General features: G+C 47.7%; 4 protein-coding genes and 1 non-coding gene across 13 annotated transcripts; all 5 read left to right on the top strand.

Annotated features, from left to right (window-relative positions):
* The first annotated feature begins 214 nt into the window (after positions 1-214).
* Nectin4 (nectin cell adhesion molecule 4) lies at positions 215-16,084 on the top strand. 2 transcript variants are annotated; one of them, XM_038349913.1, is made up of 9 exons: positions 215-290; positions 9,429-9,788; positions 11,579-11,869; positions 12,738-12,858; positions 13,796-13,944; positions 14,186-14,339; positions 14,946-15,021; positions 15,450-15,524; positions 15,860-16,084. In XM_038349913.1, exons 1-9 carry the CDS (start codon positions 215-217, stop codon positions 16,082-16,084), a joined length of 1,527 nt encoding a protein of 508 aa, XP_038205841.1. The 2 variants fall into 2 exon arrangements, with proteins under 2 accessions (XP_038205841.1, XP_038205842.1); XM_038349914.1 differs by lacking the exon at positions 15,450-15,524.
* LOC119799647 lies at positions 11,267-11,372 on the top strand. The gene has a single exon (XR_005282923.1). It is a non-coding gene; the product is annotated as a U6 spliceosomal RNA (small nuclear RNA).
* Positions 16,085-18,175: 2,091 nt separating the features above from the next.
* On the top strand, positions 18,176-40,118 carry Arhgap30 (Rho GTPase activating protein 30). The gene is made up of 12 exons (XM_038349082.1): positions 18,176-18,545; positions 27,964-28,066; positions 30,767-30,911; positions 32,342-32,424; positions 32,550-32,657; positions 33,442-33,569; positions 34,047-34,221; positions 34,303-34,406; positions 34,486-34,563; positions 35,082-35,477; positions 37,458-37,744; positions 37,837-40,118. The coding sequence occupies exons 1-12, from the start codon at positions 18,449-18,451 to the stop codon at positions 39,445-39,447; spliced, it is 3,315 nt and encodes a 1,104-aa protein (XP_038205010.1). The 5' UTR covers positions 18,176-18,448; the 3' UTR covers positions 39,448-40,118.
* A 1,108-nt stretch (positions 40,119-41,226) lies between these two features.
* On the top strand, positions 41,227-50,317 carry Usf1 (upstream transcription factor 1). Of its 6 annotated transcripts, none has more exons than XM_038349518.1 (12): positions 41,227-41,381; positions 44,749-44,888; positions 45,366-45,458; positions 46,159-46,208; positions 46,491-46,606; positions 47,119-47,220; positions 48,103-48,298; positions 48,667-48,754; positions 48,892-48,950; positions 49,076-49,170; positions 49,400-49,528; positions 49,690-50,317. In XM_038349518.1, the coding sequence occupies exons 3-12, from the start codon at positions 45,451-45,453 to the stop codon at positions 49,777-49,779; spliced, it is 933 nt and encodes a 310-aa protein (XP_038205446.1). In that variant the 5' UTR covers positions 41,227-41,381; positions 44,749-44,888; positions 45,366-45,450; the 3' UTR covers positions 49,780-50,317. The 6 variants fall into 6 exon arrangements, with proteins under 6 accessions (XP_038205446.1, XP_038205447.1, XP_038205450.1 ...); XM_038349519.1 differs by having other exon boundaries at positions 44,749-44,944; XM_038349520.1 differs by lacking the exon at positions 41,227-41,381 and adding an exon at positions 41,404-42,010.
* A 139-nt stretch (positions 50,318-50,456) lies between these two features.
* Tstd1 (thiosulfate sulfurtransferase like domain containing 1) lies at positions 50,457-51,972 on the top strand. Of its 3 annotated transcripts, none has more exons than XM_038349526.1 (4): positions 50,457-50,770; positions 50,954-51,046; positions 51,557-51,719; positions 51,810-51,972. In XM_038349526.1, exons 1-4 carry the CDS (start codon positions 50,710-50,712, stop codon positions 51,859-51,861), a joined length of 369 nt encoding a protein of 122 aa, XP_038205454.1. In that variant the 5' UTR covers positions 50,457-50,709; the 3' UTR covers positions 51,862-51,972. The 3 variants fall into 3 exon arrangements, with proteins under 3 accessions (XP_038205454.1, XP_038205453.1, XP_038205455.1); XM_038349525.1 differs by having other exon boundaries at positions 50,954-51,076; XM_038349527.1 differs by lacking the exon at positions 50,954-51,046.
* Positions 51,973-60,948: the final 8,976 nt, after the last annotated feature.

The raw sequence follows: 60,948 nt of genomic DNA, 5'->3' as shown, positions 1-60,948 counted from the left end.
GATCACGGCTTCTTGGGGGTAGCCACGGCTGGGTGGGTAGAACTGGGGCCTGGGTCCCCTAGTGGAGACCCAAGTGGGATAGGCAGGTACGTCAGTGCCTGGGGACTCCGTGACTTCCTGCCTTCTGGGTCAGAGCTTTACACAGCTCCAGAACCGGCTCCCAGGGAGAACTCCGTGGAACTCAGAATCACTGGCCAGGTCTGCCTTTCAGCCAATGCCCCTGTCCCTGGGAGCCGAGATGTGGGGCCCTGAAGCCTGGCTGCTGCTGTTGTTCCTGGCATCGTTTACAGGTAGGACTTGCCTGAACCATCAGGACTTTTGCTTCTGAGCCCTACCTGGCAGAGACAGGCACACACACACACACACACACACACACACACACACACACACACACACACAAACATTCCCTTTCCTTGGACTTCGGATGGAGAAGACAATCTCTTTCTCCTGTTCATTCCACTTGCCATCAGTGCCCTCAAAAGAACCAATGTAGCTCTTTCTTCTCAAGTCTCCTCTCTGTCCCAAGACTAAGCCACTTAATGTCTGCAGTCCCTAACCACCTCTGCTAAAACCTTGCTTGCCAAGGCCTCTGTGGACACGCGCGTGCACACACACACACACACAGACACACACACACATACACACGGCAGGGGTAGGTGGGCTGAAAGGTGGACTCCGAGGACCCTGCTCACCCCAGGGCTTCCTGAAGGCTTTGTGGCCTACCCACTGGGCTTCAGACCTGCCTCAGCATTCACCAGGAGCAGGAAGCCTGGTGTCTGGAGAGTGGAGGGGCATTTCTGTCTCCTTCTCCTCTCATAGTAATATTCTGAGCAGCAGGATTGGGGTGTTCATTGTGGGATTACAGGAAAAGCCATGAAACTCCTCTCACCCTAGTGCCTCTCCTAGGTGGTGGAGAATAATGGTATGTGTTTCTTACACAGTTGGGGGGGGGTTAAAAGGTAAAGGGTCTTCTGGATGAGATGTGGTCCACTTTTATTCATTTATTATCTTTCCATTTCCTCTGGTGAATGCCAATATAATACTTAGACTTTCTGCTTGCCTAATATAGGCATAACATACATAACTCATCAGAATGTATCATTGTCAGAGCGAGAGGGAGAGAATATGTGTGCAAGGAGACCAAAGTAGGATGCCATTGGCTGTTGCTGGGGAAGGAGTAGCTAAGAACTCTTTTTCCTTAGAAAGACAGGACTTTGTCTGCAGAGGACAGTAGGGTCCTCAGCTCAAGAAAGAGAAGCAAGGGACTGTTAGTTGTCCAGCAGCAGCTGGTGACTCTCTCCCCAACCCCATTCTCAGTTGAAGCACGAGAGAAGAACAAGGCATAAATGCCTGGATTGGCAGGCTTTGAGGTTGCCCTCACTCTGGTCTTATAACAGAAGGGTCAGTGGGTCACTCTCCAGTATCAGGACACTAAGCTCCAATCTGCCACCTGCCCTTCCCCTTAGCCCCTGCCCTTAATTCCCATTTTCCAGATAGCCCTTTACCCTGGGTTCAGTCAAGAGGGTGGGGCCTCCTGCTGGGCCAGGGAACCCAACTGACACTTTCCTGGGGAATCTACCTACCCCTGAGGAATGGAGTCTTGCTGTCTCAGGACTTGGGTAGGATCAAAGAGACCACTACTCCAACTCTTTCATTTTAAAGATGGGAAAACCAAGAGAAACAGATGGGCAGGTGAGATCTGCAAGATTACTCAGTGTAAGAAGCAGAACCATGGTTAGGGCCTTGGTCACCCGACTCCTTGTTAAAAAAGAAACCAGGATAGCTGAGTGCATGTGGTGCTAGGTGCTGGAGATACAATGGTAAGGTACTGTCCCCGCCTTCCTTCTCCATGATGCAAAGCTGGTCTTTCTAGTAGAAGCCCAGAGAAGAGGGAAAGAACTCCTGGCTAGAAAATTGCCCCAGACTTTACCCAGGTCTGGGAGAAGCTAAGCTGAGAAGAAAGGCTGGCTCCAGGATTGCCCAGGAGGCTAGTAGCTAATCGGATGTCACTGAACTTCTGCTGCCATGACCTGCACTGAGATGAAGGCTATTCCCAGGAATCCCTGGAAACTTGCACTATGGGGCCACAGCCCAAGGACTAGAGAGTCCCGTCCCCTCCATTTTGGCTCCCCTGTGTGTATGTGTAGGCATCTTGTTAATGGCCCTAGGAACCTAGACTCAGTTTATATCTCTGAACACCCCTCAGATTTGGAAATCAAGAGCCTTGAGTTCTGATCCCATTTCTTCCATTAATTTGTTAGGTATTTTTGAACAGCTGAGAGACTGCATCAGGAGACCGAGAAGGACTGGAAGGTCTCTGCAGACCTTTTGACTCTGAAATACTAGGCTTCTGTGATTGATTGTCCAGCTCCTGGCTTGAAGTGTTGTGGTGGTTGAAGAATTGATCAGTCTCCCTGTGGCTGAGAGGACCCTTCCCAAGGACACAGCCTTCCTGGCCCAATTGCAAAGTGACACCTGCCCCCAACTCCAGGACCATTAGAGCACTGAGCCCTAGGGCCCTGCCCCACCCCTGACAGGGAGAGGAGCCCAGGCTTGGGAGGCGCCTCCAACACCACAGCTCTTTGTTTCTCCTTAATGGGATGAGTTTCCGGGTGAGGTCCCATCCCTCCTCCCTCCCCCATCTCTTGCCCTGGGGCTGAGGGGCCTGAATCTGCAAACTGTTTTCCAATAGGTTCCCAGTTTCTAACTCTTTGGGTCCTGCGGGCCCTGGGAGGAAGCTGGTCCATGAATTCTAAATTCTGTCTTCTGACGGTTAGGATCAACTTTCTGTTGAGATTAATTTCCTAGAAAGGGAGGGGCCCCATCCCTGCTTTTCTGCTCCCGATGACAGAGGTGGGCAGGCCCTTTCCTGTAGGGCCTACCCAAACCCAGAGAAGCCAGAAAGGGAGGTTTGCTTCCCCGCCCAAGTGTGGAGAACCAGGAGAATCCCAGGGAAGTCCTTGGCCCCAGTGACCCTGACCCTGGTTCCATCCTAGCATTTTGTATTGATGCAGCAGGGGTGGAGAGACCCCCCAGCTACAAAGATAGCAGTGAGGAGGTTAGTGTGCACAGTCCCATATTCTAGAATATAGCCTCAGAATCCAGGGGTCCTGGGGCAAAGTGAACAGGGGATAGGGCTACTAGCCACTGAGGGGAGCAAGTCCTGTAGGGAGAGAATGCCTGTAGAATCTGGACTCCAAATCTTGGAAAGACTCGACAAAGAAGGGATGGAAATGAAAAGTGGCAAACTGAGTCAGGAGCACAGAGAGCAGAGGAACTTTGGGGTCCAGATCTGGAAACAGAACCCCGTTTTCTGGACACCGTTTTCTGGAGGAGAATGGGGGTACCATACCCTACCCTTTCACTGGAACAGGAGCCAACAGGGTGCCAGTGGCCTGAGGAGCTGTTCCCATGGCTTTCTGTGCCACCCCCAACACTCTCTCTAAAACCGTTCAGAGGGCTAAGGTTGGGGCTGTGATGTGGAATGAAGTTGGCGAGACACAATGGGAGAAGGGATGGGCAGAATTTGCGTGGTGGTGGGGGAGACTAGATCTCAGGGGTTTGAGAGAAGTTGAATTCTAGGTCTCCCACCCACCCACAGCGGTGACTCAGCAGGGCTCAGACTCTGGCTCCTGGGGGGTTTAGGGGACTTATCTGTGCTGAGAGCTGTGTCTAAGGCAGAGACGCCTGCTTCATGAACTGTCCGTCCTCCCCATTGTTCCTCTTTCCCTCTGTTACTTATGTGGCCCCCCTCCCTAGACACTAATCTGTGGGTGGGCGCTTTGCCCAGCTTGGGAAGCTCTCGTTAAGCTAGGGGGCTTAGGAAAAATGAGGGGTATGTAAGGGAGGTGGGTGAAGGCGGAGGGAAAGTTTTTGGTTTTCAAAGTTACTCAATTCCAAGGCCAAGGTTACGGGCAGAGGAACGTCCAAAATAACCATTTGCTTTGTCTGTGTCACCTGTCCTGGGTGGACCGGGACTAAATGCTTCCCTCTCGTGTCTTTTCTTACCCCAAACTAACACACCTACGCCAGCCTTCTCTGGTGAGGCTAGAGAAGGGAGGGAGGCAGGAGTTAACAAAAAATATGAGACCCTAGACAGCCTGGACCCCTCCCCCTAGCCCCAGGCATATCCCCCCCCCCCCAACTGCTTCCCACCAAACCTGCACCCGACAGCTCTTACCCCAGGCCTAGAGACAGAGCTGGTTTTTCTGGTGGTAGCAAGTAGCAAAGCCCTGACAGAGATTCCCAGGGAAGAATCTCTGCTTGGGGGGTCAGAGTCCTGAGGGGGCCCAGGGGTGTGGCCATAGGGGATAAAAAGGGTGGGAGTCCCTTTGTAGGAACCCGAAGAGCAAGAGAGAGGGAGCCTTTGTTTTGTTTGTCAGGGAGGCTCGGTGGCAATTTCCCATCACCTGGAGGGACAGTGACCTCATCTCTGGTTACCTCCACCTTTAGCCTGAGATGAATCTGCCCTGAAGTCTTGGGGTGAGATGGAGAGGGAAGCCAGGAGCAACATTAGAATGGGCAGAAGCCCAGAGCCACACACTGACCAAATGTAGCTGAGCCAGATATGCGGAAGCCAAGATAAATGACATCAAAATATTTACTATGTGTGCGGAGTTCTGCAGTAGGGTGATGTGGACTGTGTGTTCAGAGGGTGAGAGGTATATGTAATGGCATATATAATGCGTGCATATATGTTCATATGCTAACACATAGCTCTTCCCTCTGGGAACAGAAAAGTTAGGATGTATATTTCCCCGGAGAGAGCTGTGAATACATATGTGTATGAAACACCCCCAGGTTCTTGCAAAGAAATAGTTTCACATTCACATGAACTAGAAAAACTGGCCTAGCCCTCATCAAAGATTCAGACACAAAAGACTTGACAGTTATTCCCTTTGTCACAGACACACCTCCAGGACCCCAGTGTGTGTACATCCTCGTATGCACCAATAGAAGACACCGGTGGATAAAAGTCCCTCAAAAAAAAAAAAAAATCTCATTCTCAAACACGTTGCTAAGGTTGGGTATCTGCAAGAGCCAGCCTCAATTTCCCCTTTTGAGCTTAAAGGCCAAGACTTACACAGAAAGGAAAGTAGGAGCCAAGGAACAGAATAGGGTGTAGCCAGCTAGCCCAAGCCAGGAATGGAGGACCTGTCTGGGAGCGGGCGGGGTACACAAAAGGCAGGGCCCCAAAGAGGCCTGAGGGGGCCTGGACAGGGGTGGGGGAGGCTGAGGGCAGGGATCCCGTCTGGCCAGTTGGGCCTGTTCTCTCCCTTGCGCAAGGTGATGGTGGCTGTGGCTAGGCCTACTGCTCTGTGGCAGCTTCTGAGTCACTAAGGCTCCTGACCAGCGTCCTGGTGCTCCTTGAGAGGAGGGGTGGGGAGAGTCAGGAGGAGGAGGAGGAGTGCCCGGGAAGCTAGAGGCCACCAGCCTCAGCAAACTACACACGCAGCAGTAGAAGGGTCTGTGGGCTTGGCCTGGCCTGGCTACTGCATGCCCATAAGGTGACCTCACCAGGCAGGCGGTGTGTCTCCTTCAGCCTGGTGACATCATCATGCTGACGCCAGGCAGGCACTGGGTGGGGGAGAGGAGGAGACAATCCTGGCTTGCCCTGGCTTGGAAGCCTGGGTTCCTGGGTCCATTTAGCTCGGGACAAGGATGCTTGGGCCCAACTTCTCTTAACTCATCTCTTTTGATTTAGAAGATGAACTGAAGGCCATTGGAAGTGGGGATGCCTCAGCCTAAGATACTGCCACTAAATAGTGGCTTTAGAACAGTGTGGGTTTTGTAGGAGCAATTCCAAAGGAACTTTCCTGTTCGATTAGGTGCCTCAGTCTGCAAAACTGGGGCTTGTACCTTCAGGATGAGGATTTCAGACTCACAGGATAGGGACATTATGTATGGAGACGCAGGCATGTGATGGGTACCCAATTCTTACTGTGCCCTAAGAAGATATTTTGGGGGACAGAATATGGATGACTTGTAGAGGGGGCAGGGGCCAGTGTAAGGGCTTGAGAGATGATGGTTAAGAGCACTTGTTCTTGCAGAGAACCTAGGTTTAATTCCCAGCACCCACATGGCAGTGACCAGCCACCTGTAATTCCAATCCCAAGACATCGGATGCTCTCTGCTAACCTACACAGCCACCAGGCACATAGTATACATATATGCAAGCAAAACATTCACGCTCATAGAAAAATAAATAAGTAAGTAAAAATTTAACGATGGAAATAAGGGATCTGCCAGTGTCACAGAAATAGTCTTTGGAAGGATTTATATCTCCTGATGGGCAGCACTTGGGGGTCCCTGTGACCTGCATCCACATTATTGTGACTTAAATCTACATCAGTGTTTTGCAGCAGAGTGAGCTGAGAGCTCATATCGTACCCCACTGCCAGGCTTTTTTGACAACCTTACTCCCTTTAGTGCTAGGAGGAGGTACCTGGGAGGGGTGCAAGCTGGACTCCCAGGCTGGGCTGGGTGGGACCCATGTCAGCTTAGGCAGGTCAGGGCCCTGGTATCTGGCCCTGCAGGTCTGTCCCGTCCAGTCTGGGGCCCTCCCAACTCCCAGCAGCAGCATCCTTCCCTCCACCCCTCCTATCAGGGCTGCAAGACCATCTGTCTCCCTGGAACTCTCTGCCCTACTCCATGCTCCGTTTCCTTACTACATGCCTGCCTGTCTCCATCGCCTTCTTCCTTTGTCTGGTCCAGAGTTACCGCTCTGGCAGTGAACCCAGACAGCCAGTTTATCTTACCCCCACCCCAAGGTTACCATGCCAACACTTTCCCTGCCTCATCCAAATAAGGGACTGTGCCTTCCTCTTGGTTCTACTTTCTTTCTGCTGCCTCTTTCAGGCATCTGCTCACTCATTTGTATATTCTTTTTGTTTTTGATTTTTGTGGGGATTGAGACATTGTTTCCCTTTTGCTAGGGATGGCCTTGAACCCAAAATCTTCTTGCCTGAGCTTCCCCAAGTGTTGGGATAAGAGGTATGGGCTACCAAGCCTGGCTTTGTTCATTCATTCATTGATTCACTCAGTCAATAAACTTTCATCAGTGTCCAATTATGCGACAGGAAGGAGACCACATACCACTGACTGAACATGAAATCAGAAACCATGTTTTTAATATGTGATATATGACCCTGTTTTGACTCTTCTGAAGCTCAATGCCTTGGGGAAGGAGAACACGAAAGTAGAAAGTCTGATCTATAGGTTCAAGCACTATGATTGAGGCTAAAGCAGAGTGCTGGCGGAGGACAGGGGCAGGGCACCCGAAGCGGCTTGAAGTGGGGGAAGGGAGGGAGGACTCAGGAGGAAATGATGTCTAAGCAGAGTCTTAAGGCGTGAGTAGGAGTTCTCCAGACAGTGATGAGTAGGAGCAACCAGACACAGGGAGGAGAACATTCCAGGCAGGGGTACAGTGTGAGCAAAGGTGATAGATAGCAGGGTGTGTGGGGTACTGTTAGAGGCAGGGATTATAAACAGTTGGATGCTCTAAGTTGGAACCCTGGCTATCCCAGAGCACTCTTTTGCCCTGGCCCAGCTCCTGACCTTGGGTTTTGTTTATTTATTATTTTTTAATAACCATAGGCATTCCCAGGCCCATCCTTCCTTATAAGCTACTCATTCTAGATATCCAGTTATTTTGAGTCTTTCCTGTTCCCCACCTCTCTCTAGTCAGTGACCAAATTCCCACCAAACACTCCCTTTTATCTGCCCAGTACCACCTTGCCAGGCTACAGCCTCATGGTATCTGCCTCAGTCTCTTTCCATGACCTGTTTTCTGGTCAGACTACATGTTGTCACCTGCTTCATGCCACTTGCTAGGTAGGGAAGCTTTGGTGACTCTCCACTTCCTACTGACCAAATTTGAATTCCTTTTCCTGGCATGGGTAGTCCTGGGCTATTCGGACCCACCCCACCCCAGCTATGGTTTCCCTGCTGCTCAACACACACACCCTACCTTAGGTTGGGTCCTCTTCTCTTTGCTTCCTGAACCAGCAGCCAGCCTATCTACTGCCTTAGATGTTTGCTTACTTGATCCTCTATTATCAATGCCTTTCTAGGTCTTCCGGGCCTCCTGATCCCACCCAACTCATTCATGAAGCCTTCCCCAGGACTCCCACATGCCTCAAACAACCTACGGCCCAGCCACCAAACACTAAACCAGAAACCACCATTGCAAGTCAGGTGGGGTGGGGGTGCATCCAGTAATCTAAGCACTCCAGAGGCTGGGGTGTGCGAACAGTGAGTTTGAAGCCAGCCCGACAGGCTACATAGTTAGACGGTCTTAAAAAGAAAAAGGAAGAGGAGGAGGGTGGAAAGAAAGGAGAAAGGAGAAAGGAAAAAAAAAAGAAATTATCATTGCACGATTCCATACCTGTCTGTTAGTAGCTAGATGATAGATAGATAGATAGATAGATAGATAGATGATAGATGGATTGATAGATAGATAGATAGATAGATAGATAGATGATAGATGGATGGGTGGATGGATGTCTATCATTTGTATTTCTTCCTCCTAAACAGACGTCGAGTTCCATGAGGGCAGGAAATGGATCTTAATTTGCCAGTAAGGTTATGTGATGGACGTATCTAAATTCAAATTTTCCAAATACTTTCTAATTATTGATTATTGATTTGATTACCAAAAACACTAGTCCTTCATCCCTGGTCCTCTGATTCTGGCTCAATATTCTAACAATTGCTGTGTACCTGCCCTGACCTCATCTCTCCAGGCCCCTGACCTAGGGCCCTTTTTGTCTTCAGAGACTTGCTGATTCTGCCCCTAAACCTGTTCATGCCACTCCTCCCACATGGAAGATCTCCTTCTCTCTGGGAATCCAGGTCTCTCATCTTCAAGCCATGGGAGAAAAAACCTTCCCAAGGGCCTTATCCTTCCAAAATGGCCCATCCCAGGCCCCAAAAGGTCTGAACATTTTCAGTCGCTCTTCACCATTCCTTCCAAAAGCACTGGCTTTTACTTTTACCCCACTTCGTAGACTGTGCCTCCTGTGAAATTTGTCCTTGGTTTCCTGGTTCTATGGGCAGAGATTTCATTTCCTGGGAGGCTGTGAGCTCTGTGAGGGGCAGAAGCTAGGTCTCTGGTTCTGTTATAGTTTCTTTGCTCAAATAGAATTCTAGACTGCGACAGGGTGAGTCTTCCATAAATCATCTGTGTGGCCTTAGGGAAGCCACTTCCCTCTGGGTCTCAGTTTCCTCCTCTGTTAAATGGCGGTAATAACGCCTACCCTCTTGGGAATGTTGTGTGGATCTAATGAGGTAATGGCTAGAATGCGCTTTGCAAGCACAAATTGCTCTTGGAGTTCCGGCTGCCTTTGCTGTCATTATCATTTTGATTGCTTTCCTTTGGTTCTGGCAGCCCCCCCACCTCATTCTGACTTTCTGTCTGCCCCCTGCAGGCCGATGCCCGGCGGGTGAGCTAGAGACCTCGGACGTAGTGACGGTGGTGCTGGGCCAGGACGCAAAATTGCCCTGCTTCTACCGAGGGGATCCGGAAGAGCAGGTGGGGCAAGTGGCATGGGCTCGGGTGGACCCAAACGAGGGCACTCGGGAGCTGGCCCTACTGCACTCCAAATATGGGCTTCATGTGAGCCCCGCCTATGAGGACCGCGTGGAACAACCACCGCCCCCACGAGACCCTCTGGACGGCTCCGTGCTCCTGCGCAACGCTGTGCAAGCAGATGAGGGCGAGTACGAGTGCAGAGTCAGCACTTTCCCCGCGGGCAGCTTCCAGGCACGGATGCGGCTCCGTGTTCTGGGTTAGTAGAGCCAGCTGTGCACAATCAGAATTCGTGGGTGTGTGGAGGGGAGCGGAGACAGGACAGACTGCAGAGATGGATGGGGCAGAGACAGAACAGGCAGACATAAAAGATAAGGCCATATAGGGGTGAGGGAGGATTACCCAGTCCCTCCCACCCAATCCGTAAATTCTCCCCAAAAGCCGCCAAAGCTGGGGAATAATACATATTTTAGGAAGCTTGTCCTTCCCATGGTCCGAATTTCACTTTGCGCACCTTTGTTCTTCTGGAGCATGAGGTTATTCTTTCGAATAGCTTTTCAGAGAGCTGAGAACTTCTGCCAGACTCCACTTAAATGCCCTCGTTTCCAAGTTGCACTTATTGATTCTACGAAAGACACCAATGCACCAATGCAAAGCTTTCTTCACCATCCTAGGCGCTATGGCTTTACAATGTGAGAGTCACAGATGTGAAGATGAGGCCCAGCTGTGATGTGGCTATATGTGAGCAGGGGAGCAGTTAATAGGTTAATATGCTCCTTGATTGGGACATCAGTGGACGTGATCTAAGACCACGATCACGTCTATCTATCTATCTATCTATCTATCTATCTATCTATCTATCTATCTATCTATCTATCTATCTATCCATCCGTTTTTCAAGGCAGGATTTCCTCTGTGCAGCTTTGGAGCCTGTCCTGGAACTCGCTTTGTAGACCAGGCTGGCCTTGAACGCACAGAGATCCACCTGTCTCTGCTTCCCGGGTGCTGGGATTAAAGGCGTGCGCCACCCCCATTTGACTCACAATTGCATTCTAAACCACTACTTTGCATTACGGACAGTGGTGCTGGTCAACCTGGACCTATGGTCAAGGTGTCTTTTCCATTTTGTGGTTGGGCTATTTTGAAGCTAGAATTTTTTTTTTAAAAAAATCAAAAAATTGTGCGTTGGGTTATTTTGGGGTTAGAAATAAAAAGCCTTCATGTTTTTGCTTTGGGTGGAAGTTAGTAGCATAAGTCTTGGAGGAAAAAAAGCTGGGCATCGTGATAAATATCTCTACTTATACTGCTTCAGAAGCTGAGTCAGGGGATTGGAGAATTTGAGGCCAACACACACCCCAAAACAAAATCTGTGACTCTAGGCTTTGTCACTTAAGAGCTGACGACCTGGAGCAAATCTCTGACCCTCCCTGAGCTTTGGTTTCCTCATCTGAAGAGCAAAACATAATAATAATACCCACCTCACTAGTGTGTTAGCAGAATTAAATGAGATAATGCATGAAAGCATTTAGCATAATAGTTGACACATGGTAAGCAGTGGTTATTATTGTTGTTATTACATAGATAGTATCTAATTAGTTCTAAAATTATTTTATTTTTTTTAAAAAAAATAACCTATGCACATTGTAAAAAATTCTAATAGTGAAGAAAGATGTAAAGACACTTGAAATTACACCACTGATCTGGCATTTTTCTTAGTAAGAAAAGAAAGGGGCACTGGAGCTCGCTTTGCAGCACATATACTAAACTTGGAACGATACAGCGAAGATTAGCATGGCCACTGCACAAAGATGACAAGCAAATTCGTGAAGCGTTCCATATTTTTAAGACAAGATCTCCTGAGTAAACTGGGAGCATGGGACCATGGGAGAGGGCTGAAGGGGAGGGGAGAGGAAGGGAGGGGAACAGAGAAAAATGTAGAGCTCAATAAAATCAATAATTAAAAAAGGGGGGCTGAAGATTGCAGCTAGGTGGGACTTAGAGAGGCCTCCTGACAGCGGATCTTTTATACACTCCTCCCCTCATTCACAGTGCCTCCCCTGCCTTCACTGAATCCTGGTCCACCACTAGAAGAGGGCCAGGGCCTGACATTGGCAGCCTCTTGCACTGCAGAGGGCAGCCCAGCTCCCACTGTGACCTGGGACACGGAAGTCAAAGGTACTCAGGCCAGCCGCTCCTTCAAGCACTCCCGCTCAGCTGCTGTCACTTCAGAGTTCCACCTGGTTCCTAGCCGAAGCATGAATGGGCAGCCACTTACCTGTGTGGTGTCTCACCCTGGCCTGCTCCAGGACCAGAGAATCACCCACACCCTCCAAGTGGCCTGTGAGTATCGGGATATATGGGTAAGATACCGTATGTTCTGAAAATAGTGCTAAGACATTGTGACCCTGAACCACCCCAGGAGGGTCAGCCCGAGAACAGAAGACTTGGGGACCAACCTAGATGCCCTGGGAAAATCATTGTGGTCTCTGTGAACTATATTCCAAGTGCTGGGATTAAAAGCAAGCCCCACTGCTGCCTGGTATCTCTGTGAACTTTGTAGAAAAGACTGCCTTAGTTTTACAGTGTTGATGGGAGAATAAAATATAAATATGATATCGAAGGTGTTTGCAAAAATATACAGTTTACAGTTTGGAGACAGACTTGGGACAAGCCGCCGTTCTGCTATTTACCAATAGTTATTTAATCTTGTTAGATCTCATTTTATTCACCAGAAAATGAGTGTAATTATACCAACTCTACAGGATTTTGATGAGAATTAGCGTCCTTGAATGCAAAACATCTCACAGACTTGAAATCCTGTAAGGGTTCAGTAAATGATAGTGTGCTCCCAGCGTTAGACTGCAAGCCCAGATTACACCGTCATTTGGCACGAAGTAGGAAATCAACACACGTCTATTAGGAAAATGAACAAACTGGCGGGTTTTTAGGCCCTTAGCGAGCACCTGCTCGGTGGGTAGCAGTGTGCTAGGTGTCACCGGAGAGTCAGAAAGACTGTGGAACTCCCTTACTCCAAGGGGCGTGCGGCTTTGCAGCACAGGTCAAGCAAAATAAACTCTGAGCTTGGGGTGGGGGTGGGGGGGCACGTGACAATGTGGTCAGGAGCTGTGGGTGAGGGGAGAGGGAGGACAAGGGGGATTCACGGATTAAGGCGTCCTCCCATTCTTCCTCCTCTCTCCTCCCACTCCAGTCCTTGCAGAGGCCTCTGTGAGGGGCCTTGAGGACCAAAACTTGTGGCATGTTGGCCGAGAAGGAGCTACACTCAAATGCCTGAGTGAAGGACAGCCCCCTCCCTCGTTCAACTGGACGCGGTAAGGACCTATGCCTGCAGAAAGGCCTAGCATGGGACGAGCATCCTTTTCTTTTCAGGGCCAGGGTGAACTCATTATTAGCTAGGACCACATATTCCGAACCCTATATTAGTTAGGACATATGTTCAGACTAATATAAAAATATGCATAGTCAGCAAATATTACTGGCGCTATCCAGGGAATGTGTGATTACCCATAGGGAATATGTAGATATCTTCTTGGCTTTTCCCCCTAGCTTTAAACTATGAACTAAAACTATAGTAGATATGAATCTTTTAGCTATTTCTGAGTGCTAAAAGTGCATGAGACAAAAAGACAGCTGGCTATAACTGCTGTTATACCAATGCTCCTTATAACCATCATGTTGCTAGCACCTCAGAAACACCCACCCCCTTCCACCAGCTCCTTCAAGAGCCCTTGTCTTTTCTTCCAGAGAATTACAAAAGGGTAGGATACCCATGTATGTGAGCCTATGATAGACATGTTCTTACATATGGACATACAAATGATACATGTGGCCTTGTGCCTAGGGCTAGGTTTGTTTACTCCGCCATGTAATATCATAGGTGTTGGAGCATGCAATCACAGTTTCCAGGTACCTCTGAGGCCAGCTAGGAGTGGAGTGTCCTGTTGTGTGGACTTTATAGCATGTATACCTGTTACCTGGTGCTAGATGACGTGATGCCTGTGGGAGCATGTGGGATGGCACGCGTGTGGATATTCCCCAAGTGTGTGTGGGGGTGCCCGGGTCAGGCTGGGCGGCAGGGAGAAAGGGCCTGTGCCTAGACCTGCCTAGGGTAGGGAGGGGCACCGTGGGAACAGCCTGAGGCACTGGATGACGTCATGGGGGAGGGGGATGAATAGCTGCCTGGGCACGTTGGGTGGTGGCAGCCTTAGCCTGCCCCAGCCAGCACCCTTCAGCTTCCCTGTCCTTCAGGCTGGATGGACCTCTGCCTAGTGGGGTACGAGTGAAGGGGGACACTCTGGGCTTTCCCCCACTGACCACTGAGCACAGTGGCATCTACGTCTGCCACGTCAGCAATGAACTTTCTTCGAGGGACTCTCAGGTCACCGTGGAGGTTCTTGGTAAGCACAGTGGTTGGGGAACAAAGATGGGGAGGCTGAATCTGGAGCTGGGGGGAGGGCAACAGGAAGCAAGACAGAGAAAGAAATGGGAAAGAGTGTCTTTTCGGATGGTGGATGGGGTTACACTGAGTGGGTAGCTGAGGATGTCTTCTGTGAGGATAATATTTGGGTAGCAATGGGATCTGGGGTAGATCCAGAAAGGATCTGGGCATGCGCCTCAGACACAGCCTGTCTCCAGCAGACCCTCAAGATTCAGGAAAGCAAGTGGACCTAGTGTCGGCCTCAGTGGTGGTAGTGGGCGTGATTGCTGCACTCTTGTTCTGCCTCCTGGTGGTGGTGGTGGTACTCATGTCCCGGTATCACCGACGGAAAGCACAGCAGATGACCCAGAAATAGTGAGTACTGGCTACACCGAGTGGGTGGAGCCGAGCTGAGAACAAAGACAATGAAGCAGGAGGTAAACCAGAACAGAGGAGAGAGGACACTGGGTAGCCAATGACTGAACAGCTCGTCCACCAGAGATGGGCAAAACCCTTGGGGAGCCGGGCGGTGGTGGCGCACGCCTTTAATCCCAGCACTCGGGAGGCAGAGGCAGGCGGATCTCTGTGAGTTCGAGACCAGCCTGGTCTACAAGAGCTAGTTCCAGGACAGGCTCCAAAGCTACAGAGAAACCCTGTCTCGAAAAACCAAAAAAAAAAAAAAAAAAAAAAAACCCTTGAGGAAGTGAGGAAAGCCTGGGGCCTGGACCACAGCTGGATGAGGAGGCAGAAGCCTGAGAGAAGCACAGATCCATATTCTCCAGGTGTCATAGTAGCATACTTTGGCACTCTGTGGCACACATATGTTTTGCAGCCACATTGTCATCTATAGCCACAGACTCTGGTGCAGGCATAGTTTGGCAAGAGTACCCTCCAGCCATTGTACCCAGGCTCAGCCAGGCTAGACTCGCCGTAGGAGGCTGTCACTGCTCTCAGGTCCTGACAAGGGTGTGTCTTTCCCAGCGAGGAGGAGCTGACTCTGACCAGGGAGAACTCCATCCGAAGGCTGCATTCTCACCATACAGACCCTAGGAGCCAGGTATGTGCTAAGGATGGGTGCATGTGCGGGGCGTGGGCACACGGGTTTGCTTGGGTCTGGGCTCCTCTATAGATAGGAACATAGCCCTATACCAGGTCTGGCTGCTTACTCATAGCTGGAGCTGAGCCGAGGCTGGGGTATTAGCCTGGGATAGATGCTTTGGGGCTGCTGGGACTCCTCCTTGCAAGGCCCTTTCAGCACTGGGTTGGGGGCTGCTCTAGGAATCCACCACCAGTGCTGGTTCTAGGGTGGGTTTTGGGGAGTGAGTGTGGGAAGGGGGATGTTTGTGTCAGAGAGACAGGGAACTATGGGTTGGGGAAAAGGTGATCAGGGAGGAGGCTGGCAGAGGATGAGAGAGGTGAAGAGGCTGAGGGGAGGAGGCTGGACTCTCTTCTGACTCCTCCTCCCCTATGTCTGGGCTCCTGCAGCCGGAGGAGAGTGTAGGGCTGAGAGCGGAGGGCCACCCTGATAGTCTCAAGGACAACAGTAGCTGCTCTGTGATGGTGAGGCCCCCCGGCCCCACCGGTGTCCCCAACACTCTCCTGGCCCCAGATGTGGTGTGACAGCAGCCCCCTCTACCAGTCCCTGCCTCTCATCCCTGGCTCCCATGTGAGCCCCGCCCCACGTTTCTGCTGTGCCTTCGTTCTCTGTCTCCCCATCCCTATATATAACACCTGCTCTTGCCCTCCCCACCCCCAAATTTCCAAGCCCCATGCCTCTGGGACAGTCATTACCCATGCTTTACCTGACCTCTGACCCCATCCCACCCCATCCCTACCCTACTGTGTCTGCCTGTTTGATCTCGACTGCCGACTTATCCTCCGTCCTTGGTCTCCAGAGTGAAGAGCCAGAGGGCCGTAGCTACTCCACGTTGACCACAGTGAGAGAGATTGAAACACAGACTGAACTACTGTCTCCGGGCTCGGGGCGGACAGAAGAGGAGGATGATCAGGATGAAGGCATCAAACAGGCCATGAACCATTTTGTCCAGGAGAATGGGACCCTGAGGGCCAAACCTACAGGCAATGGCATCTACATCAACGGGCGAGGGCACCTGGTCTGACCCAGGCCGGCCTCCCTCCCTAGGCCTGGTTTCTTCTGCTTCCATGGGGGATTTCAACTCTTCTTAGGGGAACCCTCCTTAAAAGCCTGCATTTCTTTAGGAAGATCCTTCCCACCCCACTGACTGCTCCACTTTTACCTCCAATCCCGTTCATCAGGAGGGCTCCACTGGTTGAGTGTCTCCTATGTGTGTGTGTGTGTGTGTGTGTGTGTGTGTGTGTGTGTGTGTGTGGCATGCATTGTGCTGTCATGTTAAGAGTCCCGGCGAATGGTATGTGTGCCACAGGATTTGTGGCTGTGTGCAGAACATTGCTAGGGTGTGGCTTGTGCCTAGCGTGCCTCATGTGTGACCTCTGCCTGCAGACGCAGGTATTATCCTCAGACCCCAGAGCAGTATTAGTGATGCAGAGGTTGGAAGGGAGATGTGGAGACTGTGGGCCAGATCCAGGTGTGCGGGCATAGCTGGAGCTAGAATCTGACCTCCAAAGTCGGGGAACTGTGTTCCCACCCTTGGGGGGCAAGTGTGAAGCAGACGTCCAGGGGTCTGCCAGAGGCTTGAACTGTTACAGAAGCCCTCTGCCCTCTGGTGGCCTGTGGGCCTGCTGCATGTACACACCACACTGTCTGTAAATTAATCTCCAAGGGAGCCTCCTGAGGTTCCCTCAGGCTCCCTTAATAAGAGAAAAAGAAACGTAAAAAACAAACAAAACCCTTTTTGTTACTGTGCATGCTTTTTGCTGGGCTTGTTTAAGCAAGGCCAGCCCACATAGGCATTGGACAAGACTGTTTAGCAGACCCCACAGCAGGAGCTAATTCCTATGGTTCTGGAAAGTTCTCCTCTTAGGCATCTTCACCCAAAGAGGCTCTGGGGAGAAAACTGACAGCTGGCGGAGTCTGGAACTAGTGGTGTGAGGTATAAACATGGGGAGAAGAGGGTAGAGATGGGGTGCTTGGCTCCCATGGCCCTTCAAACCTTCCCCTAGTTGTGTCTACAGTTGTCCCTGCCTTCACAGAGTTGGGACCTGGTGTCAAGGGCCCCTGGTTCAGTTGTGTAGAGGGCAGAGGGTAGCAAGGGAAGGTAGTTCAGGTGAGGTTTGAGCTGCTGTGGGCGAGGGTGACAATAGCTCCTTCCCCAGGGTTTCTGAGTCATTAATTTGGGGCTCTTCTGGCATTTTCTATGTGTGGGACCTGGGATTAGATGTTTTTCTTTAGGCTGCCCAAACCTACTCAGCCAGAATACTGAGATTTACTACTCCAGCCTTGTTTGACCTGCAATCTGGTCTAACGGAGAGGCTTTCATCCCATTCCCACGGACTTGTGGGCCCTGAGGACCTGGGGTCCTAGTGTGTATATTTTATGTAAATATATGTATATTTGTACATAAAATGATATTCTGTTTTTAAATAAACAGATAAAATCTTTTCTGTCTGATTCCTGTCTTGCCCCTTGCCCTGGGTAAGTCACAAGTGCCACCTCAATGTCTTCCCTTGCTCCTGGGCAGGGTGAGGACCCAGAGACTTGCAGCTAAGAAGGAACAAATGGCTTTCAAAACCCTTTTAGCCATTTCCGAGTGCCCTCAGGTAGGAGAGTGTGGACGTGACCTCCGTTAGGGGAAGCCAGTGCCTTAGTGTGCAAAGTGTTTCGAATTTGACTGTGCTGGAAACTTCCAACAGCTGTATGGGGTGGACAGCCATGTACTCTTCTACAAAGAAACTGAAACTCGAAAGGCAGCTGGTCTGCGTCCTCATCTTCAAAGGTATGGCAACCGAGGCTCAGTGAAGAAACGTGGCTTGACCACGATGACAAAGCCAGCAGAGGCATCCCCCATCCTGAGTACATTCTGCCTGGTCCTTTCTGAATTTGGGTCTCTGGAAATGCCAACCACCTGCTCACACCCCAGGCACCATTACTCCACCCAAGCGTTCTGACATCACCTCCCTTTGTGACCAATAGACGAAGTCCCAGCAATGATGAGGATGTGAATGTCAGCTACCTCCCCCACCGCAGGCCCTGTGGTTGCAAAGATGCTCTAACAGGAAGCGGGTTTGAGGAGCTGCACAGCTTCCTGCCCCCCTAGAGCTTCACAGTGCGAGAAGGGCCAGGGCTCAGCTTGGCCACGAGATACAGCTTCATGCCAGGGTTCTGGTAGCTTCCTCTTCCATATCCACTTCCGTGTGGCCCCGAGTGGGCCCCCTAGGCAAGTGCTGCTGTCCGTTGCCCAAGCCACCCTCCACCTCCAGTTTGGAGCCCTGCCCCTCTAGGGCTGGGCCAAACCCAACTACTGACTGGGATTCCATGGGGGACTGGTAGGTCAAAGGTCTTGGGGAACAGAAGTGGTGGGGCCGCGATCCTGGGTGCACTGGCCATGAAGTCTCGGCAGAAAGTAAAGAAGAAGGGCTACTCCAAGGAACGAGTGTTTGGGTGCGACTTACAGGAGCACCTACAGCACTCAGGACAAGACGGTAAGGAGGCCAACAGGAGCAAGGGGCAGCTAAATGGGTGGGTGGACTGGCACACAGGCACTGAGCTTGTCTTCTCTGGCTTGATTTGATCTGTTGGGAAGAATCAACTCCTAGGGCCCTGTGGCCCAGGATCACCATCCATGAGACCTGTGCCCAGGAAAGACAGGAAATCTGGCTCAGAGGAGGCAGAGAGGTTTGCTTCTGTAATAGTTGTGGGGCAGGTCTCTGAGAGCGTGAGGATAAGAACTCTAAGGGGACATGAAGTGGGGGATGGTGATATTTATGAAGTCTAGAGATGCCGACGAATCCGGTGAGGAGACGAGATGGGGACAGAGGCTAGGAACAGAGGTCCTATGTCAGGAGAGTGGCTAAAGGGATCCATTTATTTAGAAAAATAAATGGAGGTGGGAATGGGCCCAGTGGGTCTGAGGACATATCTTGCGGAGAGTGGAGGGAGGCATCCTAGCTGGAGAACAGGACCAAGGGACAAGGACCTGGCCCTTCTGCACCTTTGCTGGGCCGCGGGAGGGTGTGGGGGAAGGAGAGACCGTCTTCTTTAGACTGCTTGCAAAAAAGAAACAGCTTTGCAGTAGAAGGCAAGGGGAGAAGCTGCTGATGTAGGCATCACAGAAAAGTGAAGGAGATGGCTCAAGCCCTGGTTTGAAGCTGGGGGTAGAAGCTGCAATAAAAATAGGTGTGGGCACTGTCTGGAGCTGCCTCGGTTCCTTGCCTGGCTTACCATGCAGTGGCCTTGGAAAGCCAGCCTACCCAGGGACAAGCCCTGGCTCAGTGCTCTGCCTAGCATGCGCTCAGAACCATGTCTTATTTGATTTGAAATTGAGCTATCTTGACTATACTGGCCAGCTTGTTTTCAGCACACTGAGCGACTTACAAAAAAGGGCATGATTCTGCCCCCCCTTCCACCCCACCCCAATCTGTCATTTCCTCTTTGTCCCCTTCTCTGGTTGTGGTGCCTGCAGAGAAGGGAGGGCGATGGTGGTTCCCAGCTCATTTCCTGCTCTTAGCCCCGCCCTTGTGTCCCCAGACACCTCCTTCCCCTTTTCTCCTCCATCAGAGGGCCCCATCCCTACCAGCCTCCATTAAGGGAAAGTCCAGGCCCCAAGAAAGAGTGTTTACAGCCGAGGTGGACTTTTCTGTGCCTTTCCTATTCTCTCTGAGCACACCTGGCTCCTTTATTATCATTCCACTGGCCATAATGATTCTTTTACAAAAAGTATCACACCGTTTACTTATATATTTCGTATGCATGTTGGAAAGGTGCAAATTGCAGGTATGGAGGTCAGAGGACAACCTGAGTGAATCAGTTTTCTCCTTTCATCTTGTGGATCCCAGACATCAAACACAAGTCACCAGGTTTGGTGGCAAGTACCTTCATCCACTGTACCACCTCACAGGCTGTCTGTTGTTGTTGTTGTTGTTTTTCGAGACAGGGTTTCTCTGTGTAGCCCTGGCTGTCCAGAAACTGGCTCTATAAACCAGGCTGGCCTCAAACTCAGAGATATCCGACTGCCTCTGCCTTTCGAGTTCTGGGATTAAAGGTGTGCGCCACCACCGCCTGACAGGCTATATTTATTAGTAGTATTAATATCAGTGCGTGTATGTGTGTTTGTGTCCACATCTACCACGGTGCATATGTGGAAGTCAGACAGCAACTTTTGGAAGCAGGTCCCAGGGATGAACTGAGGTTGAACTGAGGTTTTCAGGCTTGGTGGCAGCAGGTTTTCAGGCTTGGTGGCAGCATCTTTTACCTCCTGAGCCATCTTACCAGCACTAAAGGATTTCCTTTTTAAGTTTTGAGATATTTTTTAATTTTATAGGCATGAGTTTGTCTGTGGGTATGTGTGTGTATTACATGTGTGCAGTGCCTATGGAGGCCAGAAGAGGGCATCAGATTCTCATTGGAACTGGAGTTCCGTTCGGTAGCTGCCACAGATGCTCTGGAAGAACAGTCAATTCTCTTAGCTGAGGAGCCACCTAGCCAGCACTAGATAATGATTCCCAACAGAGAGCCATACATCTTCATTGGACTTCATTGGGGATGATGTTCTTGTAGTTCCTGGTAAACCCTCAGTTCAGCCTCCTTATCCTGGTTCAGCCCTTCCCTGTGATTCCCACCCCCCACAGACAGCCCAGACTCCCCTTCTGTGATTCTCAGGGCCACCATTCCCAGCTGGTGAAAGGTTTCTTTCTAGAGATCCAGGGATAATGAAAGGCCAGTGGCTCCTGGTTGCAGGTAAATCCAGAGCAGGTGAGAATTAACTTCTCACCTTACCAAAACTTCACCTGCGCTCCAGACTTGAGAGATGACACTTGGGTATCTCAGGTATCAGTGAGAGCCCCTCCCCTGATCCAAAACATCCTGGTACAGAAAGGTGGAAGGTGTTAGGGATGAGTGAGGCTGGTTGATTGCAGCTTCTCTCTTTAGCTCAAGATCCAGCAAGAAATTGAAGGTCTATGTAGATGAGATCCATCTGCTTCTGGTGTATGATTCTCCTCGGTCATCTTAGTTTTCTCTACCCCCACACCCTTGCTTGACTTTAGACCTCTTCCCTAACTCTTCTCCCCTAAATGGATCTTTCCCTATCCCCGAGCCCTACATACACTTTGACAACTTGCTTCGGTTTCTGATTCATTGTTGGTCCTTCTTTGACTCCACCCATATCCTCTGCACCGTGTTGACTCCATCACCCCAATCTTGTCTCTAGATTCCATCGTCTTGTCTCTGACTTCATTTCTCTGATGTATATCTGCAGCTCCACCAACTCTCTGACCCTGTTATCTTTAGACCCATTTCCTTTATGACTCAGGCTCCTTCAGCCCTTCCATCTCTGTAAAGTCCTACTCCAGAGGTTCAAAATCAACTGAGAAAAATAGGGCAGGAAAACCTGGTTTAGATGAAACCTAGGAATTTAGAGGAGAGAGGGAGATTGATGTTTGAGGTGCAGTCTCGCTATGTAGCTGGGATTACAAGTGTGCACTAACCGGACCCAGTTGGCAGCCTATTTGTGAATCAGTAGAGCTATAGCATGGCCAAAAGAATGGACGCAGCATTTGGCACCCAACGGCAGAGCAGCAGCTTCACCAAGCAGGGCAGCCTCACCTCTTCTTTTAGTGCTGAGAACTAAGGACGGTGGACCACGGAAAAGCGAGAGCAGGACCTGAAGGCATGAACAGTAATCCACAAGGCTAGACTGGAGTGAGGTGAGGAAGGTGACAAGAGCCCAAATTTTAGGAACCACTCACTCCAGGGACATTGTGCAAATGTCCTGGGTCCCTCGTTCTAAGGATTAACTCATGCACAACCCTGAAAGCAAAGACTTCCTTAAATTTTTTTTTAACCCTCCATGCTTTTCTTGTTTTACCCAAGTTCCGGTTATGAGCAAAAAGTCAAAGGATCTGAAAACCAGGTCACAGGAAGAAAGATGAAAACCAGTGATTGGTGGGATTATTATCTATACCCTTCGTCCTGCTTTTCTGTCGTATTTGCTCCACAAAAAGCTTGGGAAGGCAGCTGGCTCTCTGTGTTCCAGGATGGTCAGGACTGTTAAACAAAGAAACGCCCATCTCAAAAAATGAAACCAACAAACCTCAAACAAAAAGCTTGGGTTGACTTCTGAGAGGCAACACAACGAACAAATAAATGACTGAGGAACTGAACTGAATAGAAATTAAGAAGAGTAGGACCCAGAAATGCATGTCAGATAGTTCTATGTGGCTGCTAGGGGTGGGCCTTAAACTGCATAGTAGTTAAAGTCATATGAAACTCACAAGCCTTTTAGGGAACAAAATTTAGGTAGCTGAGAAGAAACACAACTTTCCCTGACACCAATAAATGCAAGGAACTTCTCTGGTGACTTCCAGTCAACAGGACTCAGCGCTCTGTCAAAGGCAATGTTCTTTATCAAATCTCTAAGGGACTTTAGTGATTCAGACGTAATTCTGAATTAATTCATTGTGTAATCTAACAAACATTTGAATACCTCGTGTTTCACCACAGTGAGAGATACGATTCTCTGACGAGAGAGTACCATTTGTCAGGAGGTATAGATACAACCACTTACAATAAAGTGTAGTAAGTACTGTAAGATTGGGGGCTGGAGAGATGGCTCAGTAGTTAAGAGCATTTGCTGCTCTTGCAGAGGACCTGGGATTAGTTCTCAGCACCCACATAGTGTAGCTCACAACTGCCTGTAACTCCAGTTCCACCTTAATCTGACGCCCTCTTCTGGAATCCTCAGGTACCTGCATACATAAGGTGCATGTACAAGATGCTCACATATATATATATATATATATATATATATATATATATATATATATATATATAAAATAGTGAGATGAGCAAAGGAATGTAATATATATATACACACACATATGTATATATACACACACACATATACATACAAAGGGTTCAGAATCTTGAACCCTTTTTATATTATTCTTGTGTGTGTGGATACATGTGTGTGGCTATTTGAGGTTAATATTTGGGCTCATTCTCCATCACTCCCCAGCAGATTATTTTTGTCAGGGTCTCTCAGTCAAGCCCACAGTTTGCTGATATGGCCGTACCACCACCCTTATTGCTCTGGGGCATCTCCTATCTCCACTTTGTGAGGACAGAATTGCAACCCATTTACATGAATTCACATGGATTCTGGGGACCTGAATTCCAGAACTCTTGCTTTCCAGAAAACACTCTTAATCGCTGAACCACCTCTCCAGCCCTGGTTTAGTTCGTTTAGTTTAGTTAAGGTTTTTTTTTTTTTGTTTTGATTTGTTTTTTTAAGATGATATCATTATGTTGTACATTAGCTCTGAATTCCTGTGCTACAGTGATTCTCCTGTCTTCCCAAGGAGCTAGGACTATAAGCATGTGCTACTCTGCCCAGCTAGGAGGCTATGCTTGAGATGTTTTGAGTAACAGTTTACCAGGCAATTGGAGGGGAAGGTATATTCCCAGACAGGAGAATAAAACAAGTGCCTTCGTCAGTTCTGGGTTGCTCCAGCAAAACAGCTCAAATGGAGAAATTATGGAGAAGTTGATTTTGCTCATGACTACAGTGGCTGAGGTTTTCAGAGAGCTTATGCCAGCATACTGGCAAGGGACGCCTGGATATGTCACAATATGGTGAGGTGGAAAGAAAACTATCTGCATACGGAAGGGACCAGGAGCATGGAGTGGCATTGCTTTTGATAACCCACTCTCTGATCCAGTCGTGAAAGACCCACTCCACCCCAAAGAGGTAGCATTGTAAACCTTGGTGGCACACTTTTATAATCCCAGTACTTGAAAGGTATAGGGGCATCTTCAAAGGCCTGTCTGAGCTAGTAATAAAGACCATCTCTCAAACAAGAACATACACACATTAAAAAAAAAAGCCAGGCCAGGTGGTGGTGGTGGTGCTTGTCTTTAATCCCAACACTTGGGAGGCAGAAGCAGGCGGATCTTTGTGAGCTTGAGGCCAGCCTGGTCTACAAAGCTAGTTCCATAACAGCTAGGGCTGTTACACACAGAAACCCTGCCTCAAAAAACAAACATAAAAACCAGGCAAACCCCCACAAAATCCAAGAGACAGTAATAATTCTTTCATGAGGAGAGAGTCCCATGACTTGATTATCTCTCACTAGGTCCCACCTTATTGATTGTGTCCCATCTCAACACCACCACTCTGAGAGGCTTCCAGCACACAAACCTTTGAGAGAAAAATCATGTCCAAGCCACATCACTGAAGAATGGTACCCAGGCTTGCTTATGGATTAGCAAAGGGCTCAGTCATAGAGTTTGTCAGGACTTGGGTTGTGAAGGTCTTCTATCCCAGGCTGAAGAGCTCATATTTTATTCTGTGTCTTAAAGATAAGCACTGGGTACTTGGGTAGGGTAGGCTGGGTGTTTCTGTAGCCTAGGATTAAAGTGTAGAAGGGGCGTAGTTTATAGGTTTGAGTTAGGTTGCACTCACAGCTATCTTTGTCTGCATGGCTTTCATTTTTCTTTTTCTTTTTTTTTTTTTTTTTTGAGGCATGGTTTCTTGGTGTAGCCTTGGCTGTCCTGCAACTTGCTCTGTAGACCAGGCTGACTTCGAACTAAGGGAGATCTGCCTGCCTCTGCCTCCTGAGTGCTGGGGTCAAAGACATGGGCCACCACCGCCTGGCTGCATGGCTTTCTTTCTCTTTCTTTCTGTCTGTCTGTCTGCCTTTCTTTCTTTCTGTCTGTCTGTCTGTCTGTCTTTCTTTCTTATTTATTTTTGTTTTTTTGCGACAGGGTTTCTCTTGCAGCTTTGGAGCCTGTCCTGGAACTAGCTCTTGTAGACCAGGTTGATCTTGAACTTACAGAGATCCACCTGCCTCTGCCTCCCAAGTGTTGGGATTAAAGGCGTGCCCCACCACCACCCAGCTAGCACGGCTTTCTATATGGGATTCAATACTTTGAGACTCTATCACAACTGCTACTCTATCAAGATAACATGAGAAATACCACGATAATCTTTAAGGAGATTAGTCTAATAGCACAGTATTAGCCCAAGGTCAGGAGAGATAATATAATTTTTTGCACTTAAAAAAAGGTTTATTATTCTGTTTGTATATTGTGTGGACACACATGTGCCATGAAGGGCATGTGAAAGTCAAAGGACAACTTGTGGAAGCCGGTACTCTCCTTTTATGCCTGACCACGTGATCAGGCGTGGTACTTTCCAATGCCAAACTGAGTAACTGCAAGTTTTCTTACCAGAGAAAGTGCCTGGAGCTAAACGCCTTCAGCTGCGTTCCATTTCAGCTGGGATAACTGGGGTTCATTTGTTCATGGCTGATAGAGTGTTACATAAATGCAATTTGGGTGCCAGCCTTTTACTTTGCCTTGTCTGCCCCACAGAATTCCTGTTCCCTTAAAAAATTCTGGGGTATGTCGCGGGGTGGTGGCACAAGCCTTTAATCCCAGCTCTCGGGAACCGGAGGCAGGTGGATCTCTATGAACGCGAGGCCACCCTGGTCTACAGAGCAAGTTCCAGGGCATACAGGGCTACACAGAGAAACTTTGGGAAAAAAAATCTGGGGTAATGACTGATGACAAAGAGAAGTTTCAGTTCCAAAGCTGCGGGCCTGTTCTTCCTGTAACTACAGCTCTGACAGCTGAAGGCGGGGCAGGAGGGATGGCTCAGCATAAGAACACAAACTGCTCTTGCAGAGGCCAGGGTTTGGTTCCCAGTACTCATGTTGGGCAGCTCACAATCACCTGTAATTCTAGCCCCTTAGGGATCTCGGATGCTTCTGCACTCCTAAGCACATGCGCACGCACACTATTAATGAGATGCTATTGATTTAGTCAGGCATTGATGACACATGCCTTAATTTCAGCACTCAGGAGGCCCAGGGCTACACAGAGAAACTCTTGTCTTAAAAAAAAAAAAAAAAAAACAAAACAGTTACCATTTATCTTACTTCTCCATTTTATGTTGTGATTTGGCCTAATAATTTTATTTGTATTTTATAATACGAATAGTGGGTTTTTTTTTGGTTTTTTGTTTTGTTTTGTTTTGTTTATTGAGACAGGGTTTCTCTGTATCTTTGGAGCCTGTCCTGGAGCTAGCACTTGTAGACCAGGCTGGCCTCGAACTCACAGAGATCTGCCTGCCTCTGCCTCCCAAGTGCTGGGATTAAAGGCATGCACCACTATGCCTACCTTAATTTTTTATCTTTAACTTTTAAGGTTTTTGTCAACTGGATTTATATATAAGCTGTTAAATATCTATAAACTGTTAAAATAGAATGTAAGGTTATTGTAAATGATTTGTTGTTCTGCAACCTTAGTCTATCATTTTCTGTGAAAATCTAAAATAATAAGATAAATACTGAGTATATATCATAAGTGCTTGCCTAGCATGCATAGGCCATATGCTTGCTTTTTTTTTTTTGAGACAGGGTTTCTCTGTAACTTTTGGAGCCTGTCCTAGAACTAGCTCTTGTAGACCAGGTTGGCCTCGAACTCACAGAGATCTGCCTGCCTCTGCCTCCTGAAGTGCTGGGACTAAAGGCATGCGCCACCACTGCCTGGCCTTATGTTTGATCCCAGTATCACATAGACCAAGTATGGGGGCACATGCTTATAATCTCCATATTCAGGAAGCAGAAGCAGTAGGATCAGGAATTTGAAGTCACCTTCAACTACACATCAAATTCAAGTCATCTTGGGTTAGGTAAGACTCTCAAAAACAAATAAACAAATTGAATGTGGTGGACACACCTGTAATCCCAGTACTCAGGAAGTAGAGGCTGGAGGATCAGAAATTCAAGGTCTTCCTGGACTATACAGCAAGCTGAAGGCCAGCCCAAGATCCATGAGGCCCTGTCTCAAAGCAAACAAATGAACAAACAGAGGTATTATGGAATATTAGTTTAGCCAGGCAGAGATGTGTTAATATTTGTTTATGCTGTATTTGTTTAACTATGTAAAGATGTGTTACATTTGTTTCTGCTGCATTTGTTCTGGGATGTAAAGATGTGTTGCTGTTTCACCTTGACTGCCTAAAGGTGCCTGATTGGCCTAATAAAAAACTAAACAGCCAATAGCTAGGCAGTAGAGGGATAGGCAGGGCTGGTGGGCAGAGAGAATAAGTAGAAGGAGAGGAAAGAGAGAAAGAAGAGTGAACGAGGGAGAGAAAGAGGAAGACACCCAGGGCCAGCCAGACAGGTAGCTGCCAGCCAGACAGCCAGACACGGAGTAGGACATACAGAATAAAAGAAAGGTAAAAAGCCCTGAGGCAAAATGTAGATGAAGAGAAATGGATTAAATTTAGTAATAAGAGCTAATGGGACAAGCATAAGATAAGGCTGAGCATTCATAACTAGTGCTAAGTCTCTGTGTCATGATTTGGAGGCTGGTTGGTGGCCAAAATAAAGCCTGTTACAGAGCTGGGGCTCAAGAGATGGCTCAGTGTTTAAAAGCACTTGCTGCTCTTGCAGAGATCCGAATTCAGTTCCCAGCACCCATGTTAGGCACCTCACAAGCCCCTACAATTCCAGCTACAGGGATATTTGCTGTCTCTGGCCTCTGCAGACACCAGCACTATATGCAAATTCCCTTGAGCAGACACATACACCTAATTCTTAAATAATCTTTATCTTTGAAAAAGAGATAGAACAAAGAGGGTTAATATTAAGGAGCAGTGAATTTCTCTTTAGTACAGGGATTTATGCTGAGACTTAAGAACTATGGGATAAAAATATTATACAAAGATAGTTGAGTTGGGTCTGATCACCTGTAAGAATCTTCCTAATGAGTTTTTTATTTCACAAGCTTTGCCCTTAATCTTGGTGAACCCTCTTCCATGATCCTCCATTTCTCAGACCCCTTACAGTTGCTAGCTTTTCAGATTTTCTTTTCTCTGCCCATCTGTGTCCCCAGTACCCCAGGTGCTAAGGAGCTGTGCAGAGTTCGTGCAAGAGTATGGAGTGGTGGATGGGATCTACCGCCTCTCAGGGGTCTCCTCTAACATCCAGAAGCTCCGGTGAGTCAGACAGAGTGGATGGGCTCCGTGGGCCAGACAGTCATGGTAAAAGCTGCTGGGGAGAGCTGGGAGAGGGGTAGGGGAAAGTGGGAGAAGGAAGCACAGAGGTTAGGTGCTATTCCAGGGACAGGCTCTTAAGTCTGGTCAGGCAAGGTGGGGACCCCAAGCTCACTCCCCCAGCACACATACTCTCCCCGTTCCCACATATGTAGTCTGCTTTTAAAACACACATACATACACGCATGCACATACGCATTATTTGCATACTATAAAATTCACCATTTAAAAATGTTTGTATCAGTTATGTCTAGTGTAATCACAACACCGCAATCATTACCATTAACTCCAGAACATGTCACCATCCTCTCGACATCTCCCCTTCGCCTAACTTGACTTTCTGTCTGTGTATATCTGTCTCTTCTGACATCTCATAAACAGTAACAATACAATGCATGTTTTCATAAGTCTGTCTCTTCACTCTGAGTCCTTTTAAGGTTCATGCATGCTGTGGCATGTACTAGTATTTTATTGTTTTCTGTAGATGAATACAGTTCTCCAGCGTGGCTACACATTTTTTTTTCTATCCTTTTAGCAGTTGATGGCTCTCCAGGTTGTTTCCACCTTGGGCTATTATAAATAATTTTTACTACAAACATGTGCAAGTTTTCATGGCTGTATCTCAGGTATTACGAATGTATACCTGAGTGGAATGGCTGGGCCATATGGCAACTGCGTGCTGAACTTTTCAAAGTAACTGCCAAACTGTTTAATACAACAGTGTATCACTTACATGTCTGCCAGCCATATATGAAGACTCCAGTTTCTCCACAGCACTGGCAACATTTGTTACTGTCTTTCTGATTGTAGTCATCCTAGTGGGTGTGTATGATATGTCATTGTGATTTATGTGTGCATCTCCCCAGCTACAGATGAAGTTGAACACCTTTCGTGCCTTCCTTTTGGGAAACACCTATTCAAATCTTATGCTACTGCTTAATTTTTTTTAAATCATTGAGTTGTAATAAATTATATGTTCTGAATATCAAAGTTTTTTTTTTTTGAGACAGGGTTACACTGGGTAGCCCTAGCTGTCCTGGAACTCACTCTGTAGATCAGGCGGGCTTTGAATGCACAGAGATCCACCTGCCTCTGCCTTCTGAGTGCTGGGATTAAAGCGCATCATCACGGCCTGGCTGAGTACTAGGTTATAATCAGATGTATGATGAGCAGTATTTTCCCCTCCCCATCTGTGGTTTGTGGGTTGTTCTCTTCCTCTTCTTCTTTGTGGTAGCGGGGATTTTGAACCCAGGGTTCTTTTTATTGATAGTGTCCTTTGATACATAAACGTTCCTTTTCTTTTCTTCTATTGTGGATGACATATGCATGTATATGTGGTTATGTGCGTTTGTGTGGAGGCCAGAGGTCAATGTTGCCTGTTTTCCTCAATTGCCTAATTTTAAAAATGAATTTATTTTTATTAAAATATCTTTATTTTATGTGCATGGTATTCTGCCTGCTTGTATGCCTATGTACAACGTGTGTGCCTGGTGCCCAGAGAGGCCAGATGAGGCCCAGAACTGGAGTTACAAACGACTGTGGGGCACCATATGGATGCTGGGAACGGAATCTTGGTCTTTTGGAAGAGCAGCTAGTGCTCTTAACCGCTGAGCATCTTTCCAGTCCTCTCTACGTTTTTGTTATTATTAATGTTGTTGTTGTTGTTGTTTGAGTCAGGGTATCTTGCTGAACTCGAAGCTTTCAGATTTGGCTAGACAGAATGGCCAGCAAGCTCCTGGGATTCCCCAGCGCTGATCTTACAGGTCGCTGTTGCCTTACCTGGCTTTTCCTAATAGTGCTGGGGATCCGAACTCAGATGCTTAAGCTTATGCGGCAAGCACTTTATCAACTGAGGTGTTTCCCTAGCCCCTTGTCTTGTTCTCTCTTTTTATTCCTTCCAGTCTTACTCTGTAACTTAGACTGGCCTAGAATTTATTACATAGCATAGGCTAATCTCAAATTCACGGAAATCTTCCTGTCTCAGGAGAATTCGTGTCATTAATTTATCTGTCTGTTTGGTTGTTGGCACTTTGGGTGCCATATCTGAGCACCTGCTAGCTAATCAAATCAAGATCTTGAAGACAACATGTTTGGTTTAAGTATTACACCCAGGCTAGGCAAAGTGGCATATGTTTTTGAATGCCAGCATGCAGGAGGCAGAGGCAGATGGATCTTTGTGAGTCAGAGGTCAACTTGGTCTATATATTGAGTTCCAGGCCACCCAAGAACTATATAGCAGGACCCTTTCTCAAAAAAAGAAAAGGAAAAAGGAGAGACACATTTAGGTCCATCGCCCATGTCTACTGAGTCCGATATATAATCTCTTTGCTGCTAATCATAGATCCCTAGTTAGTCATGCGCAGATCCACTTACCTGTCTCTACTCATCTTTAATTTCACATCTACATATCCACATATGCAGTTCTTAATATTTCCTGACATACATAGAAAATATATGTAAATACTCCAGTGGACATATGTAATGTGTATACATGTGAATATGCGTACATTCCAGCATTCTCCCTCCAAGTCTCACCCATGTTGGAGCATGACCCTGCCTGCAGCTGACCTCTATGGGTCCTACTTCTCCCTACATATCCCCCGTCTGACCTGTACCACACCTGACCACTCTGCACCTCCCCAGGCAGGAGTTCGAGGCAGAGCGGAAGCCAGACCTTCGGCGGGACGTTTATCTCCAGGACATTCACTGCGTCTCCTCCTTGTGCAAAGCCTATTTCCGAGAGCTGCCAGATCCCCTCCTCACTTACCGGCTCTATGACAAATTTGCCGTGAGTTGAGAGGCAGGGGGGTGGGAGACAGGGTTCAAGGGCCACCGCTTCAGTTTCGACACCCCAGGTGTGTCAACGTGCCAGGCACGGTCCTGGGAGCGTGACAGTTAAGCATGACAGAGGAGAAGAGCTCTCCTTCCCAGACCTCATCCACCCCCTGCCACCTCTGCCAGCCTCTGCCCCTCTTGTCTTCACTCTCTCCCTATGGTGTGTTTCCCCTAAGGCCTGCAGACCTCACAGAGCACAGCGGTCAGACTTGGGAGGTAAAGGGCAGGCTGTCAGAGCTGGGAGGCTTTGGAAAGCACCTAGACTAGAGTTTCCCTACACTTAAGAGAACAAAAATGCTGTTTACCTAACAAAAAAAAATATTTTCAGGAATGTCCCTCCAGCTACAACTATTACTGTATCTTAAATCTTCAACAGCTTTGGAGAAGAAGACGCATGACAAAAATGGTGTCCTGATTTGTGATTTCAGTAATGGTTTTTTTTTTTTTTTTTTTTTTTTTTTTTTTTTTTGGTTTTTTGAGACAGGGTCTCTCTGTGTAGCTTTGGAGCCTGTCCTGGAACTTGCTCTGTAGACCAGGCTGGCCTTGAACTCACAGAGATCCTCCTAAGTGCTGGGATTAAAGGTTTGAGTAATACTTTTAAAGTAAAGTTTTAACCTACTTGGGAAGTTGAGGCAGAAGCTGGAGCCTAGAGTTTGAGCCTAGATTGGGCAACATAGAAAAATCCCATCTACTTGCCAAGAGCTTGCATTTTACTGAGTGCAACAACACTGAGACTCAGAGTAGCAACCGCAGCCTGCTCAGTCCATCCAGACCAGGCTGGATGGACCACCTTCCCAGACGCCTTCCAAGGATCTAGCTCCAGAGCTGTACCAAGGTGGACACTGAGGCAGGGGAATGGCAGTGAGTTGCTTATTTATACAAGACGATGTATAAATAAGATCCAGCAGTCAACCAGGTGGTGATGGCTCACACTTTTAATCCCAGCACTTGGGAGGCAGGTGAATCGTGAGTTCGAGGACAGCTAGTTCCAGGACAGGCTCCAAAGATACAAGAAAACCCTGTCTCGAAAAAAAAAAATTCAGTAGTCATTTGTGCGCCCAAAGGTTCTAAGCTTGCTTTCTGTGGTTCTGGGGATTGAACCAGTGCTCTTGTGCATGGCAGGAAAGCACTCTACCACTGGGTTACATCCCAGCCCTTGTTTCCTGCCTCCTGCCTCTGCCTCTAGAGTGCTGGGATCATAGGCATGTGCTACCATGCTCAGCCTGAGGTGTTTTCACTGCTTTATGGTGCCTTGAAGACCTAGGTGGGGCCATTGTGGGACATAGCAATAGATCATTCCTGAGAGTTTAATTTGGACCTCTGAGAAGCAAGCAGGTCATCTGTGAGTCAATGTCTCCTTCTTATACCCTTGTCCCCAATTAGGAGGCAGTGGCAGTGCAGCTAGAGCCTGAACGCTTGGTCAAGATCCTTGATGTGCTCCAGGAACTCCCTGCCCCAAACTACAGGTGTGTGGGGCTCCACCCTCTGTACTCCAGAAACGGCCCCAGCCTTGCTTGCCTCTCCCAGCTCTCAGGTCAGCCCACCCCTGCCTTGTTGTTCTTTTGGGTGATTCTGTTCTTGATTTCGGCAGGACACTGGAGTTCCTTATGAGGCACTTGGTCCACATGGCCTCATTTAGTGCCCAAACCAACATGCATGCCCGGAATCTGGCAATTGTGTGGGCCCCCAACTTGCTGAGGTGAGTGCATGTGTGAGCGGTGTGTAGCTGTTGAGAGGCTTGGGGTAGCAAGATATACTCGAGTGGATGTGGTTGTGGGGGTGCACTGGAGCGGGTTTGGGGGGGTCTCATAAACCCAGCAAGACAGGAAAGTTCAGCAGTGGCTAAGTAGTATAAAGTCCACCAACTTGGGCCTTCACTGAGACCAAGTGAAGCTCTGAAGAGCAAGACTTACACTGTGCTGTGGAGTCTGGGGACGAGAATATTGGTCTTTGCCTAACATTTACTGAGCGAACATCTTACAGTGTATTTGGGAACTGGCCTGTCTCTGACTCATTATGGCACAAAGCATTATTAATTATAACAGTTGTAACAATTCTCAGTCTTCCTTTTGTGGTACAGTGCAAGGAATATGGCAGAACACTGCAGATGGCTTTCTTGGGGGAAGTGGTATTTGAACTTGAATCATACCTGCGGCTTAAGAGATAGATATGGAGATAAAGACCAGGGGCAGAGGATATAGAGCATTTCAGAGGTTGGGCATTTGTAACATGACTTTAATGCTAGCACTTGGGAGACGGAGGCAGGTGGATTTTTGTGAGTTCAAGGCCAGTCTGGTGTACACTGAGAGTTCTAGGCCAGTTACAGCCACAGCTGCATAATGAGACCTTGTCTGTCATTTGTGCGTGCATGCGTGTGTGTGTGTGTGTGTGTGTGTGTGTGTGTGTGTGTGTGTGTGTTTTCAGGACGATTTTAGATAGGAAAGTGTTTTGAGTCCTGGGAGGGACTAATTCCACATCTTTAGGTCTAAGGACATAGAAGCCTCAGGCTTCAATGGGACCGCAGCGTTCATGGAGGTGCGTGTGCAGTCCATTGTCGTGGAGTTCATCCTCACCCATGTGGACCAGCTCTTTGGGGGTGCCTCCCTCTCTGGTTAGTGTCCTTTCTGCCCGTTACCCATCACCACTCTCTGCTGGGAAGAGCTTTAGTTGCTTTAGGGTTTTGACTAAGATCAACTCTAGAGAGCCTCACAAGTCACTTCATTCAGACTTCTCATTTGTGGGTAGGAAGACTGTGTCTCTCACAGAGGGCAGTACGTGATGAGCACATGCAGAGAACACTGAAGAAATGTTAGTACAGCTAGGGCTTGTGCCGGCCTCTTCTGTTGGCATTCTAGCACATAGATTAGTCTCTGCAGCACCACCTTGGAGGACAAGGCTAATGTCTTGGGATCTCCTGACCCTCTTTGTTCTTGAGAACACCCTTCTGAAATGGATAGAGAGGATCTATCTCCAAGGGCCTCTGAATATATCCTTAGCTTGGTAGTTTATTGGGGGTGGGATGGACTGGGGACTTGAGGTTCCTTTCTTGGTTCTGTTACTGGCTGGCCAATTCTTTTCGTTCTCCTAGCTGGTGCAGGTTTGGAGAGTGGATGGCAACCACTTCCAGGGGCCCGGGCATCAGGCAGCTCTGAGGACCTCATGCCCAAGCCTCCTCCCTACCACTTGCCTAGCATCTTACAGGCTGGCGATGGACCACCACAGATCCGGCCCTACCATACTATCATTGAGATTGCAGAACACAAGTAAGACCTCCTTCCCAGGACTTCTTCCCTTGCACTGAGTCACCCAGACTCCACTCCTAATTGTATCTCCATTCTCTGCAGGAGAAAGGGATCTTTGAAGGTCAGGAAATGGCGATCTATCTTCAATTTGGGTCGCTCTGGCAATGAGACAAAGCGTAAACTTCCACTGCGGGCTGAGGACAGGGGTAGGTCTGGGATGATGAGGAAATGGGGCTCTGGTGAGGGCGTGTGAGGTCTTGGTGCTACGCAATTCATCTTTTTCAGAAGAAAAAGCCAACAAGGGGACACTGCGGCCTGCTAAGAGCATGGACTCACTGAGTGCTGCAGCTGGCGCCATTGATGGTGAGGACAGATGTGTGGCTATGTGTATGTGCTATGACAATTACAGCACAGGCTTGTGTGTCTATAAATGTGGCCACGTGTATCTAGTAATTTTAAATAAAAATCACAAATAATCATATATCAGTCTTGGAGATAGATGGCAAGTTTTACAATAGATGAGCCTATTATCTAATCTTTGGGTATATTCATGAGCATTTGTACATTCTTTGTACTTTCTCTCTCTCTCTCTCTCTCTCTCTCTCTCTCTCTCTCTGTGTGTGTGTGTGTGTGTGTGTGTGTTAGTGGTACCTAGTGACTGTATCTACAGAGAGGGAAGAAGATCCATCAGGTATGTGTGACCTTTAACCTGTTGACTGGGCAGATAATTTGCAGTAGAAGCCAAAAGGAAGCTGGGTCTGTACCTTCCAATTATCCTACCTCTAAAACCTAAGAAGACAGAGCCGCTGAGTCTGATCTGAGCTGTCAAGACCCTTTGGAGCTGAGGCTGCTGAATACCTGACCCTCTCTCTCTTCCACAGAGCCAGAGGGACTGGTGGGTCCCAGTAGTCCTCAGTCAAGCTCACTGATGTCTGAGAGCTTGGAGAATAATTCTATGGATGCAGCAGAGGGTGAACAGGAACCTGAGGCCGAGGCACAGGGCAGTGTGAATTCTGAGCCGGGAACTCCACGAGCTGCGCGGTCAGCTATTCGGGCGTCGGGTACCAGTCGTGCAGAGCGTTGTGCCGGTGTCCACATCTCAGACCCTTACAACGTCAACCTCCCGCTACACATAACCTCCATCCTCAGTGTACCTCCAAACATCATTTCTAACGTCTCCTTGGTCAGGCTTACCCGTGGCCTTGAGTGTCCCGCCCTACAGCCCAGGCCAAATCCTGCCTCAGGTCCTGGCCCCGGCCCTGGCCCTGGCCCCCCAGGTAAGAACTTGGAGATTTCCCAGGGCTGGAAAGGAATCTAGAACTTAAGGTTGAAGCTGTGGTGCTGAGGACGTAACATTGGAAGGTCAGAGGTCAGAGGCTTCAGCCCTTAGGCTTTGAACACAGTCTTACGTTGCCTGCCTAGATTTGGGGCTTGGGGATTCAGTAATATTATTAGGTTATATGAAGTGCATGGAGAAGAGATCTCTGTCAGGCTTCAAATCACTGATTTACCCCCAAGAATAGGGGCCTATGCCAGACGCATAAGGGACTTAGTAAGGTACAAGTAGGGGTACGAGCAAAAGTTGCTGTTAAGAGTCCCTGCAAATTAATATGAAGAGCTAAATATCACTTATCAATTCATGCTGAGGGCTGTATTAGACACTTCACAGGTATTAGCTCATTTTTCATAACATGAAGATGTGAGTATTGTTATTCTTACAACAGTAGAACCTGAAAGTTATCTTCAGCAATTACTACTGATTTAGGAAGCAAGAGCTAGGATGTGATTCATTCTCAGATTCCTATGCCCACCGTGTCACTGATGAGAAAGCCTGAGGTTGTATAAGGTCGAGGTAAATAGGATAGTTAAGTGGACGGAGCTTCAGATTTTGTCTGTGCCACTTATTAGCTGCATGACCTTGGACAAGCTGCTTTGAGCTTCAGTTTCGTTAATGCCAATTGAGGATGAAGAGTTGGGGATGTAGATCTGTTGGTACAGTGCTTGCCTGACATGCACAAAGCACCACATAAACCTGGTATGGAGGCTTATGTAATCCAACACTTCAGAGGTGGAGATGGAAAAATGGAAGTTTGAGGTCATCCCTGTCTCCATAGTTTGAGATCAGCCTGGGATATAGGAGACCTGTGTCAAACAAAGGGTGTGGCACAACATCCTCCATTAATATTTCTTTATTTTTGGAGGGTATTTGTGTGTAGGGGAGTTGCATGTGCAAGTGTGTACATGAATATAGGAAACAGAGGACCACCTTAGGTGTTGTTCTTAGATGATGTCCACATTTTTTTTCTGTGACAGGGTATTTCAATGACCTGGAACTTCCCAAGTAGGCTAGAGTGGTCAGCTCCATGGACTGACCCGTCCCTCTTGCCTAGCACTGGGATCAGAAGAGCACACCAACTTTCAGGGGACCAAATTCAGGTCCTAGGGGCTGGAGAGATGGCTTAGAGGTTAAGAGCACTGACTGCTCTTCCAGAGGTCCTGTGTTCAATTCCCAACAACCATATGGTGGCTCACAACCATCTGTAATGAGATGTGCAGGCACACATGCAGATAGAACACTATACATAATAAATAAATTTACAAAAAACCAAACACAGGTCCTCATATTTGCATACACTCACTATGAACCAAGCCATCTATCTAGCTCCTATACATAACATTTTATTCTTAGGGAAAATATAAAGATTAATTATAAAAATATCAAACACAGTCAGGCAGTGGTGGTGCATGCCTTTAATCCCAGCACTCAGGAAGCAGAGGCAGGAGGATCTCTGTGAGTTCGAGGCCAGCCTGGTCTACAAGAGCTAGTTCCAGGACAGGGTCCAAAGCTACAGAGAAACCCTGTCTCAAAAAACAAAAAAACAAAACACACACACATCAATGCTTAGAGCTGGTGGTGCATGTCTTTTTAATCCCAGCATTTAGAAGGCATAGATATCTTGATCTCTGTGAGTTGAGGCCAGCCTGGTTTACTTAGTCAGTCCAGGCCAAATAGCGCTATGTGGTGACACCTTGCCTCAAAAACAAAGACACACAAACAACCCACAATGCTTGGCACTTGAGTGAGAATAAAGAGAGCTATCACTAGTGAGTCATTCTGGTCTGAGAATGAGCCATGTTGACTAGTACATACCAGGAGTGCTGGGCCCCTAGATTATCAATGTGAGGAATACCCATACCTGAAAGTGTTGGGGCTGACCTTGACTTTTGGATTTCTGAAACTGCTTTTCTTCCAACAGATGAGAAGTCGGAGACAAGATCAGTCCCAGGTCCCCTGGCTGACTCAAACCCAGCAGACATGACTCCTGCCCTGGAGGACTCCTTGTCCCAGGAGGTGCAGGATTCCTTCTCCTTCCTAGAGGACTTGAGCAGCTCAGAGCCTGAGTGGGCGGGGGTGGAGGACAGGGAGGTGGCCAAGACAGAAGCCACAGGAGCAGCAGGAGCAGCAGGAGCAGCACCTTTCTCCCTTGGGGAGGATGACCCTGGGATGGGCTACCTGGAGGAGCTCCTGGGAGTTGGGCCTCAGGTAAGGAGGAGCTGTGCTGGGTATTTGGGTAATGTGTAGCCTAGAGAGTGGATAGGGCTACCTGGTCCTTAGACACAATGCTTTGCCTACAGGTGGAAGAGTTCTCTGTAGAGCCACCCCTGGATGATCTGTCTCTGGACGATGCTCAGTATGTCCTGGCTCCTAGCTGCTGCTCCCTCGATTCTGCTGGTCCCACACCTGATGTGGAAGAAGAAAATGGGGAAGAAGTCTTCCTGAGTGCCTATGATGATTTGAGCCCCCTTCTGAGCCCTAGATCCACGAACTGGGAGGGTGTAGGGAGTCTGGAGGAAGAGGCAGCAAGATGTGGGAAACAACCTCCAACACAGGCTGAAGAGAAACAGGTGTGCCGGGAAGCTGAAGAGGACAAAGAAGCTGGGCCTGGAAGCACATCGGCTAACAGGGAAGATGCTGAGGCAACTCCAGAGGCTGAGATGGAAACTGGGGAAGCTGATGAGGAAGGAGGGGAGGGGGAAAGAAGCCAAAAGGTGATGGGTAGTTTTGAAAAGGGGAATAGTGAAGAGATAGAGACCATGGAAGGAAATTCCAAAGGTCAAGAGGTTGAAAGTATAGAGACCAAAGATACGGAGAAAACAAGAGAAGAGGATAAAGACAAGCAGGAAAGAGAGATTGGGAGAAAAGAAGGAGCTGAGAAAAGAGAGGACACCCCCGTAGAAACTGGAATGGATCCAGAGCATTCAGTCCAGGAATACCAGATTCCTGGAGAGAGCTGGGAAGTGGTACCCAATCAAGAGACTGAGAAAGACAACAAGGATGAGATCAAAGGACTGAGTGGGAATACTGACCACCAGTCAAGAGAAGACCAAGGACATAGTGCAGATAGTAGAAGTCCAGTAGAAGATAATTATAATGGGGAGGAAGGGGAGGTCAGCAAAGAAGAAAAAAGTATAGATATAGAAACTGAAGGCAAGAGAGCTGTTGGTGACCACTTAGAAGAGGGGGCCCACTCTGAAGAGCCAGGTGTAGAGTTCCTGGAGGTTGACAGTACAGAAGAAGTCAATGAAGAGTCTTCTGAGATGGAACAAGGCCCTCCACAGCCATCTGAACCAGAGGGGATGGAGGCTGAGGGACAGCTCAGTTCTGAGGCATGTGACTTGTATTCTTGTCCCTGTGGTTCAACTGGTGGTGTGGGCATGCGTCTGGCTTCCACACTAGTTCAGGTCCAACAGGTCCGCTCTGTTCCTGTAGTGCCCCCCAAACCACAGTTTGCCAAGATGCCCAGTGCAATGTGTAGTAAGATCCATGTAGCACCTGCAAGCCCATGTCCAAGACCTGGTAGGCTTGATGGGACTCCTGGAGAAAGAGCTTGGGGGTCTCGTGCTTCTTGGAGGAACGGGGGTAGTCTTTCCTTTGATGCTGCTGTGGCCCTGGCCCGGGAACGCCAGAGAACTGAGGCGCAGGGAATTCGGCGGACCCAGACTTGTACTGGGGGTGGGGATTATAGCCTCAACTCCAGAACCTCTCCCTGTAGCATGATTCCTGCCCATTCTTCCCGGCCCCTTAGCTGTCTGGAACTCCCACCTGAAGGCACAGAAGGGTCTGAGCCCAGGAGTCGGCTTAGTCTGCCCCCTAGAGAGCTTCACCCCCCTGTCCCTCTTATGTCCCCTCAGCGTCAGACATATGCCTTTGAAACACAGACCAACCGTGGGAAAGAAGGGCTGTGATTAGGATGGGACAAGAGGAATCAGAAATTTACCATCAATCTCTGGAACCCTTGCCTTGCTGTCTTTGCACCCTTGGCAGCTGAAGTGTCCAATTCCATAGGCTTGGGTCCTCCAGCTACTTGTTTTGACCACGGGAGGCACTGCCTTGAAGGGTTTACTTGAGTTTGTGTTAGACACAAAGCACATATCTCTTAGCAGAGTCTTAAGAAATATAGGAAGATCTTATTCCCATGAAGTTGTGATTATTAACCAAAACATAGGGTGGGTAGAAACTTATTATTTTTCTTAAATTTAAATACATAGGGGGGAATTCCAGTCAAACTTCTGCCCTCTCCCGAGGCTGTGAACGTCTCTTCATAGAAGCCCAAGGCAGATGTGGAAAATACAGGGCCAGATACAGAATTGCTCACTCCTGTTTTGTTCCCAGATCCCTGGCTATCTCCTGACACTTTTAGCTCCACATTAGGGGAAACACTTCCAAGAAGCTCTTTAAAGTCCTCAGTGTTCACTGATGGAAATGGATGGCATCTTCTGCCTTCAATTATTTTGCAGGAGTCCTGTACAGATCTCTCTGGTCTTTCTTTTTCCCATTAGAATAATCTCCTATTTCAGGAACGGGATGTCTGGCCATCACTCTGGCCCTGGCATTATTTTTTTGCACAGGCGGGAGCTAGAGGCCTCATTTAGCCATGGTGGCTGTTTGATAATAAAAATTGAATTTTTTACACTTAAATAGTGTATGGACTTACTCTTATTAAAGTCTTGGGGGGAAAGGTATCACATTTGAATGTTGCCAAAATGTATATATCTTGTTTAGATATTCTTCCTCAGTTGTCATGGGAACCTGGAGCTAGAAAAGTAGAACTGAGTTCGCGGTGGTCAAGAAATGAGGAAGAGAAACCTGTATTTACATAATGTTCATCTAATGCCAGGAATTGGGCTAGATTTATGGGTATAAAAACTTTGCCCTTGAATTCATTCAATCTACTTAATTTGGTGAACTTGGTATTAGTATTTCCATTTTACAGATGAGAAAATTAAGCTGTAATTAAGTAAAAATGCATGCTTATCAAAGATCTCAGAGTAAAGAAGTGGCAGTTTCCAGTGGCACATGCCTTTAAACTTAGGCACTCAGGAGGCAGAGGCTGGGGAATCTATGTGACTTCAGAGACAGCCTGGTCTACATAAAACAGTTCAGAACTACATAGTGATCCTGTCTCAAAAAAAAAAAGCGTCAGTTGAGGATTGAAGATCGGGGGTATGGAATGGTTTCAGAATCTTAATTCTAGCTATTATACGTCACTATTCAAAAACCATCATGGGTATCACCCTGAATGAGAAAAATGGTAATCAAAATTGTCACATATGAGCCTCAGAAAAATTGGAAGCTATGAAGTCTTTGGGGGATTGCTGACGCTAGTACAAAGGAATATACCCAGATCTACGTATGCCCAGAAATGTCCCAAAGTCCACTTGGAAACCCCTCAAAATGATGCCCTGAACCAAGATGGCGTCCCAAATTGCCCTTGTTAAAGATGGCGCCGAAGAATGCCGTTTCTCCCTTTACTTCCTTTTAGCGGAACTAAAAAGTCTCCGCCTCGCACCAAGATGGAAGTACAGTTTAGACTATTTTCTGGTTCTTGTTGAAAAAGCTGGAACTCTAGAAACGTCCCCAGGGATACTGCTCCTCCTCGGGGCCCGTAAAAACTCGCATCCCCACGCCGGCTTTAGCGCGCCTCGAAGTACGAAGCGAACGGAAACAGGGCGGTCCTGGGAACCCAGCGGTCGGCTGGGCGGGTCGAAGAGACACTTCCGCCCCTCACCAATATGGCCGCAGGCTGCGATTGCGCATGAGCAGCTGTCTATGGAGAGACCTAGATCCAAAGAGGGAGAACGCTGCCGGGGGAAATTGGCGACTAAAGCGGCCTGGGTCGGTGAGTGCCTAGGAGCCAGCCGGCGTCCGGAGACGAGGCGGAGCGGCCAGGCGGGGCAGCTTTGGTGTTGCTTCATTGTGTCAGGCCAGGCAACGCCTGGGCACGCAGCCTTTGTTTTGGGGGAGGGGGCCGTGGCCAGCTCTTTATCTCCTGCCCTGCTTTGTGGGCCGAGCTGGCTCCCCGCGCCGGAGTGCACACGTCTCACCCTCCCGCGGTGTCCCGCCGCGGGCCACAGCTGCCAGCCGCTGGCCTGGAGAGGTCCCCGGCGTCCTTTCCCGTCTCCTCTGCGGAGCAGCCGGGGCGCGGGACGAGCAAGGCTGGGCCGGCGGGGTCAGCGCACGGGCTTCGGGGCTCGCGCCTGGCGGGTGCTCGGCTCCCCTAAGCGCCTCCTACTAGTTGGTGGGCCTGCAGGGTGACGCCTCGTTCTCCGGCCAGGTTCTGGCGCCTGAATTCTTTCGGAACTTGATCTTTTTTGTTTGTTTGTTTGTTTTGCTTTTGCGTCCGTACTTGGCGAGGGCGTTTGCTGGGCCCGCCTTTTGAGCGTGCAAACCACAACACCCTATGCTGATTTCCGTGTCACATATTCTTAATGCTCAGGAAACGCTTCCGGATGTACAACCAAGGTTTGAGTAAGTAGCCCAACGCCGTTGCTGGGTGGCCTCAGAAGTTGCTCTGTCTGACAGTTGTGGGTTATACAGTTACCTCCTGTGCCTGGCCTTCTCCCTTGCCGCCTCCTGCAAGCCAAGTAACTAGCTTCGGAGGTGCCCTTCCTCCTGGCGTTTGAGGATGGAGACCTAGTGGTCCCTAAACACTGGCGCTGTCTCTTTTTGCAGCATTACTTTGGGCGGGCAGTTTCACTTTCAGTTCCTCTTTGTTGTTGTTATTGTTACCATTTTCTTTGCGCGCGGGCTTTCCAAAGGTGGTTATCCGCTAAACTAAGAAATAGCAAGGTTTGGAGGATCTTACTGGTAGAGAGTTTACAAAAATCTTGCCCTTTCTTGCTGAGATTATTTTTATTGCGTTGTGCTGTGCAGCTGTTTCTGGAGGCATCTGTCTGCTCAGTTCTTTGTTTTTCCGGTTCTCTGGCCGGGTGTCAAGAGTTCTAATGCAGAAACATTGTAGATGGATTCCTCCCCCATTGTCTTTTCTCCTTCAGAACCCTGAGCCTGGATTCTCCCCCACCTCCTGAAGCTTAGTTGATTTGGAGTTGTCATGGCAACATTTTAGCAACTGTGTTTCTCTACAGGAAGTCTTGATGAATAAAATAAAGAAGGATTGAATATGTTGCACTTGGGCTTTAGAGCTTGTAACAGATGCTGTAAATCTGGACTCTCCCAAACCAACAGCCCTGACAGTAGAATGGTGCTGAAGAGCCAAATCTAGGTTTTGTGGGTTCCTGATGATTTTTCAGTGGCAAAAAGAGGTTCCGGTTTTCCCTTTCTAAACTTGAGGACTGGAATTTCTTTTTTGTTGTTATTTAATTTTGAGACATCTCACTTTCGATGATCCTCACACTTTGAGGATCTCACTATACAGAGCCCTGGCTGTCTTGGAACTCAGTATGTAGCCCAGGATGTATTGGAACTCAAAGAGATCCACCTGCCTCTGCCTCCTGAGTGCTGGGACTAAAGGCGTGCACCAAAATGTGTGGTGTAGACTAGAATTTCCTCAGTTTTTCCAAGACAGGGTTTCTCAGTGTAGTCCTGGAACTCACTCTGTAAACCAGGCTGACCTTTAACTCAGAGATCTGTCTGCCTCTGCCTCCCGAGTGCTGGAAATTAAAGGTGTGTGCCATCACCACCCAGCATCAGGGAACAGGGTGGGTGTTATTTGGTAGTGGTGGTCTAAATATGGCCCTGCTATTCCTTTGAAACTGCTGTCATAGCAGAATATAATAGCTTTAGTAATAATCCATAATTGCTTCAATAATGCACCTTGAAACACATTATTTCTCAGCCTTCCAGTATAATTATCTCCTTCCTCTCGGAGTTTGAATGACTAAGGAGGAACAGCCAGGCGGTGGTGGTGCATGTGTTTAATCCCAGCACTCAGGGAGGCAGAGACAGGCAGGATTTCTATGTTGGAGGTCAGCCTGGTCTACAGAGTGAGTTCCAGGACATCCAGAGCTACATAGAAAGCCCAGTTTTAACCAAAACCAAAATAGAGAGAGCAAAGAACATTATTTTAAAAGTTGCTTTTTAAAAAGTTATGGTATGTGTGTGTACATACATGCCTGTGGTCTGTGCACCTGTGGAGGTCAGAGCACAGCTTTCAGGAGTTTATCTTTCTAATCTTTCTTGGTTTTTCAAGATAAGGTTTCTCTGTAGCTCTAGATTGTAGTAGGCTTTGACTGCCAGCCCCCAATCATGACAAAGAAATTTATTGTAAGTTATGAATGTTTGGTCTTATCTTATGCTTGTTTTTACTTTCTTTTTAATTATTCTGTGTGTCTTTTACATCATGATTCTTGATCCCCTTATTTCCCTATCCCTTTGAATCCGCCCTCTGCCCTGCACCCCTCTACAAATAAAATTTCAGAGGAAAAAAGGGAAAAAATTAAAAATCTCGTCGTGGAAGCTTCAGTGTAAGTACTGTGTCACACAGTAAACCCCTTTCCCATGTATCATCGCTTCACTTGCAAGTGTTCATTGCAGAGAGTCATTAGTCTGGTGCCCGGCCTCTGGTTTCTGCTACGCTCTTGATGCTGGGCTCCCACTGGAGCTTCTCTTGGTTATCCTGTTGTTGCTCTGTGTTGTGGAGATCCTGCAGTTTTGGGTCTGCAGGTCAGGTCCCTTCACATGCTCCAGCAGATCATAGATGAAGTGGATGTTGGGGCTTATGTTTGTTTCTTGTTAGCTCTTATAACTTATAGTAACCTGTTTCTCTTCATCTATGTTTTGCCTTGGGGCTTTTTATCTTATTTTCCTTTTTCCTCTGTGTCTGGCTGGTTGGCAGTGCCTGGCTTCTGACCCTGGGTGTGTCCCTCTCTTTCTCCCTTATTCTCTCTTCTCCAAGCCTAGATTTCTCTTCCTACTTATTCTATCATCTGCCTGCCAGCCCTGCATATCCCTCTACTGCCTAGCTATTGGCCGGTCAGTCAGGTCCCTTAGACAGGCAAGGTGACACAGCAACACATCTTTACATAATTAAACAAATGCAGCATAAACAAATGTAACACATCTTTGCCTAGTTAATGTAATATTCCACATCAATAGATGTCCTGGAACTCACCCTGTAGCCCAGGCTGGCCTCGAACTCACAGCAATCCTGCCTCATTTTACCTCCCCAGAGCTGGATTAAAGGTGTGGACATCTACTGCCCAGCTCGCTAAGCCATCTTAACAGCCTGATTTTTCTCTTTGGTTCAGAGGACAACTTTAGGGTGTCGGTCCTTGCCTTGCTACCTTGTTGGAGACAGTCTCTTCACTGCTGCGTTTGCCACCCGGCTTCCGGGGATTCCCTTACCTCTCCTGCTCGTCTGTCCATCGAGGCGTGCTGTAATTTACAGGTGCTCACGACGGGTCCGACGGCGTCCCTGCTCTCACTGCTGCGCCCCTTTCTTGTGTAGGTTTAGGTTTCCATTCTAAGTGCATTTGCTTGTTTTTGAGCCCAACCTGGCCTAAGATTTGCTTTGCAACCCAGGATAGCCTTAAATTCCTAATTCTTTTGCCTCAACCTCCTAAGTATTGGAATTACAGGCATGGGCAAGCACACCTAGTTCTCCAATGTCTCATTCTGTAGCCAAAGCTAGCCTCAAACTTGCCCCAATCCTCCTGTTTCATTCCCTTGAATGTTAGGATTCTCGGAGTGAGCCACTGTGTCTCATGAGAGTTGCTTTTCAATCACTGCAGTCCAGCCCTTGCCATCAGAATTGGGGAAACTGACTGTCCTTATTTTCCTGACTATGTCTTCTTGGAGCCTAGGTCCCAGAACTTGGAAAGCTGTTCAGTTGTCTGGCCTTACTGTTAACTATAATTTCCACCAGGATTTAGCACTCAGACCTTTCAGTCAGGAGCTACGAAGATTTCCAGAAGGAGACCAGGTCCTCGGATGAGCCCCCTCACAGAGAGATGAAGGGGTAAGGACAAGTGGTGTCTGGGATGAGAGAAGGATGACCATGGGGAATGCAGAGTGGCTAAGAGTTTATAGATTCAGGCAGAACTGGGTTTGGGTTCCCCAGCTCCATCACTTACCAGCTCTGTGATTCAGTTTCTAACTGTAAAGTAGATAGCATTATTGAGTTCATATGTTGTTATTAGTATCCTCATTGGGCGGTAGTGGTGCATGCCTTTAATCTCAGTACTTGGGAGAGACAAAGACAGGCTGATCTTTGAGTGTGGGGCCAGCCTTGTCTACAGAACAAGTTCTAGGACAACCAAGACTACACAGAGAAACCCTTCTTGAAAACCCAAAAAGAAAAAAAAAAGTGATTATAGCCTGATCCTATGTGCATAGCAAGCACTTAGTTCACTAGTTTTGTTTTTTTTTTGTTTGTTTGTTTGTTTATTTCGTTTTGTTTTTGAGATAGACTATATCTCTACATAGCCCTAACTGTCCTGGAATTCACAGAGATCTGCCTGCCTCTGCCTCCTGAGTGCCGAGATTTAGGGCATGCGCCACCGTGACTGGCAGCAATTACCTGTTGTTTCCTGGCAGTAACACTGTCATTATCTAACCTTACCTAACATCTGTTGTGAATGCGCGTGAGTTTGGGAGCCATGTTACTAAGTCAGTGAGCTTCTCACATCTTCTCTTTGTTTTCGTTTCACCACAAATAGGCAGCAGAAAACAGCTGAAACCGAAGAGGGGACGGTGCAGATTCAGGAAGGTGAATGCTAAAATCAAGACCAATCACCCATTGTAGCCTCCCTCCCTCCTCAACTGACTGGCCCATCTTCTGTGTACCATGGGTCTTTTAAATGCCATGCAAGTAGAACAGGGAGAAAGGCAGTTAACTCATAGATCTTTTTTTACCTCTTTTTTTTTTTTTAATTGATTTTATTGAGCTCCTTTCCCTTCCTCTTCAACCCTCTCCCATGGTCCCCATGCTCCCAGTTTACTCAGGAGATCTTGTCTTTCTCTACGTCTCTCTTTGCCTCTTTTAATTTAGGTGCAGTGGCTACTGGAGAGGACCCAACTAGTGTAGCTATCGCCAGCATCCAGTCAGCTGCCACTTTCCCCGATCCCAACGTCAAGTACGTCTTCCGAACTGAGAATGGGGGCCAGGTAAGGGAGGGGTCCAAGTGGCTGCAGATGTTACCTGGGCTTGGGCTCAAGGGAGGTGCCTGGACACATCTGGGGAGCTGTGACTTGGAGAATAAGATGGAATTGTACTATTGGGGTGAAATGTTAATAGGAGGCGAAGATAGAGGTTGGTGTGGGGCTGGATATGCGAAAGCCTCAAAATGAGGAAAGAAGGGACAAATAGCTGAATCTGCTTTTGAAAGGTCCCTGGGACTCAATCCAAGAGACACTATTTATTTATTTATTTGTTTGTTTGTTTGTTTGTTTGTTTATTTTGGTTTTTTGAGACAGGGTTTCTCTATAGCTTTGGAGCCTGTCCTGGGACTAGCTCTTGTAGACCAGGCTGGCCTGGAACTCACAGAGATTGGAGTGTTGGGATTAAAGGCGTGCACCACCACTGCCTGGCCCAAGAGGCACTTTTTGAGAGGGCCTAGGATTCTGGATACTTACTCTTGTCTTCTCTTCCCACCCCCACCCCTCTTCATTGCTTCTAGGTGATGTACAGAGTGATCCAGGTGTCTGAAGGGCAGCTGGATGGCCAGACAGAAGGCACTGGTGCCATTAGTGGCTACCCTGCCACTCAGTCTATGACCCAGGTATGGGGGATAAGCTGTGAGAGGACTAGAGAGCTCTTCGCACTAAGAGAAACTACAGAGCCAATAGGAAGGAGGGGTGGGGTTGGAACAGTGGTATGCATCTTGGGTGGTTTGACCCAAAGGACTAGGTTCAGATGTATTCAACCTTCTGAATACAAATTCCCAAAATGATTGTTTATAAATGTTTGTTTTCATTTAAAGGGGGGGATTAATTATAAATGGTTAATGGTCATAGTTGATCTCTTTTAAGAAAAGGGGAATATAATATAGAAATGATACATTACATTGGTATGGACTTTGGTTTATTAATACAAATTTACAGTCAATTTTGTTATATGTATATTTCAACTTGTATTAAAATTATAAATCGTCATTTAAGTATTGTCATTGAGACATGTCCCTGTCATCTACAAAGATCATGCCCATATCATGCATGAACAACGCAGTTGGGGCTGGAGAGATGGCTTCGCAGTTAGCAGCAGTCTGAGCACTTTTTGCTTTAAAGAGAACCTGAGTTCAGTGCTTAATATCTGCATGGTGGATCACAGCCATCTGGTTTCAGGGTATCAAATATCCTCCTGCCTCCTCGGGCAAAACACATACATATAGTACACATACATACATACATACATACATACATACATACATACATACATGCAGGCAAAATACTCCTACATATAAAAATAAGTCTTAAAAAAGACTCACACAATTGAATTAAACGATTCATATTTTAAGTAAGGATAGTTTTGTGTTGGGTTGCATTCATAGCTATCTTTGGCCACATGTGCTTCTCCTTCCTTCTGGTAAGGGATAGAAACTTCAGGGTGATAGCGTGGGAATATGTCCCTGACTGATGGACTCTGCTCTCATCTCCCTTCTCAGGCAGTGATCCAGGGTGCTTTCACCAGTGATGACGCAGTTGACACGGAGGGGACAGCTGCTGAAACACACTATACTTACTTTCCCAGCACGGCAGTGGGAGATGGGTCAGGGGGTACCACGTCGGGGAGCACCACTGCTGTCGTTACCACCCAAGGCTCAGAGGCACTGCTGGGACAGGCAACCCCTCCCAGTGCAGGTGAGAATGGCAGCTAGAGGGGCTACTGTGGGATGTGGCTGGGGGCTCTGGGCCCTAGCACTTGACTTAGTGATTCTGAGATCAGGGTCGCTGGGTGGTGATCGCACACACTGTTAATCCGGGCACTCGGGAGACAGAGGCAGGCTGCTGGAGAGTTTGAGGTCAGCCTGGTCTACAGAATGAGTTCCAGGACAACCAGGGCTTCACAGACAAACTATGTCTGAACCTCTTCCCCCTGCAAAGTCAGGGCATATAGTGAGTCTGAGCTACTTTACCAGCAGATGGTAGTATGTTCTCAAAGGGTCCTAAGGTCTTGGTGAGGCTCCTGGCCCTAGGTCCTGACAAAAACCTAACTCACGCCTTCACAGGTCAGTTCTTTGTGATGATGTCACCACAAGAAGTACTGCAGGGAGGGAGCCAGCGTTCAATTGCCCCCAGGACCCACCCTTATTCCCCGTGAGTGACCTTATCTCTCCTTAGTCCTTTTGGGTGATTTTAATGCCTGCTAAAGATTGTGTGATTCTTCACCCTAAACAGTCTTTTTTGCTTGTTTATCTTTAACTTGGTCTGGTCACCCTGGTCTCTACTGTCAGGAAGTCAGAGGCTCCCAGAACAACTCGGGATGAGAAACGCAGGGCTCAGCATAATGAAGGTAGGGAGTACCCAGGTGTAGATCTGGGCGCCACCTGAGTAGATCTGGGAACTGCAGCGATGTGTGAGGGGGGCAGGGCTGCTCACCTTTCACGGAGTCACTGTGTCCTCCACTTTGCCCCACAGTGGAGCGCCGCCGCCGGGACAAGATCAACAACTGGATTGTGCAGCTGTCCAAAATCATCCCAGACTGCTCTATGGAGAGCACCAAGTCTGGCCAGGTCATGGAAAGGCCCTGGTAGCAGGGAGGAGGCTAGCGTTCTGTCTCCTGGCATTATTTTCAGAAACGGTGGCGAGTAGCGCTCATGGCAGTCTACTTTTCCTTGTACTCTCCGAGGTGACTGTCAGTCACCATTCTGAGGGACATAGGCTGGAAGTATGAGTGTGCTCTTGGACAGTAAGCGGGGTGTGTTAAGCCTTTGTCCTCATTTTGTTGACTTTGCCTTGCAGAGTAAAGGTGGAATCCTATCCAAAGCCTGTGATTATATCCAGGAGCTGCGGCAGAGCAACCATCGGTTGTCGGAAGAATTGCAGGGGTTAGATCAGCTGCAGCTAGACAACGATGTGCTTCGGCAACAGGTCAGACAAATGCCAGGGCAGGCCCCCTTGGCAGCCCTGTAGCCACTGACCCAGTTTGGATTCCCTAGAAATGACTTCACATTGCCCTCCTCGGCACTGGGTGTGTGACACTGAATTTGTGCTTAGCAGTATCCATCCCCTACCGCCTCCTTTCTGTGCAGGTGGAAGATCTTAAAAACAAGAACCTGCTACTACGAGCTCAGTTACGGCACCATGGATTAGAGGTGGTCATCAAGAATGACAGCAACTAACTATGGGGATGCAGGGGCTCTGGGCCCTAGAACTGCAGAGCCCGGGAGCAACAGGCTGACCCCATGCCCCTTCCCTTCACTGCCGACTTCTGGCGTGTAGGGGGAGTCTGGCAAGCATGTCTCTGAACTGAGGCTTGTGGTGTGAAACACGAAGTGGACCTGTCCTGACAGCCTCGCCTGCTCCCGCTGTGTAGTCCCCGGGACTGTGCTCCTTTGCACATTGCATGTGCCGTATCCATGGACACTGGACACACTAAATCTGGGCTGGCCTTGTGCTTGCTTAGAGTGCCCAGCAGAGGGTCTGTGGACACTCTGTGGGTTTAGCACTTCTACTGGTTCTTCCTTCCCCTGGAGCAGGAGCTAAGATATGCACCTGATTACTCTGGGGAGCAGGCTTATTCAGAGATGGGGGAAGGATGCTAGGTGGCTGCTATCCCATGAGTAGTTGAGGGGCCAGTGTGTAGCTGGGGCCTCTGCAGAAGTCTCTGAAGCCAGGGAGAAAGATAGGCAGGGGCTCACTGAGAGCCTTCCCCTTCTGCGGGTGGTTCTTTTTATTTTTTTTCCTTTTTTCTTTTCTTTTTTTTTTTTTTTTTTAAGATAAAATTGTTTAGAGCCACAGTTGTCTGTTTTCCTTCTTTTGTGGGGCTCTGGGGGAAGGGAAAGTGCATGTTACCCTTTGACCAGTGAGGGCTGGGTCAAGCTTTGGGTGGGGTGTTAGTAGTCCTGTACTCATTACCCAGAGTCCTGATACCTGTGCCAAACCTGGATGTCATTTCCGGCCTACACTGGGCAGTTTTTAAAGGTTTCGAGTGTGGACTGGTTAGAGTTGTCACCAGCAGGTGCTTCTGGGGCTCTGCGGGTGCCAACCAGGTGCCTGCTGCACTTTGCTTCTATTTCCGGTCTCCCTGTGGACTCAGGGAGGGAGGGGAGATGCTGCGGGTTGCATTCCTGCGTCTCTGTCACACAGTTGCTGCTGGCACCATGACTGGAGGTACCCGAGAAGGATATGGGGGTACCTGGGATGTGGGAGTGGGGCTGTGTATGCTGGTCCCTGAGAGGAGCATAGGGGTGTGACCGCAGCACCACTGGGTTGGGAAGCTCCCAGGGAGAGGGCACAGGCCACAGGTGTCTTGTGGTCCCCCAGCCCTCGATTCTTTCCTGTCGTCTTTCTCAGTGCCTACTGTCTCGTTATCTGAACTACGGTCACTCCTAGCCTCAGGCAGGGCCCGGCTCTTCGATGTTCGATCTCGGGAAGAGGCAGAAGCTGGTACCATCCCTGGGGCACTCAACATCCCTGGTATAGGATTTCTTGTGTTGGCAGAGTGACACTCCATGTTGGTTGGTCTTAGCTAAAGGGGCCTCACTCAGGGTAGGGATGATGCTGGTAGAGATAGAGATGGCCTTATATCTGCTCAAGCCAGCCCTCGGGTTCCCTAGAGAAAAGCTGAATGGAGATCCTGGCAGTGGAACTAGCTTATCCAGTTTGAGGGAACAGCAGGCAGCCAGAGGGGTAGATCAGCCCCTATATACTTGGCTTGCCTGGAGCTGGATTCCCTAATCCACCTGATCCTCTACTGCCTCCTTAGGATCTAGAAAGTGGCTGCATTGTTGGCCTAACTTCCTGCAATGGTAGGCTCTTCCTTGCCTTTGAGGTTGGGGTGGGGTGGGGGTGGCCACCATATGTGGACAATCTCTGCAGACCGGCCAGGACGCTGCTCTTTAGGCCCACATTGTGAACCGCAATGTGCCACTGGCTCTCCATTTTGTCCTCTCTCAGTGTCTGAGTTGGAAAGTGCCTTGACCATGGACCCAGCTGCTTTCCGAGCTTTGTACAGTGCCGAGAAGCCAAAGCTTGAAGACAAGAATCTCATTTTCTTCTGTCAGCTGGGCAAACGAGGCTCCCAGGCCACACAGCTGGCACAAGGTCTTGGATACACAGGGTATGACAAGGCGTGAGACTTGCTGACTGGGGGCTGACTGGGGATGGCCTACGGAACCTATTCCTCTCTCAACACTCCTTTTCTTCACAGGGCTCGACACTATGCTGGGGCCTATAAGGAATGGCTGGAGAGAGAGGGCTAGGTAGAAGGCTTAGGGGTCGTGACCCTTCTCATGACCACCTTGCTGGGTTACACAAGCCTTTATAGTGTTTTGTACATGAAAAACCTCAAATAAAGAACATTTAATCAAGTATTACAATCATTTAATTTGTTAGGTGGACAAAAAATGGCTCCAAAGTTAATCTAGTTCTGAGAGTTTATCCCAGGATCCTTGTCTGTTCACCTGTTCTCTGCTACCCAATTCAAGCAGTTTGCTAAACAGCTGGAGGGGGGACCAAGGGCAGCAGTGTCCAGCCCAGAATGCATATCAAGTAATCACTAATAGCTTTAGAGTTTTGAAGCTAGGTGTGTTCAGTCCCAGGGAGGCTGAATCTAGTTCAGTTCCTGGCCAGTCTGGTAACAAGCAAGACTGAAGAGCTTGTTCTGGCCCAGGCATGGTGGCACATGCCTTTAATCTCAGCACTCAGGAGGTAAAGGTGAGCAGATCTGAGAGGCCAGCCTGGTCTACATAGTGAGTTGCAGCTCAACCAAGGCTTTGTAGAGAGAGAGCTAGTTCCAGGGATCTGATGCCCTCTTCTGACCTTGGGCACCAGGTTTGCAAAAAGCGCAAATACATACATGCAAGCAAGATAGTCGTACACATAAATCTTTTTTTTAAAAAAAGCAACTTTCTAGCTATGTGTGATAGAACATGTATAATCCCAGCACTTTGGAGGAGGAAGCAGGAGGATTATAGATTTAAGGCCAGCCCGGGCTTCATAGTAAAACTTAAAAGCTTGGACACTTAGGATTTTATGGGCTCCTCTGATGTTTCCAATATGCAGCTACAAACAACAGACTGCTGTCTTTACCAGTCCTTTTTGTTGTCTACATGGGTAGGACATGTGCCTTTTTGTACAAAATTAGCAGAATCGTGTAACAGCTCATGTCTTTCAGAACCTAAAATGGCACTATCTAGTCCTTTATAGAAAATGCTTGCCTATTACTGCTTGAGATTTACAGCTCCTCAGCCCCAATTCCACCTTCCTCAGATTCTAGAACTGGATTTAGGTAATGAAGTTACCTATGGACTAGTGGTAGTAACATATATATAAAACTCTGAATTCAGAAGGGTGACTCACACCTTTAAATTCAGTACTTGGGAGACAGAGACAGGTGGATCTCTATGAGTTAGAGGCTAGCCTGGTCTACAGAGCGAATTCCAAGATAGCTAGGGCTATACAGAGAAACCTTGTCTTAAAAAACAAACAACAAAACCTAAAATACAGAGAAAAACTCTCTGAATTCAATATTCAATTCCCAGTATCACCACACACACAAAAAAATAGCAACAAAGAAGCACTGGGGATGGGTAGGATCTGTGCCTGTATCAAGCTATTCCGGAGTTTGAGGCAAGAGGATCACAAGTTCAAGGCTAAGTCACTGTGGGAAGATAATCTTAAGAAAATAAGTACATTTAGGCCAGGACTGGTGGTGAATGTCTGTAAGGTAGGAGACTGAGGCAGGAGTATCACATTCAAGGTCTGTCTAGGATACATACTTAAGTTAAAAGCCAGCCTGATCAATTTAGTGAGAAACTCAAAAATTTAAAAAGGACTGTATATAGCACTTAGTGGGAGATCACTTGCCTACTTACCACCAATAAATGAATAAATATATGTATATGTTAAAAAGAACTTACCAGTCAGATATGGTGACATACACCATTAGTTCCAACCTTTGGGAAACAGGCAGATCTGAGTGCAAGGCCAGCCTGGTCTACAGAGCTGAGTTCCAGAACAGTCAGGGCTACATAGAGAGACCTTGTCTCAACCCAAATAAACCATCAACAAGGAGCTTAACAGCAACTTGCTTACTGAAATAAGTCTCACTGAAAAGTAGATCTACCCTAGGGTGGTAGATCATTTGGATATTCTTTTGAGATACTGATTTTTTTTTTTTTTTTTTTTTTTTTTTTGAGAGATGGTTTCTTGTAACTTTGGAGCCTGACCTGGAACTAGCTCTTGTAGACTAGGCTGGTCCGAACTCAGAGATCTGCCTGCCTCTGCCTCCCAAGTGCTGGAGATATTAAGATGTTTTTGTGGGGGCTGGGGAGGTGGCTCAGAGGTTAAGAGCACTGGCTGCTCTTCCAAAGGACCCGGGTTCAATTCCCAGCGCCCAAATGGCAGCTTACAATTGTTTGTGACTCTGGTTCCAGAGGATTCGGCACCCTCACAGACCTACATGTAGGTAAAACACTAACACACATGAAATTTTTTAAAGATTAATTAAAAATTTTTTTGTGTGTGTGAATATGTTAATTGCCTTAACTGCTGACAGTCTCTTACTGAACCTGAAACTCAAGGATTTGGCCAGGCATGTTGGGTAGGCGATGGAGCTTCAGAATTCACCTGTCTTTGCCCCCCAAGGGCTCTAGTTACAGGCATATTGCCATCACATCTGGCTTTTTACATGGATTCTGGGGATCTGAATTCAGGTCCTGAGGATTTTGCAACAAGCCCTTTGCCCAGTTCTAATGGAAAAAACAGTTTAGTAGGTGTGGTGGTACACACCTGTAAGCCCTGCTCTGGGGCAGATGCAGAGGCAATGCTAGCAGGATTTCTTTAGGTTCTAGTCTGGGCTGGGCTACTGTGAGTTCTGTGCAGCCACAGCAACATAGCAAGACCCTGTCTCAAAAGGAAAAAAAAGCTGCTGGTTGTGCACACCTTTAATTCCAGCAGTGGAAGGCAGAGGAAGTTGAATCTATGTGAGTGTGAGGCCTGCTTGATCTGCGTGGTGAGTTCTAGGTCAGCCAGGGCTATATGGTGAGACAACACCAAAAACAAATCAGAAGATGGGCTGGTGAGAAGGGTCTACAACTAAAGGCTCCTGCTGCCAAGAGGTAGAAAGACAGACCGACTCTGCAGATTGTCCTCTGATCTCACATGTGTAGCATGTGCCCATACCCAAAACATAAAACAAATACTCATTTTTATAAACCACATGAAGTATTCCTTGGCTGGTGAAATCGTTCAGCAATTAAAAGCACTGATCACTGGCTCTTCTTCCAGAATGCCTGGGTGTGATTCCCAGCACCCACATGGGAACTCATGACCATCTGTCACCCCAGTTCGGCGGGGGGGGTCTCCTTAGTCACCAGGCACATGTGTGACAGAAGAGACTGGCACACAGACAGAATACCCATACACATACAGTTGAATGAAAATTGAAAATATTTGCAGGGTGGCGATGGCACCCACCTTTGACTCCATCATGAGTCAGCCCCGCACACAGAGTGAGACAGATACACAGAGAAACTATTTCGAAAGCAAAACAATGTCCCCCCCAAAAAAAAGAAAATTAAAGGACTTGTTCCTTTAGCTAGGAAAGCAGGTTTGCTCAGATGTTCCCAATTTTCTGATTTTTTTCAAGTGCTTAAAACAATTTATCAAACATTTTCTGTTTTCTTTGCTTTTTTCCTTTTTTTCCTCTGCTCTCCCACCCACCTGGATTCTCCGTCGCTGACCCAGCCTACTTTCTCCTGGGCTACTTGAGTTTAGTTTTTGTTTGCACACCTCACCAGGTTCTCCATTCCTCAGTCACCTGGCTCCCAGCCCAAGTCTGGGGATAAGAGTGGTATTCACCTTTGGGTCAGGTAAATGGCAAGTGTCAGTCTTCGTCCCCCCCCCCCCCCCGAATTCATAACTCTGCAATAGATTGGAAAATCTCTCCTGTGTGTAACTTTTCTTGTCATTAATGTACACACCCCTCCCTTTATTATGGTTCATAGTATTTATGTAAGATTATAATTACTTAGACATAATTTATTTGCAACAAAATACAGTAGTGTAAATGCTTAGTTCATTGAAGGATCTTGTTTGTTTGTTTTTGACAAACCAAACAGGGTCTCATATACTTTAAACTTTTAAATTTAATACAGATTTTGCAGACAGGGTCTCATTGGTTGAGTTGAATTTCAGATATTTCTGTCTCCACTTCCTGACTGCTGGAACACCCTAAGTGGTGCCAGGGATTGAACCCAGCCCAAAGATTTTTTGTTTGGTTTTGGTTTTTCAAGTTCAGGTTTCTCTGTGTAGCCCTGCCCATCTTGGAACTCCTTCTGTAGACCAGGCTGGCCTTGAACTCAAAGAGGTACACCTGTGCTCCAAAGCTACAGACAAACCCTGTCTCGGAAAGAAAAAAAAAGTACACCTGCATGTGCCACCACCACCTGATCTCAAGATTGATTGATTGAGTTGTCCCATCCCTGCCCCCCCTTCCCCCATAGGGTTTCTCTGTGTGCCCCCTGGCTGTCCTGGAACTCCCTCTATAGACCAAGCTGATTTCGAACTCAGAGATCTAGCTGCCTCTGTCTCCTAAGTGCTGGGATTAAAAGCATGTGCCACCACCGCCCCCGCCCGAAGTTTACTTTAAAAAGCATATTAGGCTGGTAAAATGGTTCGGTGAACAAAGGCATTTGCTGCCAAGACAACCTGAGTTCAATTCCCAAAATCTACAGGGTGGAAGAAAGAGAACCTACTATTGAAAGTGTGCTCTGACCGCCACACACACATAAATGTAACTTCCAAAAGTGGGGGTAGAAGGGAGGTGGGGAGGGAACGGGAGGAGAGGAAGGAGGGGAAACTGGTTGGTATGTAAAATAAATGATTACTGGGAGCAGGAGAGATAGCTTAGTGGTCAAGAGCATTTCTTTCTTTCCTTCCTTCCTTCCTTCCTTCCTTCCTCCCTCCCTCCCTCCCTCCCTCCCTCCCTTCTTTCTTCTTTCTTTCTTTCTTTCTTTCTTTTTTTATGGGGAGGGGGACATTGAGAAAGAGTTTCTCTGTGTAGCAGCCCTGGTTGTCCTGGAACTCGTTTGCTAAACCAGGCTGGCCTCAAACTCAAGAGACCGCCTACCTCCGCCTCCTGAGTACCGAGATTAAAGGCATACACCACCATGCCCAGCTGCAAGTCAAGAACATTTCATGTAGAGGACCTGGTTCAATTCCCTGCACCCACACAGCTGACCACAGTTGTTGGTAACTCCAGTTTCAGGGGACCTGATACCTTCTTCTGACCTCCCCAGGCATCAGACACATACATGGTACACAGATATAAACACTCGTACACATAAAATAAAAGGAGTAAACCTAAAATTAAAAAAACTTACTAAAGGGGCTGGAGAGATGGCTCAGAGGTTAAGAGCATGGCCTGCTCTTCCAAAGGGCCTGAGTTCAATTCCCAGCAACCACATGGTGGCTCACAACCATCTGTAATGGGGTCTGGTGCCCTCTTCTGGCCTGCAGGCATACACACAGACAGAATATTGTATATTTTACTAAAATAAAATGAATCTTTTTTTTTTTCTTTTCCTTTTCAAAACAAAAGATTCTAAGTGGGTGAGACAGGACCTTGCGATGTAGTCCTGGCTGGTCTCCAGCTCACAGCAATCCTGTGTTGTTCCAAACGCTGGGGTTACAACTGAGTCAGTATGTCTTTTGCTTTTTTTTCTCTGTGATGCTAAGGGTTGAACCCAGGTCTTTGTCTATGCCAGGGAAGCACTCTATCAACAGAACTACATCTTCAGCCAAACCTGTGATTCTCCTGTCTCAGGCTCCCCAGAGTGCTGGAATTACGAACATGGAGCACTGTGTTTTGTGTTCATTCATTCTGCTATGCGTGTATTCACTTGTAGCCACTTCCCCTACACAAGCACTGACACGCTGAACCTCAGTGCTTCTTCTGGGTGCTTCTCAGTTACCCCATGTACACGCTACACTCTTGGCCTCAGATTTGTAATCCTCCTGCTTCAGGTTCCTAAATGTTGGGATTATAGCTCAGCTATTTTTTTTTCCCTCTCTAAGTTAGTCTCACTACACAGCCCGGGTTGGTCTCGAATGCATGAGCCGTCTACATTTGCTTGGGCTTACAGGCATACTTGGTTTCTAGGCAACAACTTCTCTCAGCGTAAATTAGTTTTCTAGCTGCCCTCCTGGACAACATCTTTCATTTCCTGTGGCTTCATAGCCGAGGGTTAAAGGGAATCCTAAGGGGAAACTGACAAGGCCCTCCACATGGTTGCCCTCTGGTTTGATCACTGAGAGAAAATTCCTTCCCCCTCATTAAGTAGCTGGTTCATAACCTTGGTAATTGATAGGCTGTTTTAATCCATTACCTCACCCTTTAAATTTTTCTTTTCTTTTACGCAAAACTTTCAGGTCTTTTCTTTTTGGTTTTTCGAGACAGGGTTTCTCTGGAGCTTTGGAACCTGTCCTGGAACTAGCTCTTGTAGACCAGGCTGGCCTTGAACTCACAGATATCGGTCTGCCTCTGCCTCCCAAGTGCTGGGAGTAAAGGTGTGCGCTACCACTGCCTGGTGCATTCATGTCTTCTCATCAGAACACAAGGGCTTACCAGCTATACATTTTTACCTTGCCATGTTTTTCTCCTTTCTTTCTTTCTTTCTTTCTTTCTTTCTTTCTTTCTTTCTTTCTTTCTTTTCTTTCTTTCTTTCTTTCTTTCTTTCTTTTTTTGAGACAGGGTTTCACTGTAGCTATCGAGCCTGTCCTGGACCTAGCTCTTGTAAACCAGGCTGGCCTCAAACTCGCAGAGATTCGCCTGCCTCTGCTTCCTGAGTGCTGGGATTAAAGGAGTACCACTACCATGCCCGGCGATACCCTTTCTTTACCTCAAACACCTTGAACATCAGTTCTCAAACAGTGCTTGTTGAGCTTTGCTAATCTACTGGTCTTCAGAATCTATTAAATTCCAGCCCATCTGGAGTATGGCTGCCTGTCTAACCTTGAAATAACATTTTTTATCAGCCAGAGAGTTGATCATTTACAGCAGGTCTTTGTTGCCCAGTGGCTGGAACATGTCTCTTCCTGACTCTTGGAGCACTCTGTGGTTTAGATTTGGCTTCACCCTGCCTTACCAAACTACCCTGCCAGTGCTTGCGTCCACCAGCCTGGTGTCCTCAGTGACCCAAACAGACTATAGTCCTTTCTGACCCTGGCCTTCACTCATCATTTCTTCTGCTTGAGAAGCTTCCAGACTTTCAAACCCTCTGGATTTCATAAGAATCGAAGGGGAAGCCAGCCAATCACCTTGTTTGTAAGGCGTGTCCCCCTTAGGCTAATATTTACTCACAAAATCTTACGGGTGTGCAGCCTGCTTCCTCTTTGTTTTCCCGCTCTCCTCGCTGGAACATTGGCATTTGTAAGTTCCCTTTTCTTTCCTTTATTAAAGCGGAATATTTTATAATAAAGCTAGTCTGGTTAATCATAACTGCCGATTGACCACGTCCCTTCAAAGAATTAGGAAAATGTATTTGGCAGAAGTTTTGCAGTTCTCCTCAAGAGGGTTTTTGTACCCACTCAGGAAGGATGATTAGCAGATAAATATGTATAACTGGATTTCATGAAGGACACAGATGCAAAACAGTATGTCTCAAGCATGGACTTCTATGATAACCCTTACCACATTGTATAATCACTTGCTTTTTTCTCTTTAGGCTTAGCTCTTTTTTTAAAAAGTGTGTGTATATATATATATATTATATTTTATATATAAATTATATATATAATTTATTTTTATTTATCTGCATTGGTGTTTAGCCTGCATGTATGTCTGTATGAGGTTATTGGATCTTAGAGTTTCAGACAGGTGTGAACTGCCATATGGATGCTGGGAATTGAACCCGGGTCCTCTGGAGGAGCAGTTTTCTCTTCGCCACTGAGTCATCTCTCCCAGCCCCCTAGGCTTAGCTCTTTACAGAAAGGGATCTTTATCTTATTGTTAGAAACTAACCATGAAACCCAAACATGGCATACATTCAGTAAGTGAGCTTAGAAATTCCCAGGGGAAAGCTGGGAATACTAATGAGTGGGAGTGACTTATTATGGGAAAGGGAATGTTGGGGTCTGGGTCTGGCTAACCATAACTGAGTAGCTACCACGAGGCACTTTTAGCTACTTCATCTCCTTCACTATTTGTAAAGTGGGAATTATAAGGTTTATGGCCCTTCCAGGTATGGTGGCTCGTGTCTAGATTCCCAGCACTTGGGAGGCTGAGGCAGAAAGGTTGCCATGAGTTCAAGGCCAGCCTCAACTATAGCAAAATTTTCTCTGTGGCTTTCTGTGATAGTTTAACCCCCATGAAGTACCTGTCACAGAGAACATATGGTTTGTTGCTGTAGGAAGACCTTCAGCTTGTAAGTACCCGCCTACTGGGGCGTGGCCTCTTATACTATATATGCAGATAAAAAAAATCCAGGTCTGTTCCTTTTCTTCTTCCCCTTGCTCCGTTTCCCGTGGCTGTTCTTTTTGGATTGCGTGATTCAACTGGTCAAGAGGAGGATTCTGATTCATGAGTTTACTCCTAAATAAATAATGATTTCTCAATTCTGAGCTAGTGTGGGATTTCTTTTAAGCGTCTGTTCACTGCTTCAGTTTGTATACATGTATACCAGTGTAGGTAATAAACATAAGAAGCCAGGTGGTGGCAGTGCACCCCTTCAATCCTAGCGCTTGGGAGGCAGAGGCAGGTGGCTCTCTGAGTTTGAAGCCAGCCTGGTCTACAGAGTGAGTGCCAGGGCAGCCAGGGCTACACAGAGAAATGTTATCTTGAGAAACCAAAGGCATCACCTGCATGCAGATGACAACGTTTTACAAATGAATGTACTCATTTGACCAGTACTATGTGGGACAGAAAAATATACACTGTATGTGGTTTAATAAAACATGTTGAGGCTTGCCTTGTGTCAAAGTTTTGTTCATGGACCATGACTATGTAAAAGAGGGTATGTTGTCAGATGTAATTCTAGTAGTGGGGAGGTTGAGGCTACAGAATCCTGTTTCAAGAGGGGAGGTAGTGATGGTTAATCCTGATGCTAACTTGACTTAGAATCTTTTTTTTAAAAGATTTATTTATTTATTGTGTATACAACATTCTGCCTCCATGTATGCCCGCACGCCAGAAGAGGGTGCCAGATCTCCTTACAGATGGTTGTGAGCCACCATGTGGTTGCTGGGAATTGAACTCAGGACCTCTGGAAGAACAGCCAGTGCTCTTAACCACTGAGCCATCTCTCCAGGCCTTGACTTAGAATCTTATAGGAGACAGACCTCTGGGT

The sequence above is a fragment of the Arvicola amphibius genome, chromosome 12 (genome assembly GCF_903992535.2).
Source record: "Arvicola amphibius chromosome 12, mArvAmp1.2, whole genome shotgun sequence".
NCBI lineage: Eukaryota > Metazoa > Chordata > Mammalia > Rodentia > Cricetidae > Arvicola > Arvicola amphibius.
This window is presented reverse-complemented; position numbering and strand designations above follow the sequence as displayed.

Coding starts and splice junctions, on each gene's coding strand:
- Nectin4 (XM_038349913.1), top strand. CDS start 215: ATGCCCCTGTCCCTGGGAGCCGAGATGTGGGGCCCTGAAGCCTGGCTG. Junction 291..9,428: donor GTTCCTGGCATCGTTTACAG/GTAGGACTTGCC, acceptor TGCCCCCTGCAG/GCCGATGCCCGGCGGGTGAG. Junction 15,022..15,449: donor ATACAGACCCTAGGAGCCAG/GTATGTGCTAAG, acceptor GGGCTCCTGCAG/CCGGAGGAGAGTGTAGGGCT.
- Tstd1 (XM_038349525.1), top strand. CDS start 50,710: ATGCTGCGGGTTGCATTCCTGCGTCTCTGTCACACAGTTGCTGCTGGC. Junction 50,771..50,953: donor TGCTGGCACCATGACTGGAG/GTACCCGAGAAG, acceptor CGTCTTTCTCAG/TGCCTACTGTCTCGTTATCT. Junction 51,077..51,556: donor TGGGGCACTCAACATCCCTG/GTATAGGATTTC, acceptor GTCCTCTCTCAG/TGTCTGAGTTGGAAAGTGCC.
- Usf1 (XM_038349518.1), top strand. Junction 46,209..46,490: donor GACGGTGCAGATTCAGGAAG/GTGAATGCTAAA, acceptor CTTTTAATTTAG/GTGCAGTGGCTACTGGAGAG. Junction 49,529..49,689: donor ACGATGTGCTTCGGCAACAG/GTCAGACAAATG, acceptor CTTTCTGTGCAG/GTGGAAGATCTTAAAAACAA.
- Arhgap30 (XM_038349082.1), top strand. CDS start 18,449: ATGAAGTCTCGGCAGAAAGTAAAGAAGAAGGGCTACTCCAAGGAACGA. Junction 33,570..34,046: donor TGGGGGTGCCTCCCTCTCTG/GTTAGTGTCCTT, acceptor TCGTTCTCCTAG/CTGGTGCAGGTTTGGAGAGT. Junction 34,564..35,081: donor TGCAGCTGGCGCCATTGATG/GTGAGGACAGAT, acceptor TCTCTTCCACAG/AGCCAGAGGGACTGGTGGGT.